General features: G+C 41.0%; 3 protein-coding genes across 9 annotated transcripts in view; 1 reads left to right on the top strand and 2 right to left on the bottom strand.

Moving 5' to 3' along the window:
• Positions 1-17,413: 17,413 nt before the first annotated feature.
• EIF2S1 (eukaryotic translation initiation factor 2 subunit alpha) lies at positions 17,414-33,469 on the bottom strand. 2 transcript variants are annotated; one of them, XM_063439162.1, is made up of 9 exons: positions 33,405-33,457; positions 33,338-33,373; positions 31,070-31,311; positions 28,007-28,086; positions 27,263-27,414; positions 26,922-27,028; positions 23,036-23,133; positions 19,833-19,976; positions 17,414-18,996 (listed from the first exon to the last, which is right to left on the bottom strand). In XM_063439162.1, the coding sequence occupies exons 3-9, from the start codon at positions 31,308-31,310 to the stop codon at positions 18,871-18,873; spliced, it is 948 nt and encodes a 315-aa protein (XP_063295232.1). In that variant the 5' UTR covers position 31,311; positions 33,338-33,373; positions 33,405-33,457; the 3' UTR covers positions 17,414-18,870. The 2 variants fall into 2 exon arrangements, with proteins under 2 accessions (XP_063295232.1, XP_063295231.1); XM_063439161.1 differs by having other exon boundaries at positions 33,338-33,469.
• Positions 33,470-34,044: 575 nt separating this feature from the next.
• Positions 34,045-54,302, top strand: ATP6V1D (ATPase H+ transporting V1 subunit D). Its single transcript, XM_063440177.1, has 9 exons — positions 34,045-34,232; positions 39,151-39,268; positions 39,580-39,659; positions 41,062-41,129; positions 45,015-45,059; positions 46,538-46,641; positions 47,138-47,204; positions 52,348-52,426; positions 53,715-54,302. Exons 1-9 carry the CDS (start codon positions 34,192-34,194, stop codon positions 53,851-53,853), a joined length of 741 nt encoding a protein of 246 aa, XP_063296247.1. The 5' UTR covers positions 34,045-34,191; the 3' UTR covers positions 53,854-54,302.
• A 3,711-nt stretch (positions 54,303-58,013) lies between these two features.
• The window catches only part of MTA1 (metastasis associated 1), a 170,243-nt gene continuing 167,308 nt past the window's right edge, over positions 58,014-60,948 (bottom strand). For 4 of the 6 annotated variants that reach the window (XM_063439103.1, XM_063439105.1, XM_063439104.1 and 1 more), the window contains one exon: positions 58,014-59,683. In XM_063439103.1, coding sequence (XP_063295173.1) covers positions 59,554-59,683 — 130 coding nt within the window. In that variant the 3' untranslated portion in view covers positions 58,014-59,553. The remainder of the gene's footprint in view (positions 59,684-60,948) is intronic. The other 2 variants (XM_063439107.1, XM_063439109.1) reach the window with 1 other exon arrangement.

Below are 60,948 nucleotides of genomic sequence, written 5' to 3'. Positions count from 1 at the left end.
CATCGGTTATTGCATTCAGTATTGTTAAGATAATACAGGTTACACTTCTCTTAGGGCCGTGTTGGCTGTAGTGTCTAGTGAGGTGCCAGAGCAGGCGACAACTCCCTGGTGGGCTTAAACTGGGAAGTTAAAACTTGGAGAACAGTGTGTAGGGTCTGCATCATTAGAAGAGGGACACCATGAAGGGTTGATCTGTACTCAATGTCCAGTAGGTGTTGTGTCGTGTGCGCCTTATGCTGTATCTCTGCTGTCTGTGTTCTCAGGACGGCAGCGTTGGTACGTTCTCCGTGGATGCGGGGTCGTTGTGTGGTTGTCAGCTAGGCCTTTGGGTTAGGAGTGCTGCACCGAGTCTTTGGGTCGCACACCTACCAAACTGTCCAACCTGGGAATAATTTGCGGGAGGCCTATATTGGCCATGTAGGTAAAGTTATCTAATCCTTTTTTGATAAATTCACCAAAGAGTTCTTTTACTCTATTAGTGGGGTTAGAGTTAGGTTTTTGATATGTGTTCGTGTCTGAGAGAATTCTTTCTGATTCTTCCATATATTTTGACTTGGGTAGTATCACTATTCTGTTTCTTGTTCTCTGGATCTTTGGCGTTTGCCTGGGGATTCCCAAGATGTCGGTTTCTCTTGCCATTTCAATCTTCCTATTGTGGGTTCCTTCCGAAAAACCGGTGGACTTGTTTGATGTTTCTCTGTATATGTGTGTTCTACATTTGTTGTTCTTCTTTATCTGTTTCTTTCTCTAGACTTGGTGTCTCTTTTAGATTCTTGCCTCCTTGTAAAGTCTCTTTCTCTTGTATCTTCAGGTCTACTAACCCTATTACTCCTCTCTTCTTGTCTTCTTGGGGTAATACTCCTTCTTTTGGCATGATATGATGAGGGATTGTTCCTTTTAACATACCTCTCGTTGTTCCTCATTTTCTGTGGGGATTCTTTCCTTATCTTCCATAGGCCTTCTTTCGCGACATCTCTATAACTTCTGTTCGGATGGTAATAAACTGAAGAGGATGCCTTTGGTTGGGAGGGACTCCTCACAGAATGACCTCTAGGCTGCCTATATTCTTCCTGATCCTGTGTTCGTTTTTAAGGCTGTGTTCTAGAGGGCATTTCCTTGTTATTCCAGGTGTTCACCATGAATCTTGGGGGGTAGCGGTCTCTATAACTGCTGAGCCCCAAAGATTCTTTTTGTGTTTGGTAGCCTTCCTGCCTTTGGTTTCTCAGATTTTTATTATTTGATCTTTTTGGGAACCTAATGTTGCCTGTTTTATAGTCATTGGTATCCCTTAGGTATTTCTTTTTTTTTTATTGCAATGGTTTCTTTTTCTGCTTTTTCTACCTTTATTTTAATATCTCTTGTTATTTGGTTAAATATTTCTGGGCTGGAGGTTTCGCTAAGCTTTTGTTTCCATGAACTGATCTCTTCATCTATTTGTACTAATGTCTCCTCTCTCCTAGATACTATGTATCCAATTACGCTAACAGAAAAACCTTCAAGTAACTTATTCCACCCTGACATGAAATTTATATTTTCTCTGTCAAAGGTGGGGTCTTTTTCAAACCTGACCCCCCCTGTGTTATTTGTTCTGTGACATATTTTTTTAAAGTGGCTATTTCCCATTTTATTTTCATTTCACGAATTAGGGCTTTTTCCAAATTATTTCTACATTTGCCTGTAATGATATATTCTGTATTATTTGTTGTTTCTTCAATTTCTAAAAACATGTGATCAATATCTTTAACAGTATAATTCCTATCTTCTAGATAAGACATGTTTTAAATCCTCAACGTTATATGTAAAAGGGGAATTAAATATACAGTCTAAAACACAAGTATATACACAAACGAAGTGGAATAAAGTGTGGTGGCAACCAAAAATTGTCACAATCACCTGAGTGGGAACCCTTATACCACTCAAAGAATACAATAATAAAATACGTACAATGTCATAGGTGAATCACACTTCAACATCTAAAAGGAATGTACAAAAAACAACATAGTGTAATATAGTATGTACAATGTATAAATACGAGTAGGAGTCTGGTACTCACAAGCCTAGAGCCAAATCACAACATATGGCTCTCATGGATGATGCCTTGGGACTCTTCTCCTGTTACTAGGCAGCCTTCTGATTCTTCCAGTCAGGGAATAATCTGGATTCCACACTTCCAATGGTGTCTTTTCAAAAAAATCAATTTATTGCTCCACAATGTGGAGTAAAATACAATAAAATACAAAGAAAATAGTGGAAATAAAATATCCGCAATATAAAATCAACTTATAATCAGTCCTGCCTCTGGCAATAAAAGTCCAAATAGTCCGAAACGCGTTTCGCCCCGTACCCAGGTGCTTTTTCAATCGGTGTGTGTGAGTCTTCTCTCTCTCTGGACGGAGCCCCAGACCTTTTAGAAATGTTTAAATACTTTTTAAATGACAACGATTGGGGGATTATGCTGACGACCTCTCAAAGCCAGAAGGAAATCCAATTTTTAGACCTCCATATTTTTATACAGAACGAACAAATCAAAACAAAGAATTTTTTTAAGGCAGTTGATGCCAACGGATACATTGAGAAATCCAGTTGCCCTTATAGACCATGGCTCAACAATGCACCAAAGGGCCAATTTTTAAGGATAAGGCGGAATTGTACCAATGATGAGGACTACATGATGCAGGCAGGAAGGATAAAAGAACAATTTAAAGAAAAAGGATACGGAGAAACCAAACTAGATAGGGCAATGATAGAAGTAAAAGAAACATCGAGGAAAGAACTATTAACCTATAAACCCAAAAACATACAATCAAAATATTCTCAAGAAATTCCCTTTATTTGTAATTTTAACGGTAATTATAAAAAAGTAAATAAGGCCATTAAAAAATACTGGTACATCCTACAGGAAGATCCTGTCTTAAAACATATACTGCCAACCCAACCATGTATTATTTATAGAGGCGCTACCAATTTTAAAAAAACTCTCTAGTTAGAAGCAGTGAAGGCCCCACAAAAATAGAACACTTTTTAAACCAAAATAAAGGATTTTACGGTTGTGGGACCTGCTTAGCGTGCAGAACTACTAAGAGCAAAAAAAGGCACCTAACCAATATCAAAGATTTTATTATTAGGGAATTTACGATTAAAGAGCAATTAACTTGTTTTTCGAAAGGAGTTATATACGTACTAAAATGTCCTTGCGACCTACTATATATAGGTAGAACCACTAGATGCCTGCATGTAAGAATCTCTGAGCATGTACGCAATATTAAAAAGGGCTTAGAGACACATAGCGTATCAAACCATTTTAAAATTCACCATAATAAGGATGCCGAAAACGTATTCTTTTGCCCACTTAAACTTGTTAAGAAAGACTGGAGGGGAGGGGATTTTAATACAAAAATTGGCACAGAAGAAATAAAATTTATTTACAATTTTTTTTTTTTTTTTATTCTTTACTTTTGCACACGATAGGCAAGGCAAGAATGATACAACTCGAAGGCTTGCGCAGAAGCCAAAATACAAAAGAACAGTTTTGTAAAACGTAATAATGAAAATCAGTCCATATTACAAGCCACCTTATAAATTCTATACAACTTGCCTCCCATCGAGGATTTTGTGTTTTTTATGTGGCATCAGTATTTAAATTCCTTATTTTTGCCCGTGATTGGCAAAACAAGAACAATACGACTGTGTGGCCTGTGCAGAAGCCTGAATGTAAAAGAGCAATCGTGGAAAAACAATCTTAATCAACATCTGCCCACAAGACACGCCTATCCATCAATTCCATTCCCCCTGCCTCCCATTGGGGATTTGGTATTATTTTTTATATGTTTTGGTTTAAGTCCTCAGTTTTCGATTCGACAAGAGGAACAAATACATAAAACTACGTGTCGCGTGAGCAGTAGCCAACGGTGGTGATACAAGAAGCAAACATATAGCAATGCAAAACCACCCCTGGCTTCCCTGCTCAGGTCATCTCAGTCAACTGTCTCTCATTGAAGGTTGTTTATAAGTCTCAGGCATTTGTAATTTGTCCCATAGGGGACCTAATAGGAAAATGTAACCAGATAATACCAGGTCTCCACCTTCCCTTATCACACTGATCGCACTTGAGGAGATTTTGGTAAAACAAGGAAAATAAGGAATAAAAATAGGATAAGACCTACGATAAAAGGAGAGACCTACCCCCAAACCTCGGGAACCGAGAAAAAAGGGTGGTCAGAGAAGGAGAGGAGTAGGAAATACAGGTAGAGAGAAGAGAAAAAAGAGGTGAGGCGCTGGAACCGGGACGCAGCGCCGGCAAGAGCGGGACGACCAGCCAGGTCCAGTACGGGACGGGAAAAACATAAGGGCCCCCTATACCCTATCTTCCTGGCATAGGCGTGCGCACGGGGTGTGCCGGGTGTGCCTGGGCACACCCTAATCCCCGTGGCACGCCTATGGATTGAGTCCTGCAGGAACGGATTTCCTGCACTTTTTTTGAGCAGGAACGCCGTTCCTGCAGGCACACAGCGCCCCAAATGCCCCCCTTCCTCCCCCTGTCATGGACCCCAACACCCCCCGGTCGGGTGGCTCTCTCCATATCAGCCGCGACGAGGAAGCTGTGTGCTCTCTGCTTCCTCTCGCCGCGCGGGCTGTCTGCTGTAGCTGGGACCCGGAATATGACGTCATATTCCGGCTCCCAGCTACAGCAGACAGCCCGCGCGGCGAGAGGAAGCAGAGAGCACACAGCTCCCTCGCCGCGGCTGATATGGAGAGAGCCGCCCGACCCACTGGACCCCAGGGACAAGTCCACGCCAGCACTCCAGGTAGGGAGGCTGGGTGGACATTTTTTAATAAAAAAAAATAATAATGTGTGTGTGTGTGTGAATGTGTGTGTGTGTCTGTGACTGTGTTTGTGAATGTGTGTGTGTGTGTCTGTCTGTGACTGTGTTTGTGTATGTGAATGTGTGTGTGTGTGTGTGTGTCTGTGAATGTGTCTGTGACTGTGTGTGTGTATGTGTGTCTGTGAATGTGTATGTGTATCAGTGTATGTGAATATGTGTGTCTATGAATGTATGAGTGTGCGTGTGTCTGTGAGTGTATGTGTTTGAGTATGCGTGTCAGTGTGTGTGTGTGTGTGTGTGTGTATATAATATATATATATATATACACACACACACACATATACATACACACACTGGAGTGTATATTATTTTTTTGGGGGGGTGGGAATCTTGGTTCCCACACTTTATTCCCCAGGACTTTATTCTCCCCTGTCGGCTCACGCAGAACCGGCGCTGAGTGTCGGCTCTGCTCTAAGCCTCCATGGGCCGGCGGGGAGATCAAAGATCTACCTCACCGGCCCACAGCAGCATGAAGGGAGGCAGGAGAGGACCCGGGGAGCTCTAGACAGCAGCTCCGCCAGGTTCCTCTCGCGAGATCTGAGCATTGCCGCGGCAACGCTCAGATCTCACGAGAGTTAAGTCTAGCCCCGCAGGCTAGAGTTCACTCTCCACTGGACCACCAGGGATGGCACATGGCAGCAAGGATCCCCCCTCCCTACATAAGGTAAGAAGAGAGGGGGGTATTTACTAATCTGCCCCCACCTCCACAATCTGTCCAAACATACAGCACACACACACACATACAGCACCCACACACAAAAAGCACCTACAGACATACAGCACTCTCACACAAAAAGCACAAACACAGCACCCTCACACACACAGCACCAAAACAGCACCCACACACATACAGTACACATACAGCACCCTCACACACACAGTACACTAACCGCACCCTCACAAACACACACAGCACCTTTACAAACACACAACACCCTCACACACAGCACACTAACAACACCCTCAGAAATACACGACACCCACACACATCACACAAACAGCACCCTCACACACACAGCACCATCACACACACATCACACAAACAGCACCCTCACACACACAGCACACTAACAGGACCCTAACAAACACACACACAAACACCCTCACACACAAACAGCACCCTCACAAACACCCTCACCCACATAGCACACTACCAGCACCCTCACACATACACACACACAGCAGCACCCTTACACACACCACCCTCACACAGCACACTAACAGCACACACACACACACACACACACACACACAGCAGTGTATGTATGTGTGTGTGTATGTATATATATATATATATATATATATATACATGCGGCGTGTGTTTGTGCTTTAGGGTGCACACCCTAATGCAATAGGCTGCGCACGCCTATGCTTCCTGGTGTATATGGTCAGTCTACATCGATCCTGCTACACTATTATCCCAGGGCTCCCAAAGTTTCAGGAATTTCTCTGTCGTCCCCTTCACTCGTGCTGTCAGATCGTCCATCAATCGGCAGTCTCGGATCCTAGATATCACGCCCGTAATCTCCGGACCTTCAGGAGAGAGCCAGGCTGTGGCAATAGTACGTCTAGCCCCAAGGGTTATTTTGTGGAGTCTGCTCCCTTTTGGTCCATCCGTCAAGGGATCTGTTCAGTAAGTACACCCATGGATCTAGTAGCAGGGGCTTGTTAAAGGTCTGTGTCAATAAGTCTTCAACTGCCTTCCAGAAACTACGTAATTTCGGGCATTCCCACCACATGTGGAGATACGTTCTCCGGGTACCACATCCCCTCCAGCAATCATCCGTATTCAATTTGTGCATCTTATAGAGTTTGACAGGAGTGGTATACCAGCGGAACATGGTCTTCCATGTTTGTTCTTGGAGGGTGACGCAGACGGAGGAATTTTTGTTAGCTTCCCAGATGTCCTGCCAGTCTACTCTCTCCAAGACTTCTCCCAAATCCGCCTCCTACTGGTCAGCATAGGCCAACCGGCCCCATTCTTTGTTCTCCGTGCTAAGGTGGGCGTATAAGAGTGTTATCATGCCCTTGGGGACGGTTCCTGCTCGGCATAATTTCTCATAGAAAGTCAACCCTACTTGCGCAGCTCCCTTTATGTGGGGCTTTCTAGCGAAGTCCCGGATCTGAAGATAGCGAAAAAAATTTGTTGGTGTTAAGTGGGATTCTCGTTGATGGTCGTCAAATTGGACTATCTGCCCATTGTGGTATAGTTGGTGAATCCGCTGCAATCCTATTCTCTCCAGATTCCGAAATTCTCTAGGGGCCATACCCGGTGGATATTCCCTATTCCGGAGTATCGGGGTTAAGGGGGAGGGGGATGATGCCAGTCCGTATTTGCGATTGTTCTCATCCCAAATGTGAAGTGAGTTTTGAATGGACGGGCAAGTCGCCCGTATCGGAGGCCTGTATTCCTTCGGGACCCACATGGTAAACTGGGGGACGTCCCACCGCACCATCATGGATTCTATTTCCACCCATCGCCTTTCTTCTGGGACATGGTTAAGAATTTCGTACCGAGAAAGCCCGGAACTGGCACCCATACTGACACTCCGACGTCAAGGGCTGATCCGACCTGACTTAGCTCAGGTCCTGGATGGATAGAGGGCTGACAAAGCTAACTGGGCCCCACTGACGGGGGGTAGCACGGTGACAGGTCAGGGGAACCCAGTGGTAGAATTTAGCAAATAAGCGATGCGCACTTGACATTCATAGAGTATAATAAAATAAAATAGGTTAGCAGTCGCGATGTCATCTAAATAAAATATATATGCCCTTGTTATAGCTGGGCAGCGTGATAGCCATAAAATGACCAATGTGTTCTGAAAATACGCTCCTGCCAGTAGCTGTGGCGGGCCCTAGGGCTCCTGGTGTTTATCAAGCTTGTTAATGTGAACCGCTTTTTGGGTGTGTGTACTGTGGGAGGGATCCCCCTATGCTCGATTGAGCGGTGCCAGGAGGTGTTGGGACAGGGAGTGCTGTGTGGAGGACGGTGCTGTACCCCCTCTTCTCATCGGTATGTGTTAATATAGTTTGGTATGTCATTTGGGTCTCGGGCGTATCTAAACCCTGCCTGTCCACTATTCGTGTTGTTGTGTTGCCTAGTTGACTTCCAGGGCGGCAATTAAGGGGGCAGGGTATCTGGCCTGAAGTAAGGCGTTCTTGTGTGTGTCAGACAGGTAATTAGCTAGTAAGTATGAATAAGTAAAATTAGGAAACACAAAGATAAACAATGAAAAGTAAAGTCTAAATCAACAGGTAGGTAGAGTAGCTCTGTTAGGTATAGAAGCACCAGTTCCGAAGTAGTGAGGTCTTACAGTCTCAGCAATTATCTCGTTGCGGTGTGGACAGTTCTTGGGTCTTTCACGTCGGAGTGTCAGTATGGGTGCCAGTTCCGGGCTTTCTCGGTACGAAATTCTTAACCATGTCTGGGTTCCATCTGTGTCGCGGTTTGGTGGCCTCGGAGGCTGTCGTAGACTGTACGGCATCGGGAGGTAGTCCCAGTGTGGGCAGCAAGTCCTGAGCTCCCTGTAGGTCGTATATCTCGTGGGTGTTCCCTCCTTGGGACACCTGCAGTGAGCGGTTGAAGCGCCACCGGTATGGTATGCTGTTTCGCTGGAGTAGCGTCGTAATGGGTTTGAGCGACCGTCTCCATGCCAGGTTACTGCCGGACAGGTCCGTGAAAAAGGAGAGGGACATATTTTCGAAGGAGTACTGGGGGAAATGTTTGACCGCCGCCATGATTGTGGCTCTATCTGCTTTGCGTTGGAAGCGGAGTATAACGTCCCTGGAGGCCGTTGGTGGGGCTTTGGCCGATTTGGGGACTCTGTGGACCCCCCTCAAGGTTTAGTGCTTTGACCTGCCGCGCGGGCATGAGTGCTGCTAGGAGCCTCCGCACGAAATGCGGGAGTTCTTCAGTCGGCAAGTCGTCCGGTACACCCCGTACTTTTATGTTGGTTGCCCTTCGAGTGTCCTCCATCATGGCGAACCGCCGCTCAAAAGCCTCTGTTGTGGCCCGCAAGCTCCATATCTCCTGTTGCATGGCTGTAATAGCGGTGGCAGTAGTGGCGGAGGTGTTCTCCAGAGTGCTCAGTCTCTCGGTTATTCCCTGGAGGTCCGTTCGGAGGCCTGCCATTTCAGCCTGGATCGTGGTCTGCAGGCCCGCCAGTAGTGCCTTGAGCACCGCGGTCGTGACTGGTGCATTATCAGGGTCTTTTGGTGTGGCTTTGGCTGCCGATGGACTGGGAGAGGGATATGTGTCTTCCTCCTGGGAGAGGTCGTCCGACAAGTCAGAGTAAGTCTCCGGGTATTCGGCCATCTTGGGCCTAGCTGCTCCGCGGGCTTGGCGCCACATGGCTCCGATATCGAGGCCTAGTCTGGGCTCGTCGGGCTTCGGCTTTTTACTTTTTCGGCCCATGTCGAGTCCCCCGCTATTGCTTGAGATTTGTGGCTATTTTGGTCGGTTTTTGCTTTCAGATTGGGTGTTTTATGGCTTGAAATCGCAGGAGCTACAGTGCCGTGCGACCTCTCTGCTCTGCAGCTTGGCTCCGCCCCCGGGCTTTTTTTTTTTCTTCTTAATATTGACCTTTTAATTTAGAAAGCTCCTTAACTTGGTATCCTTAACCCCTTAAGGACCAAACTTCTGGAATAAAAGGGAATCATGACATGTCACACATGTCATGGGTCCTTAAGGGGTTAAAGAGACTCTACAGTGCCAGGAAATCAAACCCTTTTTCCTGGTCCTGCAGTGTCCCCCTCCTTCCCACACCCTATCCCATGTTGTTAAAGGAGTTAAAACCCCTTCAGTGACTTACCTGCATCCAAGGCCTATGTCCCTCGGTGCTGGGTCAGGCTCCGCCCACCCACCGCCGACAGGGGAGACCTAATGCGCATGTGCGGCTATGGCCGCTCGCGTACATTAGACCTCCCCAGAGGAAAGCATTATTCAATGCTTTCCTATGGGGATTCCGGCAACGCTGGAGGTCCTCATGCATAGCATGAGATCGTCCAGCATTTTTTAAAAAAACTTTTCGTATTTTAAGAACCTGGAATCCCTCTAGTGGCTGTCTGATAGACAGCCACTAGAGGAGGACTTAACCTTGCAAGGTAATTATTGGAGTTTATAAAAACTGCAATAATTACACTTGCAGGGTTAAGGGTGATGGTAGTTGGCACCCAGGCCACTCCAATTGGCAGAAGTGGCCGGGGTGCCTGGAGTGTCTCTTTAAGTAAATAAGTGCCTTATTTAAAAGTATCAAATTGGGGAATTATCAGTTTAGCAAATGAAAAAGAAATTTTAAAAAATAATTCCCCCTCCTAATGTTGACCTTTTAGCTATTAAGTAGTAATGGCTTTCTGATTTGTATCCTTATGTGGGTGACAGACTGCTCAGTCACCTGGGATGTGTACATTATTATTTTATTATTTATATAACGCCATCAGATTCCGTAGCGCTGTACAATGGGTACATGACTCCCAACCACCATCTCCCCCTAAAAAGACTATAATCACCAACATTTACCTCCTCCATCCCATGCCTCCAGGCCCAGTACCCTTACCAGCAGAAACAACATAGACCAGGAAGGAACTCACAGAGGCATGGCTCGCCTGACCAGTAGCAACTTCCAAACGTACTGGAACTCCTAACCAGATCACAGAGTTCCTGAAATCTGGTAAAACATCATCAAGGGCAATCGGGGTCTCCAAACAGGGCGCTATTTGGAGGTTAAGAGAGGAGGTGGTGAGGCATCAAAAGATACCAAAAACTTGAAGGAGCTCCACATACCAACAGAAAGTGCTATTGTGAAAGGCAACACTGAGGGAGATTGATAATCTTGAGAGGAGTCTGCTGCTCACTGAGCAGAGTTTAGTGGGTGCAGGTAGTGGATTGGGAGGAGATGAGACAGATGGAGAACAGGCACATAGCTGGGTAACAGTGGGGCGAGGAAGCAGAGGGAAGAGGAAAGGTTTAGCTAGTCCTGATCTAGTGCAGCCTAACAGATTTGCCCATTTGAGTGAAGATGTTGGGTGCATCAGCTCAGGAGTAGCTGTACTGCAGGAAGCTGTTCCTTCTAACAGCCGTGGGAACAGCCCCTCTAGTACGGGTGGGGTTGAGAGGGTAAGGAAGTCTAGACAGGTTGTGGTGGTAGGGGACTCTATTATTAAGAGAGTAGATAGGGTAATCTGCCACTCTGATCGACTCAACCGGACAGTTTGCTGTCTCCCAGGTGCTCGGGTCCGGCATGTTGCCGACAGAGTGGAGGGATTATTGGGAGGGGCTGGGGATGACCCAGCTGTCATGGTCCATATTGGTACCAATGACAAAGTCAGAGGAAAATGGAAGGTCCTAAAGAGTGAGTTCAGGGATCTAGGAAGTAAGCTTAAGAAAAGGACCTCCAAGGTAATATTTTCAGAAATATTACCTGTGCCGCGCGCTACAGCAGAAAGGCAGCGGGAGATTAGAGAGGTCAATGCGTGGCTGAAGTCTTGGTGCAGGAAAGAGGGTTTTGGGTTTTTAGAGCACTGGGCCAATTTTGCGCTTGGGTACAACCTGTATAGTCGTGATGGATTGCACCTAAACGGAAGAGGGTCTGCTGTGCTGGGGGATAGGATGGCTAGAAGGTTGGAGGAGATTTTAAACTAGTAGTAGGGGGGGAGGCTCAAAGCAATCTAGAAAATCGAGATAGGATAGAAATGAGATGGGCCTTAGCTCAGAACAATGGGGGTGGAGATGGGGGGAGGGGGAAGCTCAGAACAGAGGCGGTATGTAATATTGATTCACAAAAAGTACAAATGACTCATGGTAATATTAAATGTATGCTTACGAATGCAAGGAGCCTATATAACAAAATGGGGGAACTAGAGGCAATAGCATGCACTAAAAAATATGATATAATAGGCATAACAGAAACATGGTGGGATGAGACACATGACTGAGCAGTTAACTTAAATGGGTACACATTATTTAGGAGGGATAGGAAAAACAAGAAGGGTGGTGGGGTATGTTTGTATGTCAGCCATGAGTTCAAGTCAAATCTTAGGCATGTGGAGTGTGACGAGGAAAATGTGGAAGCTTTATGGGTAGATATCTGCTTGGGGCAAACAAAGGGAAATACGTTATTGGTTGGGATATGTTATAAACCACCAAATGTAAATATTAATGAGGAAGAACTGCTGTTAGAGCAAATTGGTGAAGCTGCAAATCGGGGGAACACATTAATTATTGGAGATTTTAATTACCCGGACATAAATTGGGATAGAGGGACTAGTACTTCAGCTAGGGGAATCCGTTTTTTGAATGTGTTAAATGACACCTTTATGTCACAACTGGTACAAGGACCAACTAGAAAGGATGCTTGTCTGGATCTCGTTATAACAAACAATGTTAATCTTTTAACCAACATTCAAGTAGGGGAGCATTTGGGAAATGGTGATCACAATATGGTAACTTTTGAAATAAACTCAAAAAAGCAAAAGCATGTGGGGTATATTAAAACGTATAATTTTAAAAAAGCCAATTTTAATAAGATTAGGGCAGCTCTACAACACATCGACTGCATAAACGCCTTAGTGATAAAAACACTGAGGAAAAATTGAAACTATTCAAACAAATATTAGAAAGGTACATTTCACAGTATGTACCATTGGGTAATAAATATAAAAGAAACAAATTAAAACCAATGTGGCTTAGTAGAGATGTAAAACAAGAGATTAAAAATAAGAAAAGGGCTTTTAAAGCATTTAAATCTGACCAATCAGATGCATCCTATATAAGATATAAGGAAGCCAATAATACTTGCAAAAAGGCAATTAAAGTGGCTAAACTAGAAAATGAGAAATTGATAGCCAAAGAATGCAAAACCAACCCCAAACATTTTTTCAAGTACATTAATTCTAAAAAAACAAAAAATGAAAGCGTAGGTACACTGAAAACAGAGATGGGTCTCTTAGTCAATGAAGACCAGGAAAAGGCAGAAATTTTAAATAACTATTTTTCTTCGGTATATATTAATGAGGATCCTATGGCAAGAGATATGCATATGATTGCTGCAACAAACTTGCAGATAACTTGTGATTGGATAACTCGAGACAAGGTGCTACAGCTATTAAAGAAAATTAATGTAAATAAAGCTCCGGGGCCTGACGGTATCCACCCACGAGCTAAGTGGGGAAATAAGTGAACCTCTGTATTTAATTTTTCAAGATTCTTTTGTTTCAGGTATTGTACCGGAGGATTGGAGGAAGGCAGATGTTGTTCCTATATTTAAAAAGGGTTCAAAATCCTTGCCTGGAAATTATAGACCTGTGAGCTTAACTTCTGTGACAGGGAAATTATTTGAACGGCTATTAAGGGATAATATTCAGGAATTAATTGGGAAGAACTGTGTTATTAGCAATAATCAGCATGGTTTTATGAAACATAGGTCATGTCAAACTAACCTAATTGCATTCTACGAAGAAGTAAGTAGAAATATAGATCAGGGTGTTGCAGTGGATGTGATCTACTTGGATTTTGCCAAGGCATTTGATACAGTTCCTCACAATAGGTTAGTCTTCAAACTAAAAGAAATTGGTCTAGATGAATATTCTTGTTCTTGGGTAGAACATTGGCTTAAGGATAGAGTACAGCCAGTTGTCATAAATGGTAAATTTTCAAGCTGGACAAAAGTGGTAAGTGGTGTCCCTCAGGGTTCGGTTTTGGGACCGCTTCTATTTAACATATTTATAAATTATCTTGAAATGGGCATTGAAAGCCATGTATCAGTGTTTGCAGATGACACAAAACTTTGTAAAGTAATAAAATGTGAGCAGGATATTGCCTTGCTTCAGAGGGATTTGGATAGATTGGGGGACTGGGCACTAAAATGGAAGATTAAATTTAACGTAGAAAAATGCAAAGTTATGCACTTCGGGGTTAAGAATGCACAAGCAATTTACACCCTAAATGGTAGTGAACTAGGGATGACCACACACAAGAAGGATTTGGGAATTGTTATAGACAACAAATTAGGTAGCAATATGCAATGTCAATCTGCCGTTGCTAAGGCCAGTAAAGTTTTGTCATGTATAAATAGGGGCATAAATTCTCGAGATGAAAATATAATTTTGCCTCTTTATAAATCGCTGGTAAGACCACACCTTGAATATGCTGTGCAATTTTGGGCACCTGTTCTAAAGAAGGATATCATGGCACTGGAAAAAGTGCAGAGACGAGCTACAAAATTGATAAAAGGAATGGAGCATTTTAGTTATGAAGAAAGGTTAAAAAATTTAAATCTCTTCAGTTTGGAAAAACGGCGCCTTAGAGGGGATATGATAACATTATACAAATATATTCGGGGCCAGTACAAACCATTATCTGGAAATCTATTCATAAACAGGGCTATACATAGGACACGAGGTCACACATTTAGGCTTGAAGAAAGGAGATTTCATCTAAGGCAAAGAAAATGTTTTTTTACAGTAAGAGCAATAAGGATATGGAATTCATTGCCGGAAGAGGTGGTTTTGTCAGAGTCTATACAGATGTTTAAGTTGCAATTGGATAAATACTTGCAAAAACATAACATACAGGGATACAATTTCTAATTAGGATCCAAGGAGACAACTGACTGCTATTTTGGGGTCAAGAAGGAATTTTTTCCTAGTTTGTTGCAAAATTGGAAGCACTTCAGACTGGGTTTTTTGCCTTCTTTTGGATCAACAGCAAAAGCATATGTGAGGAAGGCTGAACTTGATGGACGCAAGTCTCTTTTCAGCTATGTAACTATGTAGGACTTCCCAACCAGCACTATGGAACTTTGTGCTGTATCGGAGGATGCTTGTGGCCTGGTTTGAGGATGCAGGCTTTGAGACTCATGTTTTTGAGGAAAATTGTATCATGACAAGGTGTCTTGTCATTGATCAAGTTAACTCATCAGGTAGTCACCAAGGTGCCAGATATGGCACAATTCACCCTCCAGGAGCAGACACCGTTTTACAGTCACACACAAAATAGATGTCTGTGGAGTATATTCTTTTGCGTTATGCCTGTTTCCAAAAGCTGTCCACAGCAAAACCTGATAGTGAAAACTCTTTTCTGAAGATGTATTTACCTCAGACTCCAAAGCGGTCTGCACTATTTTTGGAATGTTAAAAATTACCCCCTTACTTGCCTTGTTAAAAGTTAAACATAAGGAAAAGTAAGGACTACTTTTCTTTATGTAAAACCAGCAGGTTTACAAAAGGTGTAGCTTTAGTCATACTCCACAGCCTTTATAATTTTTCCACTATGTGCAGTCACCTCTCTGCAGTGACAGGTCACATACTGAAGCAGCACATCCAAGCTTCAGCTTGAACTTGGCATACGCATGTGTGTGAACCCAGCTATGGGCAAATATCTTAAGCTATACAAAACATCTTTGAGACTTGAAAAAGGCAGAGCCCCCGGTGGACTGGATAACTGTCTAAAATGGTGAAGGGGATGGGTGATAAAAAGGAACAGATCTCTGGGATCCAAGGAATTCTTAATATGACAAGAGTCGCTTTACACCCATTGTACAGCACTACAGAATTTGCTGGCAGTATATATATATATATATATATATATATATAATTTACTGAAATATTTCTAACAGAAAGTTGATGTTTAACCCCTTAAATGAACACTATGACAACAGAACTACAGCTTAGAGGGACACTATAGTCACCCAGACCATCTAATCGAAGTGGCGTGGGTATAGTGTTCCTGTCACACAGTCTTGCAATGTAAATCATTGCAGTTTAATAAAAACTGCAATTACCTTGCAGGACCAAGATTGCCTCCAGTGGCTATCAGACAGGATGTGTATGGACTTCAGGTCGCCTAAATAACACTGGTTGTCTTCACGCTCTGCATAAGGACAACCGTCGTCCATAGAAAATCATTGAGGCACTGCTTGCTTATGGGGAGGGCCGCACAAGCGCATTAGCTCCCCCTGATAGATTTAACCGTTTACAAAATTGTACTTCAAACTGTTTTTTTTGCCTTCTTTTGGATCAACAGCAAAAAACAAATGTGAGGAAGGCTGAACTGAAAGGACGCAAGTCTCTTTTCAGCTGTGTAACTATGTAACATGTCGGGGGGTGGGGAAGCGACACTAGAGGGCACTATACTGTTAGGAATACAAATCTGTAGAATCCCATTAATATACTTTTTCTAGTATGAATACATTGTCCAAGCAAGTTGTTTTAAACGCACTCAGATGACCACTAGCTGTGTTTCCCAATTTTAGAAATTTATTTTATAGCTTACTTTATCTGGTTTTATGGAAACAAACTTAATGAATGAGGAAACATTCTATTAACATAAATCATTAATATACTATATATATATATATATATATATATATATATATATATATACACACACACACACGTTGTAGAATTATTAAATTACCTATTATTGATTGACTATTATTCATTTTCCTAACAGTATTTAGAATATTAGAAGGAAATGCTTTTCTAGAAGGTTATGAGCAGCACCGGAACAGTCAAGTTCCTGTAATATGAAACATTGTATGCCATAGTTAGATCATGAGAACTGTACTAATAAAATGTGTATTCACTAAGCCTGAGAAACTAACCTTGAAGCTAAATGGTGCCAAGTACTCAAAATGGCTGGCTGCCAGATCCCCCCTCCCATCGAGCGAGCCTCGTGCTAAACAACAATGGCGCTTGAATCTTATGTCCACTCCCGTGTCAAAGATGACGACATCCCATGATGGGAGGATGCCCAACTGACCACTTAACACCTAATCCAATTAATAATGTTTATTTTTTGTTATCTTGATATTCTATGATGATGTAATATTGCCTTTAAAAGGGTCTGCATACCCGCTTTTTATTCAGATGCCATTAAAGGACCACTCTAGGCACCCAGACCACTTCAGCTTAATGAGGTGGTCTGGGTGCCAGGTCCTTCTAGGGTTAACCCATTTTTTCATAAACATAGCAGTTTCAGAGAAACTGCTATGTTTGTGAATGGGTTAAGCCTTCCCCTATTTCCTCTAGTGGCTGTCTCATTGACAGCCGCTAGAGGCGCTTGCGTGATTCTCACTGTGAAAATCACAGTGAGAGCACGCAAGCGTCCATAGGAAAGCATTATGAATGCTTTCCTATGTGACCGGCTGAATGCGCGCGCAGCTCTTGCCGCGCGTGCGCATTCAGCCGACGGGGAGGAGAATCGGAGGAGGAGATCTCTCCGCCCAGCGCTGGAAAAAGGTAAGATTTAACCCCTTTCCCCTTTCCAGAGCCGGGCAGGAGGGGGTCCCTGAGGGTGGGGGCACCCTCAGGGCACTCTAGTGCCAGGAAAACGAGTATGCTTTCCTGGCACTAGAGTGGTCCTTTAAGTTTTCTCGAAGTTCTTTTAACCTGAACTCCGTGTGTCAGTGTGAATTTACTTCTGCGTATACGCAATTTAATCATCTCTAATTTGGACAGGAACAGATAGTCATTCAAACTTATTTGTTTGCTTAAAAGAATCTATATCACACACACACACACAAAGTCTGAAAGAGGCAATAGTAAATATCTTAGATTTTTATTGGCAGTTTTTATTAATAGATGTTCAAAACTGTAATAAAATTTAAAAAAAATTGTCTAAACTGCTGCATTTTTTCCAGTGGTTCTAGCAAAGCAAAATTAGCAAACCACCAACAGATCTCAATCCAAGTTTACCAAGCACCAGCACAGATTGTCACATGGTCTGAGCTAGTTTATGTGCTTCACTGAAAAACAAAATTGAAGGGGAACCACTGGACATCAAAGCATCACGTACTGTGTAACTTGTTTATTGTGACCCCTAAGGATTTGGCCATCCTAAAAGAAATATTCTGGCAGGGAAAAAAAAAAGCAAAACAAAAAGAGTGCTGCAAACTAGGAGCCACCAGTATAGTTGATGTTGAAGAGATATGCATCTGTTCATACTTTTATCCAAACAGCAAAGGAAGCAGACTGTTTATTTAACACAGACAAAGACTTTCCAATGCAAAATATCAACCTGCACCAACACCAGTGATGGTTAGTCCTTTGATTAACTTACATCCCTGGTGCAGCTTAAAGAGGTCTGCCTGAAGAACTGGCAGGTCACCCTGGCCACCAGGCTGCCTACCAATCTAACAGACCAGTCCACGAAGGATGGACCAAGCAGGGAGAACTGTTTCAGTGCTCTCTGCAGGGACTTAGTGCCTGAGTATTGCACCAGCACATCTAATGATGTGTGCAAACTACACTTTTGCATACAGTTCCATGGGGTCCCCAAAAGCACGACACCAGGGAACAAAGTTAGGACGGCAAGACACGACTCTAAAATGGGGATTGTCTCACCAAAAGAAGGAAAATGAGACCAGAAATACCCTTGGCTGAACATTTCTTTGGTAATAGAATTAGTAATTTTGTAACAAATTATACGTCAAAAATTAGAATCCATTCTTTATACCAGGTAAAGAGACCCTTTCAATCAAAATTTCCTTTCGCATATGAAGTAGCATGGAATTACATGCAAAGGGATGAGTCTATTGGTTTCCAAGAAATCCAGATTTTGTTTTTCATATAGAGCATTCTTAACTGAATAAACTCTGCATAGATCTATTGAGTTTACAGTGGATAATTATTTTGTTTTGCTAATTTCAAAAACCACTCTTCGGTAATACAAAAAAGCAAAATCATGATGGTTTTAATAATAAAAAAAAAAAAAAAAAAAAAAAATTTTATAAATAAAATGTGTACAGATCAAAGAACTCAATGATTCTCAAAACAGTGCTCAAAGATCACAAACTGGCCAGGACTTATGAATATTACTTTTGGAATACAAATTAGTAACCCCCTATATCCTGGTCTGTCAGTATTGTTTAAGAACAGGCTTGAGAAGCAATGACGTAGAACATGTACACACTTAATTCAGGAGATGTTATGAATGTGGAGATACAGTTTGTATGGTAACATTTCACACTGCAAACAAAGCAGTTTTTTGTTAATCTTCAGCTTTTGCTTCCATTTCCTCAGCATCATCATCGCCATCCACCTCAGCGTTCTCTTTCTCCAGTCGTTCTAGTTGTCTGGCAAGCTCCGTTTCATCTGTATCTGTGACTACCTTAGGCTAAACACAAAAAACAATTAGACAATACAGATTATTAATAGATTCTCTCGAGATTTTAAAAATAGATGTTACACATTAAAGTGTGTTTTTGTTTTGTGTTATGTTTTCTCAAACTGATCCCAGAAAATGGACTGAAATGGAATTGTGGTCAAAGTCTCAATTATACAAAGGAGTAGAAGCCAACAACCAACCATTAATGCCTCTAGCAGCCATCTGAGGAGTGGCCAGTGGAGTTATTACTAGGTTGTAATGTAAACACTGCATTTTATATCAAAAGACAGTGTTTTCAGCAAAAAGCCTGAAGGGAATGATTATACTCACCAGAACAAATTCAATAAGCTGTAGTTGTTCTGGTGACCCTTTAACCCCTTAAGGACACATGATGTGTGACATGCCATGATTCCCTTTTATTCCAGAAGTTTGGTCCTTAAGGGGTTAATTCCATTACAGTGCTTAAAACTTATAGGAGTCAAAATTGTGAAATTAAAATAATTATAGTACAGGTTCAATATGTCCTCAATGCTTCTCTGTGAGAAGCATTTGATTAGCCAAAATTCAACACGATTAATGACTTCACCAGAGAAGGTTTTGGGGGCAAGAAAGTCTAAGCCAATGCTGAAATAAAGGCAAGTTTCAAAGCATTTTTTATTCTATATATATATAAAAAAAAAATCAAAACCTTTAATTCCAATAATGTGTACACAGACCGCAGTTTGTTTCCGTAAACCCATCATATAAAAGTTTCTCAATTTTATTAACTTTCAACTAGATAAGGTGTTCTGGTTATTGAATCCATTCTTTTGCAGGTCTGCTGTTAATATTACAAAAACACGTACCTCCATTTGGACATTAAACACTCCTCTTTTCTCTTCGATTTTCTCCTTGATGACTGACATTGCCTGATTTAGTACAGAAAGACCTTCCGTCCTTTCAAGTGTTGTGGTAGTCATTACATATCGAGGAGGAGCAATAAGATTTATCTTGAAAGGATTACAAGCGTAAGTTAATGAAGTAGAAAAAAAACACAAACAATAAACAACTGCTCCTTTGGGCTAAATTAAGCATAACAAACACCAGTCACAGATTGCGTGTATTAAAATATTTACAATTATGCTTTGTCTTGCTATAAATTAACACTCAGACATGCATTTTGAAATAGTAACAGATCTGGTCTTTGTTGGGTTATAATTCTGTTTTAAATTAAGCATATAAAGCCTGCATAACTGCTGCAGATTAGATTTTTTGCACAATCAAATAGTTAACTAAAAGTTAGCTATGGGTTGTGCCATTTAAATTTGAAAATCTGAGTTTAATTTCTTTTTTTAATTTACATGCTCTGCTGGGCATAGTCTGTACATTAACTTGCAAAGCTGCATGGACAAAATATATGGAAAATATACATGCTATATGGACAAAAAGTATTGGGACACACTTCTGGATTATTGAATTCAGGTGTTTCAACCCATTGCCACGGGTGTGTAAAAATCAAGTAACCGAACAATGCAGTCTGCATTTACAAACATTTGTTAAAAACATGGGTCATTCTGAACGGCTCAGTGAATTTAAGTGTGGTGCTGTGATAGGATGCCACTTGTGCAATCGGTCAGTTTGTGTAACTTCATCACTGCTAGGTATTCCACAGGTCAGCTGTAAGTGGCTTTAATCGAAAGTGGTAGATTTTAGGAACAGCAGCAACTCAGCCACAAAGCGGAACACCAAGTAAAGTCACAGAGCGGGGTGACCGAGTGCTGAGGCACATTGTGAGTAAGTTGCCAACACTCCACAGATTCCATGGCTAAAGAGTTTCAAAACCGAGCAGCTGCCTGCAAGCCTCACATCACCAAGTACAATGCCAAGTGTCGGATCGAGTGGTATAAAGCATGCTGGAGCAGTGGAAACACGTTCTGTGTAGTGACGAATCAAGCCTGTCAGTCTGATAGGCGAGTCTGGGTTTGAAAAATGCCAAAATAATTTTACCCGCCTGACTGAATAGTGCAAACTGTAAAGTTTGGTAAAGAAAAGATAATGGTATAAGGCTTTTTTTCCAGGGGTTGGGCTAGACCCCTTACTTACCAGTGAAGTGAAATATTAAAGGACCACTATAGGCACCCAGACCACTTCAGCTCAATGAAGTGGTCTGGGTGCCAGGTCCATCGAGGGTTAACGCTGCAGCTGTAAACATAGCAGTTTCAGAGAAACTGCTAGGTTTACAATTGGGTTAATCCAGTCTCTAGTGGCTGTCTAACTGACAGCTGCTAGAGGCGCTTCTGCGAAAATCACAGTGAGAAGACGCTGAAGTCCAGCATTGAGAAAGGCTTTCCTATGGACTGATTGAATGCGCGCAGCTCTTGACGCGCATGCACATTCGGCGGATGACGTCGGAAGAGGGAGGAGAGTTCCCTCGGCGCTGGAGAAATGTAAGCGTTTAATCCCTTCCTCCCTCTTCATCCCAGCGGGAGTGGGACCCTGAGAGTGGGGGGACCTAAAGACCCTATAGAGCCAGGAAAACAAGTTTGTTTTCCCTGGCACTATAGTGGTCCTTTAATGCTTTAGCATATGAAGACATTTTGGACAATGCTATGCTTCCAACTTTGTACTAACAGTTTGGGGAAGGGCCTTTTCTATTTCAGCATAACTGAGCATAACCCCTGCGCACAAAGCAAGGTCCATAAAGACATGATTAGATGAGTTTAGTGTGCAAGAACATGACTATCCCGCACAGATTCCTGAACTCAACTAAATCAAATACCTTTGGGACAAACTGTAATGGAGATTGCAAGCCAGGCCTTTTCGGACAAAATCATAGCCTGATCTCACAAATGCTCTACTTGATAAAATTCCCACAGAAACACTTCAAAATCTTGTGGAAAGCCATTCCAGAAGTGTAGGTACAGCTACAAATTGGGGACCAATTACATATTGAAGTCTATGTATTTAGAATGCAATGTCATAAAAGTCCCGAGGGAGGGAAGGAAAGACGGAAGGAAAGGAAAGACGGAAGGAAAGGAAAGACGGAAGGAAAGGAAAGACGGAAGGAAAGGAAAGACGGAAGGAAAGGAAAGACGGAAGGAAAGGAAAGACGGAAGGAAAGGAAAGACGGAAGGAAAGGAAAGACGGAAGGAAAGGAAAGACGGAAGGAAAGGAAAGACGGAAGGAAAGGAAAGACGGAAGGAAAGGAAAGACGGAAGGAAAGGAAAGACAGAAGGACGAAAGGAAAGACGGAAGGAAAGACGGAAGGACGAAAGGACGGAAGGAAAGGAAGGACGGAAAGGAAAGACGGAAGGAAAGACAAGACGGAAGGAAAGGAAAGACAAGACGGAAGGAAAGGAAATACAAGACGGAAGGAAAGGAAAGAAAAGACGGAAGGAAAGGAAAGAAAAGACGGAAGGAAAGGAAAGAAAAGACGGAAGGAAAGGAAAGAAAAGACGGAAGGAAAGAAAGAGACACACACACACAGTCAGATAATATATCTCAAAAACTAAAAAGTTATGTTGGGGAAAAAATGCAATTGAAAACCCCTTCCACCTGAAGTCTGTGGATAGTCAATACTATCTTAAACAAAAATCTGCACACCAGTCAAGCCATAAGACTTGCTTTTCCCACAGAAATTACAAATTGCAGTGATGTTACTACCGCAAAGGATTCTGGGTGAGTATTTGCAAATTAGTTCAACAAAGAATCACATTTTTGCCTCATTCCATTTTAAACATGATTTCCTTTGAGTCTGTGTTTGCTGTATACAACAGCTTAGGAAAAGATGCAAAGCCAGTGAACCACTCAAGGACAGCCATTTCATTGTTAATGCAAATCATCAGCATGAGGTTGGTTACTGGCTTGCTATTGAGGCTTGGCAGTACTTGAGAAGAAGTGTTCTTTCAAACAGGTAATTGAAATAGACGTGTTAGTACATTTCTTTGAGTTTGACTATATATTGTTTTGAAGAATGTAAATAAAATAAGGATTTTGCCACTATTAAACATAACAGCTACCAGAATGGGGTTATAACAGTTATTATTCATTTATATTCAAGGTCACTTACCTTAATTGGCATATTTTCTGTAGAACAATTAAGTCCTGCTCGCAGTGCTTCTTTCACTGCATCGATCCCTTCATATCCATAGCAAGCAACTTCAATATCTTGAAAAAGAATATAACCAAATCAGGACTCACGTTTTCTAAGCCTAAAGCATTCTCCAACACTTGTTTTCATGAACTGCAATTGTTTTGATTGTGTACATTGAGTATTTGTGCGTGTGAAAGAGGTGCCATTTGGGTGCAGGGTTAATGTGCATGCAAATGTAGTGGTGCTATTTGGGTGGAGGGTTAACGTGCATGCAAATGTAGTGGTGCTATTTGGGTGAAGGGTTAACGTGCATGAAGAATGTAGGGGTGCCATTTGGGTGGAAAGTTAAAGCACGTAAATTCAGGAGTACCATTTGGATGGAGATTTAACTGGCATGAGAATAGAGGGGTGCAATTTCAGTGGAGGGTTAACTAGCATGACAATGCAGTGAAGCCATTTGGTGGACGGTTGAAGAGAATGTGAATGCAAGGGTGCCAATTGGGGGGAGGGTTAATGTGCATGAAAATGCAGGCTCACTTTGGGGTGGATGGTTGCTAAAATGGAACAGTGAAGTTGTTTGCTCAGTTACCATTAAACATATTGCCTTATCACTGCATGAATAAACAAAAGGTTCTACAGCCCACTTTCACATATATACCTTATAAGGAAGTTGACAGTATAAGTATTTGAATGGAGGGGCTGCACAGGACAGGTTCGTTTTAGTTGTAATGCAGCGGTTAGCTTTCTTCTGTAGAAAACTGAATTACAATTACCAGAAATCCCTGTTAAAGTTATGGGCATCATGACTGGCTGATTCATTTCCGCACTTGGGCAAAGCTCACTGCACAAGCTACCGTATATACTCGAGTATAAGCCGACCCGAATATAAGCCGAGGCCCCTAATTTTTCCCCAAAAAACTGGGAAAACTTATTGACTCGAGTATAAGACTAGGGTGGGAAATGCAGCAGCTACTGGTAAATTTCTAAATAAAATTAGATCCTAAAAAATATATATTAATTGAATATTTATTTACAGTGTGTGTATAATGAATGCAGCGTGTGCGTATGAGTGCAGCGTGTGCGTATGAGTGCAGCGTGTGCGTATGAGTGCAGCGTGTGCGTATGAGTGCAGCGTGTGCGTATGAGTGCAGCGTGTGCGTATGAGTGCAGCGTGTGCGTATGAGTGCAGCGTGTGCGTATGAGTGCAGCGTGTGCGTATGAGTGCAGCGTGTGCGTATGAGTGCAGCGTGTGCGTATGAGTGCAGCGTGTGCGTATGAGTGCAGCGTGTGCGTATGAGTGCAGCGTGTGCGTATGAGTGCAGCGTGTGCGTATGAGTGCAGCGTGTGCGTATGAGTGCAGCGTGTGCGTATGAGTGCAGCGTGTGCGTATGAGTGCAGCGTGTGCGTATGAGTGCAGCGTGTGCGTATGAGTGCAGCGTGTGCGTATGAGTGCAGCGTGTGCGTGAGTGCAGCGTGTGTATGAGTGCAGCGTGTGTATGAGTGCAGCGTGTGTATGAGTGCAGCGTGTGTATGAGTGCAGCGTGTGTATGAGTGCAGCGTGTGTATGAGTGCAGCGTGTGTATGAGTGCAGCGTGTGTATGAGTGCAGCGTGTGTATGAGTGCAGCGTGTGTATGAGTGCAGCGTGTGTGTGTATGAGTGCAGTGTGTGTGTGTATGAGTGCAGTGTGTGTGTGTATGAGTGCAGTGTGTGTATGAATGCAGTGTGTGTATGAATGCAGTGTATGAATGCAGTGTGTGCAGGGCCGGTGCAAGGATATTTGCCCCCCCATATGTCCTGACCTCCCCTCCTCCTCCCTCAGTGGTCCTTACCTCCCCACCCCCGTGTTCCTTCATCCCCCTCCCCCAGTGGTCCTTACCCTCCCCTCCCCTAGTGGTCCTTACTTCCCCCTCCCCTCCCCTAGTGGTCCTTACTTCCCCCTCCCCTCCCCTAGTGGTCCTTATCCCCCCCTCCCTCCCCTAGTGGTCCTTATCCCCCCCCTCCCTCCCTCCCATAGTGGTCCTTATCCCCCCCCTCCCTCCCTCCCATAGTGGTCCTTATCCCCCCCTCCCTCCCTCCCATAGTGGTCCTTATCCCCCCCTCCCTCCCATAGTGGTCCTTATCCCCCCCTCCCTCCCATAGTGGTCCTTATCCCCCCCTCCCTCCCATAGTGGTCCTTATCCCCCCCTCCCTCCCATAGTGTTCCTTTTCTCCCCCCCTCCCTCCCATAGTGGTCCTTATCCCACCCCCCTCCCTCCGATAGTGGTCCTTATCCCCCCCTCCCTTCCATAGTGGTATAGTGGTCCTTATCCCCCCCTCCCTCCCATAGTGGTCCTTATCCCCCCCTCCCTCCCATAGTGGTCCTTATCCCCCCCCCTCCCTCCCATAGTGGTCCTTATCCCCCCCCCTCCCTCCCATAGTGGTCCTTATCCCCCCCCTCCCTCCCATAGTGGTCCTTATCCCCCCCCCCCTCCCTCCCATAGTGGTCCTTATCCCCCCCCCCCCTCCCTCCCATAGTGGTCCTTATCCCCCCCCTCCCTCCCATAGTGGTCCTTATCCCACCCCCTCCCTCCCACAGTGGTCCTTATACCCCCTTTTTTATTATTTTTTTTATTATTATTATTATTATTTTTTATTATTATTTCTTATTTTATTTAGATTTTTATTTATTTTTCGTCCCCCCTCCCTGCTTGATACATGGCAGGGAGGGGGGCTCTCCTTCCCTGGTGGTCCAGTGGCAGTTCAGTGGGGGGAGAGGGGTGCTGGCAGAGCTGTACTTACCTTTCCTGCAGCTCCTGTCAGCTCTCTCCTCCTCTGCGCGGTCTGTGCAGCTCCTTCTATCAGCTCACACTGTAAGTCTCGCGAGAGCCGCGGCTCTCGCGAGATTTACACTGGGAGCTGTCCGAGGTGCTGAACGGACGGCGCGGAGGAGGAGAGAGCTGACAGGAGCTGCAGGAAAGGTAAGTTACAGCTCTGCCAGCCCCCCTCTCCCCCCAGTCTGTATTATGGCAATGCAAATTGCCATAATACAGACTCTGACTCGAGTATAAGCCGAGTTGGGGTTTTTCAGCCCAAAAAATGGGCTGAAAAACTCGGCTTATACTCGAGTATATACGGTACTTAAAAATGTAAAAAAAAAAAAAAATAATATATTATATATATTTTTATTATGCCGTATTGTTTTGACTATATAAAAGCACTACAGAATGAGGCTGACTCATTAACAAAAAAAAAAAACCACACACCTCATATTTCCTTAATAAGACACTCCAGTTGACTAATTTTAAAGGACTAGTATGTATTAAAGGGACACTATAGTCACCTGAACAACTTTAGCTTAATGAAGCAGTTTTTGTGTATAGAACATGCCCCTGCAGCCTCACTGCTCAATCTTCTGCCATTTAGGAATTAAATCTCTTTGTTTATGAACCCTAATCACACCTCCCTGCATGTGACTTCCATCAACACTTGATGTAAAGTCTGTAAAGAGAGCCCTATTTAGGCTCTTTATTGCAAGTTCTGTTTAATTAAGACTTTCTTATCCCTGCTATGTTAATAGCTTGCTAGACCCTGCAAGAGCCTCCTGTATGTGATTAAAGTTCAATTTAGAGATTGAGATACAATTATTTAACATCTGTTTGAAAGTGAAACCAGTTTTCTTTTCATGCAGGCTCTGTCAATCATAGCCAGGGGAGGTGTGGCTGCATAAACAGAAACAAAGTGATTTAACCCCTAAATGACAGTGAATTGAGCAGTGAAATTGCAGGGGAGTGATCTATACACTAAAACTGCTTTATTTAGCTAAAGTAATTTAGGTGACTATAGTGTTCCTTTAAGCTATGTAAAATGAGGGCACACACAAACCTGCTCTAATTTTTACAGCTTGTGGGGTTAAACGTCTGTTAATGTTGTCAATAAGAACACGCCTTTCCTCTTCTATCAAATCCAGTCCATCAAGAACAGATGGATCACTAAGAGAAAGAGAAGCAGTGTAAGTCAGGTGGATCACAAGCGCAGAGGTTCTGCTACCACAACAAACAATCCATACACCCCCCATAACAATAATAAACTCATTTCACCATGTATACTTGTTATATGTTTCTGTATACACATATCAAGTTGAATCCCTATAGCAGTACTGTCAAAGAACCAATAACCGTGTTCTGAGACACAAACCCTAAAAGAGGAGTTGAAATGTTGCTTACGAGACAGCTTGCTTGAATGCATCATAGGCTCCATAACCTGGTCTTTTGTATTTGTCATCGAATACCCATGCCGTTCTCTGAAATAGGCTTTCTAGTTGTTCATCCTTTGTGTATTCCAAAACTTCTGCCACATGACGCAGAATACTATAGACCTGCAATCAAATGGGGGAGAAAAAAAAAAAGAAACCCCAAAAAACGCATGAATTCTTATCATGTGATACATCTCAAGCAAGGAACAACATATAAAGGTAATTTTAAAGCATTTGAGCAAGATAGTGAAAACAAAAAGTATGCATGTAGATGTTATTCAAAAATTATTGTCTAATCCCTTAAAATTCTACCTGCTCTTCAAGTTCTGCAGCTGAATTGATCCTGCCCATTTACAAAGTACTGCATTACTTGTTGAAGTTGGGCAGAACAAATTTTGTAAAAATGTACACTGCACAGTGGTTTATGGTTGTAGTCTTTTCCTGACAGAGGAGGAGTATGTCTGCAGTTACAACTATGGCAAAGTATAATGAAATCTATTTCTCTGTTCAGTTTTCCCAATAGTACTCAGTGATAAACTGAACATATAGTTTTCTGATATATTCAGTAATGAACAGATCAGAAAATTTGAACGTCTAATTCTACACAACCAGCATGGTCAAAAAAGCCCAAAAGGAAAAACAAATACTGCAACAGATGATCACTTACAGCACTGTACATCACTGCAATGCAACCAATTTAGCTTTAAATACTTACAGTTTTAGATTTGGTGAACTTGTCTTCACATTTCAAAGCTTCTTCTGGTGAAACTCTTCTTTTGGACAAATCTATGTAACCTAAGGGAAATAAAAAGCATTTAACATTTTAATATAGAGATAGTGGTGTACTGTGACATGGACGGTGTCAAAATATATACTCATCATTTGTGCTTAATTGGCTCCAATCCTCAAATGATGAAATGAGTCTTGGCACAATTAATTTTACTTTTCTCACTCAATCTTTCCAATCTGAAAAGTCCTGATCCCATCCATTAAAAGTCCACCAAGCCTTAGGGTTAGAGCTAAACTTTAAAAATGCAATTGGCAACTGCAAAGATTCTTGCTCTCTACTTGATCATTAGAACAACAAAAGTTTGCCATCCATTCTAAACACCAATTGCTAAACCAGTTCTCAAAATTTCAATACCTACACTACTAAACAAGCCTAAATGTTACTTGCCACGGCAAGCTTGGAGGGCCCATGATGTGCAATTTTCTATTCGTCAGAGCTGAACTGTCACTTGCCAATGGCTAGTGGAAATTTTGCATCATCGACAAAAGGTCACCCAACTCAAAAAAGAAAGCATGTTGATTTGATAGTATCATTAGGGATGATTTAAAAAATAAGCGGGAAGTATCTAAGAGCTGGGATATCCTACTTTGTCCATGCCAATGTAGCTTCACACAATCATATGATGGCTTAAAGTATAAACACTAGCCACCTACTCTATTAGAAAAGCTTTTATGGCATTCTTGAGACATCAAGAGATCTTTGTCCCATAATCTAGATTGAACTTAAATATAATTTCTAATATAGTTCATTTATCAACAGTCCAAATTTTCACTAAAACATTGTAAGGTACAAACTATACAAGGGGTCACACACCAAATAGTCAACCAAAATATAGTTATGACATAATACAGTCAGAATTTAAGAAATGGCATAGTATTTGTACTGCTTAAGGCAAAATACATGGCTGGATAACATTGAGAAAGTTCCAGCTACAGAACAAAACAAGTCTTTTACAGGTTACGATTTTGGCTACACTTAGCCTCGTCCTCAAGGCGTTTTGTGTGGGACTCCCAGCATAATGCATGTATGCGGTGATTATGTGCTATTTCTACATTTTATGTGTAGGCATAACAATAAAATAAATCTCTGTGTGTGTTTGAATGTACAGAGGTGTAATGCTTTTGTCTCTAGGAACATTTAAGGCTTCTATTCCACAATATTGGTTGGTCTGGGCACATATCTTCAGGAACTGCACTGAGGAAAAGAGCAGAGACTGTTAGGAACGAAGCTTTGAAGGTCTGATAAAGAAATTTTTCTGACTGCATAATGGTACTTCAGCTTTTCCAGGATCTCCAATAAGAGACTGTTAGCAAATACACCAGCTTAAATGTGGCAACTACCGTAGCTACATTGTATATATTGAGATTACAGATCATTGTTATACAGTAGATGGTGAACTGAATACTCAGTTGTATGGGGAGAGGTATTAGCAGTAGAAAGAGGGAAGTGCTCATGCCATTGTACAGAACACTAATGAGACCTCACTTGGAGTATTGTACGCAGTACTGGAGACCGTATCTCCAGAAGGATATTGATACTTTAGAGAGAGTTCAGAGAAGGGCTACTAAACTGGTTCATGGATTGCAGGATAAAACTTACCAGGAAAGGTTAAAGGATCTTAACATGTATAGCTTGGAGGAAAGACGAGACAGGGGGGATATGATGGAAACATTTAAATACATAAAGGGAATCAACACAGTAAAGGAGGAGACTATATTTAAAAGAAGAAAAACTACCACAACAAGAGGACAGAGTCTTAAATTAGAGGGACAAAGGTTTAAAAATAATATCAGGAAGTATTACTTTACTTAGAGGGTAGTGGATGCATGGAATAGCTTTCCAGCTGAAGTGGTAGAGGTTAACACAGTAAAGTAGTTTAAGCATGTGTGGGATAGGCATAAGGCTATCCTAACTATAAGATAAGGCCAGAGACTAATGAAAGTATTTAGAAATTGGGCAGACTAGATGGGCCAAATGGTTCTTATCTGCCGTCACATTCTATGTTTCTATGAGTCATGTGTGGAGTCTACCTTAAAAGAGACTGCATCTTTATTATGTATTAGTGGCATTTATGCTTACAGCTTTTGCATAATAAGGTGCATAAGGATTGTTTGCCATATTGGAGGACAATAGATTAACCTAGCTTTTGCATGCAAGCATATGTGGAACTGACTACTATTGCAAATGGACTATTTTTACTCCTTTTTATGACCCGCCTCTCAAGTATTAATAAAATTACAAGGGCGTCTAATCTTATGCATCATTCAACCTCAAGCAAATTTTGAAAGCACAGACGACTTGAATTTAGTTCACCTCCTCTAAAATGTGTTTAAATTCTTGTGTCTACCAGCTTACAAAGCATCCTCAGCAGTACACTTGCTCACACCTGCATCAATGATTTACCAATGTAGTTATACATGCTTCCAGTCAATGGCATAAAACATGTTCTAGTATGACAATTCCATGCAAGATATATTAAAAAAACAAAACAAAAAAAAACACACTACTTCAATCACACAAAAACACTGACAAACCAGAGTCAATTCAATCTCCAAATACTATAACCACTACCGGTATATCTATTATGCCTTTGGAGTGCTTAGCACTTGTACACAAAAAGAATATGGGAGCAGTTAATCCTTGTTTGCTTGGAGATATTTGACTTTAGAAGCTGCAGACCATGAGGATTTCAATCGAAATAAAAGCAAATACTGTAACTGTAAACATGCATGTTTGTATATAAGTATTGAGCTTGATGAAGGTTTTTTGAAGCGAAAAGTGCTATGGCATTGTGCCCCATTTGATATTAACCACAGCTCTTGTTGACATTTAGGGACCACCACGATCTTTGGCAGCACTGATAGTGTGATATTAACATTTCACTAATTCAAAGGATGCAAAGGTGACTAGGAAAAGCGCTCTTTACAAATCACAAAAACAGTTTAACATAAGCACCAGCATGACTGCTTGCCTTTTGCTGAAATTTACCTTTGTCTTTATCAACTCTTATCACCACAACACATTCATTTCTGCCAATTCGGATGAGTTTGTTAATAGAGCGGATACGCCTTCTTGAAAGTTCACTGAGAAGGATCATGCCCTCTATGTTGTTATACTCTAAAAGGCTGACATATGCACCCATCTCAGCAATAGATCGTACGTTAACCATGACCACATCATCGACTTCTGGGAACTTGTGCTGGTAAAATCTACAACTTAAGCCAGGCATTCTGCAAAAATAAAATAAAAACACAAAAGTATTTAGGACAATTACAAAGAAAACATTTTTTAAACTCAGTTTAGAGGTTTCTCTTTGTTTTAAAAGCAACCACCCCCTAAATATGAGTAGAAGTTGCCATGCCAACCATTTTTATCTGTAAAGAATACAAATATTCAGATTATAATTTTTTTTAAATGAAGTCAATTTTATATTGCCTAGCCACTTAGATTAATAAAGGAACACTTCAAACACCTGACGTCTGCACGGTGTCGCACCCAGTCTCCACAACATCTGGCAAAGAACTAGACGCTTTGTCTGAGCCAAGTCTAGCAGTGCTTAATTCAGGCGAATTCCAAAAGCTATGGTGCCCGAATCACCGTTCAGGTGACTGTGCCCACATTGCCCCCAAAAAATAAAAAAATACATATGCTAAAAGATGCTGATATCAGCTGACTAAACCTTGGGACCTCAGTAGCCTTAACTTAGTTCCTTGTTGCCTAACCTTGGACCACACTACCTACACCATGGGACCCTGCATGCAATAACCTGGGGCCCCACCAACTCTAATCTAGGACTAATATTGTACAGCAAGCAAGTCAAACTCGCGGCCCGCAATGGACAGCTTTGCTGCCCGGCAAACACATGCCTAATTGCCTAGTGTTCCAAGCAGAGTAGGCACCTGCTTTCTCCACATTGCAGGTGCCTACTCTGCTATAATTTACCAGGCTGGGGAGGAGGGGGTGGTGGATGCAGCGAGGGAGCTCAGTGTTCCTGCTCCTCACTGCTCCCTTGCGTGCGCCGTCTGTAGTGATGCTGGACGCCGGGATATGACGCCATATTCCGACGCCCGGCATCACTAAACTGCACGCGAGGGAGCAGTGAGGAGCAGGAAGGAGATCTCCAGACAAAAGATTCCCACTGGACCCCAGGAATAATTACAATAATGTGAGTGTATGCCTGTCTGTCAGCGAGCGTGTCCGTGTGTCAGTGAGTGTATCTGTGTGTGTCAGTGTTGCAATGGCCGCGGCTGGACAGTGGAGGACCTACAGGTGCAAGGAGGCACGCAACACCACATTCCAACGAGACGTCGACGTGCTCCACCTTCACAGGATATCAAGAAGTAGCGGGAGGATCCGCTTTGGCACAGAGTGTGGACAGCACCATTTGGGATATACCAGAGACCAGGCTCCAGAGTCGCATTCTGGCAGCGGCAATGTGAGTGCTGTCTGCTTGTTAGCTAGATGGGGATACTGGGATTTTTTATACTGTACTTTTCAAAATATACCTACAATTCTATGAAAATGTAAGGTTTATTTTGCGGCCCACATACACTTAAACCTTGTTAATTTGGCCCTTGCTAGACTTGGAGTTTGACATGCTTGTTGTACAGTATAACCTAGTCTTATTCATAACAGCTTTCCAAATAATAAAGAAATAACGTTAATATTAAATGTTGTCAGTGTTCATTAAGTAAAAATTATAAATTTGATGAGCAAATGGCACAGAGTTTAATTTACTAGAGTCCAAAGTCTGACAAAATTCAGGTTTAAAAAAAATAAAAGTTGTGACTATGACGAATTTGTATAATTTTTTTTCTAGAGGAGTTATTTTAGCTTGAACTTTTCCATCCTGATGAAGCAAACCAGGCAAAGACGAACAAATTGATGACTGTGCTCAAACAAGCTGAAAATGGAAAGCACTGTGAATAAACGATAATCACAGAGAACTTGTCCAAAACCAACTGGAAATCAGGAGTAATTGACCAAACACCTCTGCTAGTGGTGATAATAGATTAGGAAAATGCTCACTGACACTGGGATATAAAATATATTAAAAAAATAAAAATAACTAGACAGTGGCGATAGCCTAGTTGGCCAATTTGCTTAGATCAGCTCATTTGAGTCTTATTTGTCCTTCGAGTCTTAACTCGCTAGAACTCGGAATTTAGTGAATAAATCCGGCAGGTTCCCCCGACCTACCGACCATGAAACGTGTTTTATATGAGGAATAATTGGGTAGAAGCAGCAGATTCTTACTTGCTGGGAGGAAGTGTGTCCGGTTCCTATATCTGCTGCTGTTGTACACTTTGAAAGTGGGCCCTGCCGCCTGGTCCGCGAACCGTGCTATTTCATCAGCATGCGTTTCGGCAAAGGACCACAGCGCATGCGCAGCCCGGCCTAAGGAAGTGGTCATACCGGAACGGAAGGGAGAAGGCCCTGGTTACCATGGTTACGGGGAAAAGGTGAAGCAGCGTCGGCCATTTTGGTAGCGGAACATTATAGTTTAATCATTCAACGAAATATGTAAATTAGAGTTAAAAACGTCCACGTATAGGACTATTCACGAGGAGAAAATTGTATCAACTACACAAGACTTAAAGTGTATGTTCCAACAAGGCACAGTAAAATGTCAACCTTTGGGGGGATAAACCCATAGAATCGTCTTTATAGGTGTCCCCACTAAGTCCTATTTAATTACAGAAGCTGTACGCCACCTGTGTGAGTTTAAATTCATGAATTTAAGTTAGTAGGTAATCAAAGTTACATATGTTTGATAAAGTACTACAGCCAACCCATTTGTCAAGGATACGGAATTGTAAAAATTAGAAGGGTGAAAATAAAACAGGCAATGCCACGGGCAGCCCTCGCGGACCGGACGTGCCGCCATCTCTACGAGCTAGCTTGTAGGCCACGTGACGCGGAAGCCACACCCGCAGTTTTCGTGAAGGTCACGTGATGGATCAGGGCGCCTCCCTTTGGGACTCGTCATCACGTGACAGGTTCCTTCGCTGGCTGGGATTCAGGAGAAGGCAGTACCGTCCATTGCAGACAGGCAGCGAGAAGGCTGATCGCAGTGCACCGGGTAACAGCGGGGACAAGAGACAGTCATCATGTCGGGCAAGGACAGGATTGAGGTTTTCCCATCCAGGATGTATGTATATTAATATTATGATAATAATCCTACTGATGTGCTTGCAGAGCTTAGGGGGCTCTATGTCACTTCTGCTAATAATGGACAATCTGACCATCTCAGAGTATTTCTTAATATTTTGTTTTTTTGACAGGGGTCCAAGTGATGTATCTGGCTATTGGTTGACTACCCATTCTTTAACTGGAAAGTGTATCTCAGATACCCATTATAGATATACAACATAATTAATATTAAAATAAATGTGTCAGAGCACTGTATTTAAACACTTCATAGTGTTCATAGGGCGCTCCATTACTCTGGGAAATTTAATGGGGAAAATTGCCTAAGCAGAAGTGAATATCCTCATGGTTTATAGCTTGGAGATTTTTTTTTTATTTTTTTGATAAATATATATTTTATCTTTTGTCTATATCTAGACAAAAGATAAAATTAATATATATTATCAAAAAGCGTAAAAAATAAAAAAAAAGCACACCCTAATATCTTGATCACACTAGAATGTAAAATTACTGAAATTCTTGATGATTGCTATTCATTTATCCATTGGAAAATGAAGCCTCCTTGAGTACATCTGTGCCTATGAGACCCAACACTGTCATGGTGTTTATTCGTCAAACTGTGCATTGGAAAATCACAAAAGTAGCTGATTTAGGAAAGAAAAATGCTAAAGCCTCTGTAGTCACACAGGGTTAATAACTTAACAGCGAACTGTAGAGCTTTGAAATCCAAATGTCAAAATTCAGGCTTATTTATACCATATTATAATTGGACATTTTTTTTTCCAAATCAGCTGATGTAACCTAAATTTTGTGATTAGGATTTCAGCTCACGAGAATTTAGATTTTTGTGAATAAACCCAACAACTTGTTGCTGTTTTTTTTTTGTCTTTTTTTTTTTACTCTAAATTTTGCAATTATGTTTTCAGTTCCCTGTTTAGTCCTCTATGTGTCCATTACTCTATTGTTGTCTTCACTTTACCAAGACCAGCCAGCTATTTCTAATGTAGTGTTTGTCAGTGTACCACCAACACCCAGACTGCCTCTGTGTAACCTTCTCTGTACCCACTACAGCTATCTGTACAATACATTCAAACACATGATTTACCTCTCTTACCACTGTTTGTATACCCTGGTGGACCAGAACACCAGGTAAATGGCATCCTGCTCTTTATACGCACTCTGTAACAGTGGTCCCTCTGCATAGTGTTGTAGTATTTACCTTGCTATTTCATGCTAGATTATCAGGGATCACAGACGGAATGCATTATTACTGTATAATAAATCATCGCTTACATTTAGTTTGTGCAATATCATGTTAATATTCAGAGATGGATTTCATTTGACCTCAATTCCCTTTTCCATCTTACTCTACCTGTGCCGTTTTGTTTCTCCACTATCTCTCTCCCAACCAAGTTCTGAAGGTAAACCTGCCCTATTACTTTGCTATCAGGACTGGATTAGAAATCACATGTTTACATATCCATTTCCTTCTACATCTTTTTTATGATTATTTTTCCCCTTAAAAAGACTACACGTTTAGATTAAAATATAAATGCTTTCACAGCTCCAGGTCCACATACTGGAAAACATGCTTGTCGGTTAAAAGACATCATTTATTAAACACAAAGTATTACTTAGGAACACAATGTGCAGAGGGAGGTACGAATGAGGTGGACACTATGTTTAGTTTAATTAAATATTTTTGTATGTATGGTAGTCAAGATTATCTCTCTAAAATAATTTTGGTCTTGCTGCTCAGGGCTCAAAGTGTTCACTATCCCTTGGCAAGTAGAAATTCCATGTGTTGTGGACTCCCCAGGCTTGCAGTGAAGAGTACACTTTAAGGCCTGACTAGAAACCTGTTTCTTGAAATTTAAGACCCGACTTCTAATATGATATGCAGTCAAATTATGATTGATGCGCATCTAGCGACTTTAACTTCTATTGCAAATCATTAGCCAAATTCTTCTTCCTAGCCCACTTTTTTTTTGTTTATTTTCACTTTAATTTGTATTTGGTAAATGCAAATTAGCCAGCAACATTGCTTTTGATCTATGTGTATTGGAGGCAAAATTACTTAAGGGCTGATGACTGAGATAAAGTCACAAGGTCAGAAGAGACAACACAATTTAACATTCATAGTTGCAGGAATGTTTTGCTTTACTTCCTTTTCAATAAATAAAGGTAATTTTCACAAATGATTTCCATTTTCCACAAGTTATTTTTTAATGTTCAGTTTTCCTTGACAACCTTAGTGTGTCCAAACCTTTGGAGTGCAAGTGGCATGATATTGGCTAAGAACATACAGGTTCTATCATGTTATCATATAAATGTAAGGACTCTTTACCAATATTAAATCCTAAAATGTCCTTCCTTTTTTTTGTATTGTTTATTATAGATGTGTTGGTTATGTTGTAATACAATGATAATTTTGTATTATTATATAGTTATTCCACATACATTTTGGATGCGCAATTCTTTTATTATTAGCATTTTTACTTCTTTTTAAAATCAAATATTTTAAAATTGGGTTACTGTTATTGCCAGAGCTAAATAAATCCAACTTTGTAACACAGATTTCTCATGAATAGAATAATTAAATATGGTTCTGTATTAACTAACTGTGTGGATTTTCTGGGCAAGTTGGTAATGTAGATTGGATGCCCAATTGTAATTATTGCATATGTTTTGGGGCAGGTGTTTACTGTATGGATATGTTGAACAGGAATGTGTGTTTTCAGTGCAAACACTAGGCATATTTGCACAACACAAGCTGGTTGTGTATAAACTAGAGTAAACTGGCTGTTGTGTAGTATACAGGTTTACAGGTATCAGAGAAAACTGGAAAAGGGTAGACTGTAAAAATACTGTGAAGTAAAAAGTACTGATAATACATATACAAGGTTAAAGTGACCCAGTGTAGGCACATTTAACCATCACCCAGTACTTTCAAGTTTTATTTAAATGAATATACCATCTTACCTGAATAGGGGAGGGAGGCGTCCAATTTTGTGATTTATTTATATATATATATATATTGTGTTGGTGTATGTACGTGTGAAATTCCATAGTCCACTCCTAGTTTCATGACCTGATTTGATACATTTTCATTATTGCACATACAAGTATAAATTTCAGGATGGACCGCTAGGGGTAATTTAGTATTTTTCTTTTCATTTTTAAACATGTGTTCCAGAATCTTTAGTAGTTTTTGGGGGGATTTTGTGCTTTCATGCATACAGAACGTTTGACCGTTGCTTGAAATTTCTGAATTTTGTTGTATAAAAGTTTACACTTTATTTTTTTTATTTTTTTTTTATTTTTTTACCCCAGAGTTGGGCAGTGATACCCATGTATAGGATTTAGGTTACAATCGTGGCATTTTAATGATTGCTAAGCCAATGAATGGCTTTTTGTGCATAGAACATTCACAAATTGACATTATCCAACTCAGAACTCTTATTCCAGTTTGGCTGATAATGTACCAATGAGGCTTCTTTGGCAACAATATTAAATATATCTGTATGTGCAGCATTTTATACTGAAATGCAGCACATATATATTCCGAGCATCATGATCATTTCAGATCGCATAGTGTTGGAGTAACGCTTTTAAAAGTCCTATTTACGATATCCATCTGTGTTCAAATTTTATCTAACCTGTATTTGTTTTTACTGTATACAACTTCTGCAGCTCAATTCCTCCTTACCACTTGTCCTTTGCCTACTTCTTTGAATTCCTCTTCGTCTTTTTAACCTTTACCACTATAAAATAAATTATTTGACTAACAATCTATTTGACCATTTAAATTTTGTTTTATTTCTGTATTTCTTTTCACTAAACAAAAAGTCAATTTAATCCAAATTTTTACCTAAAATTATCCCAATCAAAAGAAAGAACTGATCATCTTGATCACCATATACTATTCTGATTTATAGAGAAAATTCATTTATTTATAAGGTAACCCAGAGCCCACTGTAGTGGGTATGATGATTACCCTTGTACCTTTCTCCATTAAACCCTTTAAGTGGTCATGCTATTTGGAGTAATTCTTTAAATTAACTCTTCTGGGGCACTTAAACAAAATACTTGCTAGAGGCTACTTCTGTCGTCATCATCATGAACAGTATACCCTAAGCCTTTTTTCCACGCCAAGTCCTTCATGTCAAGAAACGTACTATAATATGATCTACATGCCTAACCTCGTCCCTTGAATGGATTAATCAAACTCTTGCAGCACTTTTACACAAAAGTGATGATTGAAAATGTATTTTGGAATTACAGCATTCAAAATATTCTTGTTTTGGATTAGTGTTTGGACCGAGGAGCACCCCACTATTTTAAGTACATTGTATACCAGGAAACCATGGTTTCTAACGGCATTGTTATTATTATTATTATTATTGCCATTTATATAGCGCCAACAGATTCCGTAGCGCTTTACAATATTTTGAGAGGGGGGGATGTAACAATAAATAGGACAATTACAAGAAAACTTACAGGAACAATAGGTTGAAGAGGACCCTGCTCAAATGAGCTTACAGTCTATAGGAGGTGCGGTATTAGAAACATTATGATAGGAAATATCAAGTAGGATTGAAGCAGAGCTGGAGGAGAGAGCAAAGCACTGTCCCATAGGAGAGCGCAAGAGACAGGTATGTAAGGGAGAGATTACTCTGGGTTGTCCGGTGTTGTGTGTGTGTGTATGCCATATGGCAGTGGTAGTCAACCTTCAGCACTCCAGATATTGTGTCCTACAACTCCTATAATGCGCTTAGGAAGGCATCAGTCCATGGAGTCCACATAACCTTAAGTGCCAAAGGTTGCCTACCTGCCATATTGTTTGATTTGGCTCGTACTTTTTTTTGTTTAAAAAAAAAAAAAAAAAAAGTAGGTGTTACTATTCCACTTTCTCTTAGGGCACAGACCATCATGAAAGCACGATTGAAAGGAGCTCAAACAGGACGCAGCCTTCTGAAGAAAAAATCTGATGCTTTAACCATGCGTTTTCGACAGATCCTGAAAAAAATTATTGAGGTGTGTAAATATGATTTTAAAATGCAGGATATATTTCATTATTTCATTTGTTATCTCCCCTCTTCCAGCGAATAAAAGGTTAAAACATATTTTTTTACACTTGCCTGATTTCAGTGAAGAGAGTGAGGATGTGCAGTGTTGTTTTGTGGAGTTCAACTCTGTGTAAAAGCCTCTACTGACTGTATGGGAGACAGTCACTAGAGGTAGTCTTAACCCTGCAGTGTTTTTAAAATATTTAAAACAACCTGGACTTTGCAACTTTCATTTCTGTGTGTATTCTTTGTGTATTACTTGTCCCTTTGGTTTTGCAGACCAAGATGTTAATGGGAGAGGTAATGAGAGAAGCTGCTTTTTCTCTTGCTGAAGCAAAATTCACAGCAGGAGACTTCAGGTGAGCACAAGGGTGAATAAGAACTGACTTTATTGAACACAACACATGTATTTGATAGACACATTCCCCACAGGAGGTCTTAAAGGACCACCATGGTGTTATAAAAACAAACTTTGTTTTTCTGTCACTAAATAGTCCTCAGGGCCCCTGCTGGGCTGAAGGGGTTAAAAACCCTTTAGCTACTTACTTTAATCCAGCGCCGGGCTCCCTCGGCACTGGTGACCTCTCCTCCCCCCTCCGACGTCGGCTCTCGAGTGGAGCCGAATGCACATGCGTATTCAAACCACCCATAGGAAAGCATTTCTCAATGCTTTCCTATGGATGTTCTGCGTGCTCAATGCAATTTTTCGCATTGAGCGTCACAGAAGCGCCTCTAGCGGCTGTCAGGAAAACAGCCACTAGAGGCTGGATTAACCCTGCAATGTAAACAGCTGCAGGGTTAAAATCTGGGGGACCTGGCACCCAGACCACTTCATTGAGCTGAAGTAGTCTAGGTGACTATAGTGGTCCTTTAAGTTAAAACAATATAAGTCCCTGCCTAGAGTCTTGGTGTCCAGGACATAATTGGTTTAAGTCACCATTATTTAATTACCTGCTGGACACCAAGAAGTGTTGCACAAGAACCGTTTCACACAAAACCCAACTAACTCCCATAAGTGGAAATGCATTACTGTGTTTGTGCAGAGTGGGGATGGACACTAACGAGGGCTGAGGACCACATGGGAAATGTAAGAGGATGGAAGAACAACAAGTTTGAACTAGTCTGGAAGGGTCTCTGGGACAATGGGACAACAGTCTTTGTGAAAACAACAAGTAAAGTGGGGAGAAAAACCACATACTCTGTACCTATAATGGGCACAAGGTGACTACAAAACAAAAGCAATCTGGGGACCTATATATAAAGTGTCTGTCTTCAGCCCCCAGTGTTGGTAACTAGCGTTGCATTATAAGAACTAGCTTAACCCCTTAAGGACCAAAGTTCTGGAATAAAAGGGAATCATGACATGTCACACATGTCATGTGTCCTTAAGGGGTTAAAGAACATGATAATCCAGAGTAAAAGCCACTAAAATATGCCCCTGCCTTAAGTGCATTTGCTTTGAGTTTTCTGGAAAATAGCACTGTTTAGTTAATGATCAACACTGCAGCTGTACATGGAAAGTATGAATTCTTTACTTCTTATATACAGCATACTTCTTTAAACAGCAACCCTCCATTTTTAGAGAGAGAGAGAAAAATAACACAAGTGCAGCAAATTACAGTAGAGGGGAACACTTGCTTTCTTTGATTTGAGTTTCACATTTTATATATTTTTAGACGCGTTTAAAATACAGTATATGCACCTAAGTGATTTATATATAGAATCAAACTGGTTTTTATTTATTTTTTTACCTTCCAATAGTACCACTGTTATCCAGAATGTGAATAAGGCGCAAGTTAAAGTGAGAGCAAAGAAAGACAACGTAGCAGGTAAGTTTAGACTGTAACATTTTCAACAAATGTGGTTGGGGACCGTTATCTCGTTTTTCTTAGTTTTATTTTAAAAAAATGAACAACAATGTGTTCAATGTCTAGTAAAATGTCTGAAACTCGAAACCCTACCAAGGGACCTGCTAACGGCCACTATCACAGTTATACCTAAGGAAGGTAAGGACCCGACCAATTGTGCGAGTTATAGACCGATATCCCTCCTGAACGCTGACCTGAAGCTTTTCACGAAGGTCATCGCCACACGTATTGGACGGATATTGCCAGAGCTGGTCCACCTTGACCAAGTTGGTTTCATCCAGAGAAGAGAAGCCAGGGACAACACCATACGTGCCCTGAATGTCATCCAGGCAGCACGACAGTCCTCGCAAAAGATCCTGCTTCTCTCAACGGATGCCGAGAAAGCTTTTGACAGGGTCGACTGGCGCTACATGAAGGCTACGCTGAGGGCCATGGGCTTTGGACCGCACATGCTGGCATGGATCTCCTCCCTGTACGTGGATCCGACCGCACGTATCAAGATCAATGGCGCTCTCTCTGAGCCTATCCACATTCGGAACGGAACGCGACAGGGCTGCCCGCTTTCCCCCCTTCTGTTTGCCCTCTCCCTAGAGCCATTTCTGGGGGCGGTCAAGCGGGACGGGGGAATTGGGGGACTCGATATCAATGGTCAGACGCATAAGGTGGCGGCCTATGCCGATGATATGCTGTTCTTCGTTGACAACCCGCTGGTATCCCTGCCAAACATACTGAAGGCTTTTGCGGAATATGGTAGTGTGTCCAACATGAAGCTAAATACGGATAAGTCGGAAGCGCTCCCCATCACCATCGACAAGGAACTGACCAAACACTTGAAAACCCAATTTGCCTTTACGTGGTGTTGCCACAAAATCAAATACCTGGGGATATGGCTCTCGGCGGATTTAACCCAACTTTACGCCCACAACTTCGCACCGATGCTCCACACACTGAAAACGGACCTGACACGCTGGGCAAGCCTCTGTGTCTCCTGGTTCGGGAGAATAAATGCAATAAAGATGAACCTCTTACCCCGCCTTCTTTATTTATTCCAAACCATCCCTATCAACCCTCCTACCTCTTTCTTCCGAGTCGTCGAGGCAGACATCACCCAGTTTATATGGCGCTCTAAGACCCCCAGGTTGAAGAGAATACACCTCCACCAACCGAAAGATCGAAGAGGAACTGGCCTCCCTTCCATCAGAGACTACCACAAGGCGACACACCTGCTCAGAGTGGTGGACTGGCATGTGCCCAAGACTGACAAAGCGTGGATCCACCTGGAGTGGGCAAAACTAGGGGGCGCTCTCCCGGCGGCTGCTTGGCTCGGCGGCCCGCTGACCAGCTCGCGGACTCGGAACCACCCTCTCATAGGGGCGACGCTTTGGACCTGGTATTTTATCAGGACGAAGCTCCAGCTGTCCACGACACCGGGACCGCTCACCCCGATCACACACAACCCGGAACTTGCGGGGAGCCTCTCTCCCCGGGATATCAAGGCGTTCGGGGAGGCTGAATGGACGTACATGCACCAATGGTGTACAGGGGACGCACTGAAGCAACTCCCGGACCTGATTCGGGAGGCAATACCGTCGGGCCTCGACAGGTTCCGATACTTCCAAGTTAAGACCTACTATCAGTCGCACGCTGGACGCCACCTGTTCCATAGACCAGCCACGGAATTTGAGGACCTGTGCGTGCGACGAGCCCATATGGTTCGCGGTGTCTCTACCCTTTACAAAATGATCCTAACCGCATCCACCGGGGAACCCATGAAACACATGGCACGCTGGGAAGAGGCCACGGGTGTCACGCTTACGGCCCCCCAGTGGACGAAAATCCACATTCTGTCCCACCAAAGCGCCTTGAGCTCCAAACATCAAGAACTTAACTATAAACTACTGACTGGCTGGTATAGAACACCGGAGCGGCTACACAGGATGTTACCTGAAATCTCCGAGGTCTGCTGGAGGTGTGGCACGGCGACGGGCACTGACTTACATATTTGGTGGTCGTGCGGGAAGATAGCCACGTACTGGCGACAAGTCCACACGAAGATTAAGGACATTCTGGATGTGGAGCTCCCCTTCCAACCGCTGCAGATGCTCCTTCATCACACCCCCCTACCCCTCTCACGTTATAAAAAATCACTGACCAGACACCTCTTAAATGCGGCCAAACTCCTTATCCCCATGAGATGGCGGTCCCCCCAGGTGCCCACTCTCGTACAATGGATGGACACAGAACGCTACCTACAGATCTGGACTCCGTGGCTCATGTTTATCTCATCTCTGAAAGCCGCACTGACAGAACACTACCAACGCCCGCTGCCACCCTCAACGCGGGAGAGGAGGTTGACTGGGTCATTTGAGGGCATCGAGAGACCTTGGGTGCCCCTAGGGAGCCACTGTGGAGGGGCGCAGAGAGGGGATACACCCCGGACGGGGGCATCCCGTGATGACCATATTGTCCTCCACTACCCTTTTCCTCATGCCCTCAAGCACTCCTACTCCCCCCTTTTTTTTTTTCTTCCTAATCTCCGCTCACTTTGCTCTACCTGCTTTCACTACTCCAGGCCTCTCATCCTGACCATGCCCGGTAATCGCTGTGAGCGGTTTAGACGAAACGGGTCACTACCAGACCAACTGAGTAACCAGCACCAATGCCACCCCGCACATCGACCAAAACATTAACAGGGAAACTTGAAAGACCCAACCATGGGTTTGAGTAGATGGGTAACACAAGGTGGGCATATAGGTACGGAGGCTCCCTACCCCTGACGACGCGACCTAACGATGACGACACAAACATTGTAGAGGCCCACGTTCGGCACACGACAGGGAAGCAGCACACCCACGAGAGACCGACGCTGACTGAGACAAGGGGAATCTGGAATACCCATGACTACTTCACAACTCACGACACTTAGGTCTATGACCCCCGACTGATGGATGGCCCTTGGCAACTAGCGATCCATTGGAGGAGCCACCCCGGTGATTGCCATGTATGCTTCCACACGGTATATGCTGAATGCCCGCAAATTACCAGAGTACTCAGATGAGTGCTATGCTTAAACATGATCACAGCTCAGATTAACATGTGTTAAATCATACTCTCTAGCACTCATTAACCCTGTTGATGCCTGCAAGGAAATCACAAACTAACTTACCGCTTAAAACAAGGATTAGCAATAGCAAGCAGGTATGTAGAGCGCCTAGGCAAAGCGTAAGGTTTAAACTTCATTATTCACTCGTAAGGCGCATGAGCGAGTGCCTCTCTGTACTTCATTTTCTTTTACCTCAGTCCCTTGTAAACTCCTACGACTTGACTGTCCTCGGTAACAATGTTTAAAATATACCTATTTGATTAGCCTATATCGTGGTACTGTTGGTATAACACTGCTGGATATCTCTCGTAAGTCTAACCCCTTACATTACTACTACGCTACACTTACCAGAACTACTCTTCTTAAAATAAAACAGGCTCACAGTTACTCAGAGATTACATAATTTGCATTGTATTATACCTGTTATGTATGGAACTTAATCGTCTCCCTTTTTTCATTCTGTACTCCATTTAACTTTATGCCTTAATAAAAAAAAAGTGACAAAAATGTCTGAAACTTTACATTTTTTTTCCCTCCTCCCTCCTCCTCCTTTTGGATTACAAATTGCACATGCACGCTTATGCACACAGTGTCTTAGTGAATCACATATTCTCTATAATGTAAATGTGCATTACGATTTTTGTGTAAAAAAATAAATAAATTCAATTTAAAAAAAAAAAAAAAAAAAAGTTAAAGAATTAGATGACATCTTTTTAACATTTGTTTTATTTTGCTTTTTCCAGGGGTAACCTTGCCTGTATTCGAGCATTATCAGGAAGGCGGAGATAGTGAGTATTCTTAATTTTCTGGGCAAACCGACTGCACCAAAACGTTGTCACGTTCTGCTTCAAAGTGTTAAAGGGATACTCCAGGCACCCAGACCACTTCTGCTCACTGGAGTGGTCTGGGTGCCAACTCCCACTACCCTTAACCCTGCAAGTGTAATTATTGCAGTTTTCATAAACTGTAATATTTACCTTGCAGGGTTAAGACCTCCTCTAGTGACTGTCTATCAGACAGCCACTAGAGGGACTTCCGTGTTCTTAGAAAACAAAAAGTGTTTTAAGCAACGCTGGACATCCTTACGCTATGTGAGGATCTCCAGCGTCGCCGAAATATCCATAGGAAAGCATTGATTAATGCTTTCCTATGGGGAGGTCTAATGCACGTACCCGGCTATTGCAGCGCATGTGCATTAGGTCTCCTCCGCCGGCTGCCGTAGGCGGAGCCTGACCAGCGCCGAGGTACACCGGCGCTGGACTCCGGTAAGTCACTGAAGGGGTTTGAAACCCCTTCAGCAACTTGGGGTGGGAGGGAGAGGGGAACTACAGGATCCTGCAGTTTTCCTGGCACTGGAGAATCCCTTTAACTGGATTTTAAATAGAAACCTCATTCAGTCTTGCACAAACATTTATATTCCTTAGACAAGTTTTGACAAATTTACCTAGATGTTAGAAACCAAGAGGAAAAATGAATGAGGCAGGCAAGACTTTAACCCCTTAAGGACACATGACGTGTGTGACACGTCATGATTCCCTTTTATTCCAGAAGTTTGGTCCTTAAGGGGTTAAACACACTCTCGTACTGTACAAACCTTATTAATTCATGCAAGCAATATGCAATTAGACAATCACTTGCACATATAGACATGCATATATAACTAGCTAATTGCACAGGTATAGAAACGGACACTTTATATATATTCTCCTGCCTGCTTCTTACCTTTAATCGGCAGTGCGTTTGGAGGAATGTCAGAAACGCAGTTCTTGTGTCTAGTAGTAAAAGGTCTGTCCCTGCATGATGAGCGCTGTATTCAGGGAGGTTGCTGTGAAGGTAGGTCATTTCACTCCCTCCTTGTTTCTGTACCATGTTATATAGAGACAGCCCGCTCCATCCCTAAACGCACAAATAGTGCTGGGAGGATATCTGTTCACCGCTACAAATTGTAAGAAGCTGCTGGACGGAGTTAAAATTATTAAAATGGAAAATGCGTGTATTAAAGGAGCTGATCAGGGGAGATCAAATGTGTTGTGACTTGTAATATACAAATTTGGGTATAAAGACACCTTTTTCTCCCTATGGCGATGACGTGTGTGTGTGTGTGTGTGTGTGTATATTATGTAAATCTATATTCTCGCCGTAGTGCATGAACACAGACCTATGTTTATCAAGTATTCACTCTTTTGTTATAATGTAGGCAAGTATATACTGTTGGTTTGTTTTTTGTTTTGCTTTATTCATGTTTTGGTCTGATTACTTCGTTCAGGTTATGAGTTGACTGGTCTTGCTAGAGGCGGTGAGCAGCTGGCCAAACTGAAGAGGAATTATGCAAAGGCTGTAGAGTTACTTGTAGAATTGGCCTCTTTACAGGTACAAAATGTGATGCATTTGAAATTAATTTTGAATAAATTTTAGCTGACCTCAATAACCATACAAATTATACATTTTATGTTGGTATGCCGGGGTTCTAACTTACTGCATAACCTTTATACACTTGTGTTCTAAAACAAATATAACCATAATAAACATGAAAGGCAATGGTACCCGGTATCTTTATTTTTTTTGGAGATGAGAGACGAAAGGGGAATGATCGTTTTTCTTTTTTTTTTTTTTTAATTCACAAAATGTATTAGAACAACATACCAACATTTTTTTTTTTAATGCTGAATCCAGTATCCTAAATCGTTATGTGATCTTTTGTTTTCCTCTTTGTGAAAGAGAATGTGTACTTCAGTTATAAACACATACTTTTTGTGCATGTATGGGTCATGTACATTTGATAGTGAGGTCTTTAGATTACATTAATACTTTAGTGAATAAGTTACTATGTGTTCATAACTGTTTCCTGTCATATCTCCTCCTGTAGACTTCATTTGTCACCTTAGATGAAGCCATAAAAATCACGAACAGGCGTGTTAATGCCATAGAACATGGTAAGTGAAGACTTTGCCTTTCCTCTTTCCCACTTTTTGTTTTCCATTTAATGTTTTTACTGAGGCACATGTTTAGCATAGCAGAAATCCATTACAATAGTAGTTGTGGCAGGTACATAAGTTCTGCCTTGTCACAAAAATATCCTTATTTATCTGAGCAGATAGTGAATTAACAAAGCTAGTATGTCAGATTACACCAATAACAAATAAACAAATAAAATGTAAAAAGTTAAGTGCCAGTGGACAGGTTCATTTAAAGTGAGAGCAAGATATTCTAAGCGATGCACTTTTAGGAATAGGGACTGCTATTGTCATAAAGACATGTTAGCAGTAGGTATATATTATAACTACCCATATAAAAGAAAATCAGGTATGTTAAATAAACAAAAACTAGGTTGTATAGTACAGTAATGGGGCAAGCATCCTAGTTGGCAAGAACAATTTGCCATCCTTGCATTAAAGTGGTACAATAAATTGCTGATATTGCAAAACTAGAAGAGTGAATGTAGAATTATCAACAAACCTTGAGAACCTCCACCGCAATGTAAGTGCACAGCATACATTGGATATTACACCACTCTCCCTCAAAAGGCCTTGAGCCTGTGTTATACAGCCGGGTCTCATGTAAGTTACAGTCCCACATGAGGAGTAGCCCCAAATTTATATTTTACTTGGTAGTCTCCAGTCTAATTTATTGAATAGATTGGGGATTCCTTCCCTCTGCAATACCCAAGCCCACAAAACACTTCTAATAATGAACTTTCCCAAACATATGGTGGCAGTGCAATAGGGATGTGCTCTTCCCTGGGACAAGCATCTGAAAGAAATTAACATGAAAAGATCCTCCCCCATTAGGTATAAAGTACTAACCTTTAAAGATCCCACAGTTCTTTTTTTTGTTCCAACAGGAACGGACCAACTGGTCTGAAAGCCTCCCGGGTGGAGAGCTGAATGGCCACGCTCCAACCTGCAGGAGTACAGAGCAGGTAGGAGCTGCTTGTTTTATGCAGAGTGCGGCTATCGGCAGTCCCTAGAGGCAGCCAATCACTGCATGAATAGGACACGTGTGCATAGCGGTGGAACACACAACCGGGGAGGTTGTGCATTCCACTGAAGTTCAGACTGCGCATGCACGATCGGAACTTCCTATTTTGGCTCTAAATGTAAAAAAATATTTATTCTAAAAAGTTGTGCAGGTCCTACTGAGAGCATGGAGGCTACTCAGAACGGATATCCCATGTCACCAGCCCCCCCTCCCTCCCCCCCTATAAAACTAAGCACTTGGTATGTAGTGAATGTTCTACGGCTCTACCAGATGACACGGAGAAAAGAACCTGCATTCAATGTTCGCTGGAAATATCTTTTTTTTTTTTTTTTATAAATCTTGGTTCCAGGCTAACCTAGCTCAGACTTTTGAATCATTTTAAAGAAGCGTCCAAATCAAGTCCACCTGCTTCAAAAGCAAGTCCAGTGCAAACTTCTAAAATAAATAAACGGAAAAGATCATCTTCTAGATCTGAGTTGTCTTCTGGTGAATGTTCCACGTCTGAATTTTCAGACACTTCTAGTGATTCCTCATTGATGGAATTTGGGTTTCCACAAAAGGAATTAAAAAGGTTTATCAAAGAAGTTAATATCGCTTTACTGGAGGATATGCCAGAGGAAGGCAATTAAAAGGCTATGCCGATGCCGCAACATATTCTGGAATGCATGAATAGGGAATGGAAAAATCCAGAAAAGAGGGTGTTTATCTCCAGACATTTCAAACAAATGTTCAAGTTACAAAGAGAAAACAAATGGGAAGAATTTCCTGTTGTAGATGTGCAAATAGCACAACTGTCTAAAAAGACAATGATTTCAATTGGGGAAGTGTCTGGTTTAAAAGACCCAATGGGTAAGAGGGCTCAAACCTCTTGCAGACGCGCTAACCAAGCTGCAGGTTTCCAAGGGAAGAAGGTATCACAATAATTCCCTACTTATATGACTGGTTTGTCAAGGCAAGGATCAAGAAACTCTCTGGTAGAATATGTGAATATCAATTTCAGTATCCCGAAGGAGCTGGTTTGGGTCATCAACCTAGAGAAGTCACAACTTCATCCAATTCCTAGGTTTTATTGTCAAGTCAAAAGACCTCTTGATCCACCTACCTCTTATGAAGAAAGAGAAGATCAGAGATCTTCTAAGAGCAACACGCTGCACTATAAGATGAGCCATGAGAGTTCTGGGACATCTCACTTCTACCATTCTAGTCGTAAAATGGGCCAGAGCGGAATCAAGACCATTACAGTGGGAAATCCTGACACAATGGTACAAAAAAGAAGATTTGGATTCCATAACGGAGATTTCAGAGCCTACAAAAGATTAACTATACTGGTGGACAGAAACTCAAATCCTTTACGCAGGTCTGTCATTTCAACCAAAGGATTGGATCATCATCACCGCCGATGCATCACATCTAGGATGGGGAGCTCATCTTCAGTACTATATGAGACAAGCCATATGGTCAGTAGAAGAAAGCGTGGAGTCATCCAATTTCAAAGAATAATGACCGTATTTTTAAGGCCCTTCTTCAGTTCAAATCCCTCATTCTGGGGAAGTTAGTAAGAATTCAGTCCGACAACCAAACTACTGTCTCATACATCAACGTACAAGGGTGAGAAAACTACACATATTCTGCACAAGAATTATGTCATGGGCTCAATATCATCTAGAGGATCTGTTGGCTGTTCATATAAGGGGTATAAACAACATTATAGCAGACTACCTCAGCAGATCAATATGGTCCTAGAACGAATGGTCCCTCAATCTTTTGGTATTTTCTCAGATTGTGGATAAATTCGGGATGCCGGTCATAGACCTTATGGCAAGAAGAAAGAATGAAAAGGTAGAAAGATTTGCCTCCATTTTCAAGGCAGACTCTCCTCTGGTCCTGGATGGTGTATCGATCAATTGGGACTTCAAACTTGCTTATGTCTTTCCTCCTGTAAGCCTCATTCCGAAGATTCTACAAAAAAATAAGAATCGACAAGGCGTTGGTTCTGGCAGTGGTCCCATACTAGCCAAACCGACGTTGGTTCTCAGCCATGAGGACAATGGCTTTGAGGTCTTTAGAACTTCCACTATCAACAAATCTCCTGGAGAACACAGGGATTCTCCTGAAAATGTTCAGATTGACAGGATGGCTGCTGCAAGGCTGGTTTTACATCACGAAGGTATTCAGGATGAAAGATGCCAGTTTTTACTTCTGGACTAAATTTCTTCACTGGTGCAAGGACCATCATTACCTAAGTAGTTCTCCTTCTACAGATACGATTTTGAATTTTTTGCTTAATGCGAGATTAGGGTTATCTACTCTCAAGGTTCACCTTTCTGCTCTTGGCCACTTCCTGGTCAAGTATTTGTCTTCAGACATTTCAATTCAGAGATTCTTCAAAGCCGTAAAGATCATCAGACCTCCAAAGAGTATTTTCTTTCCTTCATAGGATTTGTCAGTTGTTCTTAAGGCCCTTTGTGAAGAACCTTTTGGATAAAATTTCCCTGAAGCTTTTGTTTCTTAAAACAGCCTTTTTAGTAGCAATAACATTTGCTACTAAAGAAATCTGTGAAATTCAGGCTCTTTCATCTTCTCCAGAATTCACTATTTTCTTTCCAGACAAAGTTGTCCTACATCCAAAACCATCCTTTCTTCCAAAAGTTATCACGTCTAGGGCTATCAATCATCCAATTGTACTGCTTTCCTTTGGTAATCCGTCCGCCTCTGAACGGGGGAAAACTTGGCATATGCTAGATGTTAGAAGAGCCATTAGAATTTATATTGATCGTTTATCTGGCTTCAGAAGATCAGACCATTTTTTTTTTTTTTTGGAAAATTCAAAGGTCTTATAGCTTCCAAGGCTAGTCTGGCTAGTGGATACCATAAAATTGGCCTACACTTCCTCAAAATTGCCTTTGCCTTCATCTTTAAAAGCGCACTCAACTAGAGCTATGGCTACCTCATGGGCAGAAAAGGCTAAAGCATCTCCAGAGGATATATGCAGAGCTGCTACGTGATCTTCCTTCAACACCTTTGTGAAGCATTATAGGCTAGACATATTCTCTGCCTCTGAAGCAGCTTTCGGGCGTAAGGTGTTTTCGCAGTGGTTGCCTAATTCCTGTCCATGGTGTTTTTTGGGATCACGATATATCCCTATTGTACTGCCACCATATGTTAGGAAAAACTTTAATTTTACTTAAAGTAAATTCCTTTTTCCTTAATATGGTGGCAGTACAAGTTTCCCCACCCTTATTTTGATAATTAATTTTTGCAGTAAGAGGTCTGTAGTGTTTTATTGTTACAAAATGTGGGATCTTGGAAGGTTAGTACTTTATACCTAATGGGGGAGGATCTTTTTATGTTAATTTCTTTCAGATGCTTGTCTCAGGGAAGAGCACATACCTAATGTACTGCCACCATATTAAGGAAATAGGAATTTACGGTAAGTAAAATTCAAAGTTTTCTGAATGTCGGGCATTTTACATTTTTAAGCTTCCGCTTTACATTCATTAGTGTTATATTAAAGAATGGTTTAGAAATCCTACCTCTTAAGTGTTAAAAGGTCTAGTAACCATAACCACTGCAGTGAGCTTTAGTTGTTAAGGTTCCAGAGTCCCCTTGGTCCATTCCTCAGTAAACATAAAATAATGATTGAAACGTTTAACACTTACCTGGATCATAGTAAAGCCAGAAGCTCTGTCTGCACTGGTTGTTTAAGACTTACCTAAGTCAATGAAAGCGAGCAGCTGACACTCTCAGAAGGAAATTCCGTGTCTCCTGTAGCTGTAGTGGAAACTCCAGGTAAGAAAACAAACCATTCTATCACAGTTTGGCTACCTACAAGGAGATTGCACCATAACCACTACAGTACACTTAAGTGGTTATGGTGTTTGGAGTATTCCTTTAGCAGTTGACAGGTCAACTCTTGAGTGCCATATTTCTTGGATTGATTTCTGGAAAACAGTGTTTGGTTTAAACCTGTGCTACAAATAAAAAGAAACCGTTGAAAGAAGGTAAATATATTCTGCAATGAAAACTTGTATTGTATGAACTTACTTATCTTACGCCGTATGTCATTGAAACCATTTTTTTTCTTCTATTTTCTTCTAGTGATTATACCCAGAATCGAACGTACATTGTCCTATATTATTACCGAACTTGATGAGCGTGAGAGAGAGGAGTTCTATAGGTACAGTATTTGAGTAATTTGTGCTTTAATACACAAGTTCCTTTCTAAGATAAGACCATGTGGGCATCAAGCACATCAAATAACCACCGTGTATTCTATGACAACTTTAAAAAATAAAAAAATAATGATTTGTTTAACCCCTTAAGGACCGTGGACGTACATAGTAAGCGCTCTAAGGGTATTGCAGCGATGCCTCGATGTCATTTATGACAGATAACGGTGTTACAATGTCACTATTGATACATTTTAAAAATATATATTTTAAAACCGCAATGTCATACTTGTACTTACAGCCCTATAACTTGCAAAAAAAGTTAACATTGGGTATTTCTAGACAAAACTTAGAAACTATTTAGCACGGGTGTTTTTTCTCACACTCAAATGGACATGCTCCCACAATACTTGCTTTAGGAATTGGACAGCTGTCCCAAATCACTGCATCTTTCTCAGCAATCATGCAGCGAAAACACAGACCAGGTAAGAGGAGTAACTCACTGGGGCTACACAATTTGGCGACTATTGCTCTAGTCTCAAAACTCCTCTGCTAGATACATTACTGCCAATACATTTAAAAATAACTTAAATTTACAGTATGGCACTTGTTTGTGAATTACGGGAACCAATTCAATGTGATGTGAGTCTGTGTATTATGTGGTTGCAAACATGATCTGCCAGTTGATATATAGAAATCACAAAATCTGCAACCTGCGGTATGAGAACTAAAGATAGGGAATGAATGGACTATCTTTAATTAATGTCTCTTTTCAAAGCAATCCTTCACTTCTCCAGGATCCTTAGACCCTCGTGCATCTCCATTAACAAATCACAACATGCCGGAGGGGGAGCTTGCTCAAACAATGTGTAACTTTACAATCTGCAAGTGTTGTTTAAAACTTATTGTAAATTACTAATTTCTAAAGAATTATATTTTGCTTGGTAGTGTTGCACCAAATATAATATCTTGACTCTGCCAGGGCTGTGGATAGATAAACATACACACACTTTCTTTGCTATTTAGGTGACTTAAGCTAATTACATTTTCATGTACAGCCCATATTTGTGTTTAAACTAGCCTCACCAAATTAGGCTTTTCATCATTCTTTGAGATGGCTGGGTCAGTATCAGAACTCTTACTTTAACTTGACCCAACCAACTGATTAAGCTGGTGACTAAATTGCAATGTAATCAGGGGTTTCCAAATGGTAACCCGGAGATTAAAGTTGATAAATACCAATTAATTTTTTTTTTCTTTTAATGAGTATAGTGTTTTGTTTTTGAATTTATTTAGGTTAAAAAAGATTCAGGAAAAAAAGAAGATAATAAAAGATAAAGCTGAGAAGGAGCGTGCTGCATGGGTTGTTAAAGAAAGTTCAGAACCAGCCAATCTGCTTGCAGAAGACCGTGATGAAGATTTATTATTTGATTAGCTGTTCACAGTTGTCTTATTCATTGTTGTGTAAAAGTTCTAATTTTATGAGCCAGAAGGACCTGCCAAAGAGCAGGTAATACATTTTATTGTGCATCAGTTTGTTGTTGCTGCCATTTAAGTATTTCTAAAGATCAACCTGCTGAATTATGAACGTGTTCCCTAAAGCAATAGCATCCTGGCCTTTAAATGATTTAACTTATTTGCATGTTTGTCTTTCCAATGTTCTAGATCTTACATTAAATTGAAATTGTACCAGCTATCTAATGAATCATAATAGTTAGACTTACATGTATTTGTTGTACACTGTAATGTCAATCCCAAGGCTTTCGTTTGTGGGGAAATGGTTGCACAAACATTCCAATAGAAATCTTACCATATAGTAATTAATTGACATGTTTTGTTTTCTCCTTATAAAACACAAATGCTAAATAAATGTACTCAATTTAAGCTTTCCTGTGGTCACCTCCAAAAGGCATTTATAGTGGATGGGTGGGGAGCTCCCCATATTTGTTTGCTGATCTAGAGGATTTTAAAGGGACACTAGTCACCAAAACTACAGCTTATTGTATTTGTTCTGCTGAGTAATCTTTTCAGAGAAAATGCAGTGTTTACATTACAGCCTAATGATATCTCCACTGGTGAGTATAGTCAGTCCCTTCAGGGATACCTCCACTGGTGGAGCATCTCTGAAGAGATGTTTGGCTCGTGCTGGCTCTGCCCTGATCTTCCTTCTTTGACCGTCTCAGCCAACCAATGCTTTCCTATGGGAAAACATGACTGGCTCAGATCACCACTTCTGATATGTGAGCTATGGAGACAGCAGACTGGAAAAAAAAAAAAGTAAGATTTTACTACATTTAGGGATAGGCGTGCTAGGTGATATTTGTAACATGATGGGGTCAGGAACACAAAGCATCCTTTAAAGGGACACTATAGGCACCCAGACTACTTCAGCTTATTTTAGTAGTCTGTGTGTACTGTCCCTATTGCACTTTGCGCTGCATTGTAAAACATTGCAATTCCAGAGAAACTGCAATGTTTACATTGCAGCACTAAGTCTGCCCCCAGTGGCTGTCTACCAAAGCAAGTTATTTAGTTTTGACACATATTTTAAAAAAATAATTTTACATATTTATATATACACAATGCTTTTACAACATTAATTAAATGCACTTTAGTAATATTTAAAATTAGTGGAAGATTTACCTTCAGCAGCATCATTGGGGCAAATTTCAATGCACAGGATACTGCACACTCAGACTTCATCTCAATTAAGTGATCTGGGTGACTGATTTCCATTTAAGCATGAATATTTTTTCTCTTTTTCAACATCAAGTGCAACTAAAGAAAAAACTGGAATTCACATTCATGACTGGCTATTTAAAATAAAATAAAAAAATAATCCACGCCACCAACCCTAATGCCATCAGCAGAGGGAATTCCCTTTAGTTGAGAATAAGCTATGATCGCCATCTAATGGCCGTTTGCAAGATGACAGGGCGATATGCCTCTGTTTTTGCCATTGACACTTTATGCTGGGCAGCTGGCAAATCTAAGCACCAATTACAATAGGCTGGGGGTCTCCCTCAAACTTCAAATCATTTAAATTCCATCTAAAGCTCAACTGTCATTCTGGGGCCACTAAATATGGCCCAGCTGACAGAGAGGAGCCCCAAGCATCTATTGATGCCTGAGTGTCCCTGGTGTGATTAAGGATTCAACTCTGCTCACATCAAAACATTATGACGTTCCTGTCGTCCTAACCACATTAAAGACCACTCTGTGGAGGACATGTTACACCCAGATGCCCCTACAGTGCCATTTAGGAGTTCAATAAATTTGTTAATGCAACCCTAACTACACCAACCTTTAAACAAGAACAACTTTGGATTAAGTGCGTCAGTCAGCAGCTGTAAAGGCAAATTGGATACTGCCATGTTTAAGAAGCTGTACTAAGGCTTGTTGATCTAAGAAGAAACCAGAATGCTCATTTGAAGCAAAATCTTCATCTTGCCTTTGTTTTAACAAAGCCATTACTTCAAGTTGGGGTTTAGGACTTTTTTTTTTTGGCATAATCAAATATGTGAAATAAGGAAAACAAATGGACACACACTACGATTGTCACAATGTACAAACAAATGTGACAAGCTGTGTAGTCTGGAAAATAGGAATAGCCCAGTTATGGTAGAATATTCAATGTAGATACACAAAAAGCTATGTTCAAAATAAGTGGAATGTCAAGGCTCTCTCTATTTAGTCATAATAGAGGTAGAGTAGTAGTTAGAATTGAAAGGGTAATAGAAGTGAAAAATTCAAACAATTTGAAAATGCTCCACAATACACATACATATGAGAGTAATTAAATATATGGTTTCATAGTATCTAATATGTGAGCTTTATTGTGTCTGGCTCTATAGATAGAGAAACCATCTATTATAATATGCTCAAAAAAGATATATATATTTAATAACCGGACCCTCCTTGGTAATACATAATCCTGTTAAAGCTTCAGATATGTCGTACTTAATATAGAAATAGTCTGATTAATAGGAAAAGGAGATACTGATATACTGCCAGAAAATATGGCAGTGTATTATAAGTTAATTATAGACCTCATACATCCAAGTATCCACAGATAAATCAGAAGCTGGTTTCTTCCAAATATACTTCCAACAAACCCAAATAGCCACAAATATAAGTAGCTCAAATGCGAATTACTAGGGAAACAAATGTAGAGATTCCCTTGTAAGTTATTTGGAATAGAAGTAAGCCACAATTAAATAAAAAAAAAAAAAACACACCATGTAAGGCAAACTGAATTTGCCTCTGATGAAGGTGAGCTTTACATAGCACTGAAACGCGTCAGGCGTTTATTCTGTTTTGTTTCTATTTTAAATGGGCACTTAACACGGCACATTAGTTTGCCTCACATGGTTTCTTTTTGCTCCTTCTCAGGGAGAGAGGCTTTGTAATTTAATACTTTTGCTAGTTTTTCTAGCAATATACTTTCATATCTTTGCTCTCTACTCTGTAACTACTTCTAATCTTTTGACAGACCGAACCCTTTGAAATGTTGCCAAAAGGGACATAACTTGGTTACTTCTATTCCAAATAACTTACAAGGGAATCGCTACATTTGTTTCCCTAGTAATCAGCCTTTGAGCTACTTATATTTGTGACTATTTGGGTTTATTGGAAGTATATTTGGAAGAGACCAGCTTCTGATTTATCTTTGGATATTCGGATTTATGAGATCTATAATTAACTTATAATACCCTGCCATATTTTCTGGCAGTATATCAGTATCTCCTTTTCCTATTAATCAGACTATTTCTATATTAAGTACGACATATCTGAAGCTTTAACAGGATTATGTATTACCAAAAAGGGTCCTATTATTACATACATATGTTTTTGAGCATATTATAATAGATGGTTTCTCGATATCTATAGAGCCAGACACAATAAAGCTCACATATTAGATACTATGAAACCATATACTTAATTACTCTCATATATGTATGTGTATTATGGAGCATTTTCGAAATTGTTTGAATTTTTCACTTCTATTACCCTTTCAATTCTTTCTACTACTCTACCTCTATTAGGACTAAATAGAGATAGCCTTGACATTCCACTTATTTTAAACATAGGTTTTTGTGTATCTACATTGAATACTCTACCATAACTGGGCTATTCCTATTTTCCAGACTACACAGCTTGTCACATTTGTTTGTACATTGTAACAGTGTGTGTCAATTTGTTTTCCTCGTCTATTTTGGGGTTAAGCCCCTTGAGATCCCTGGAGTCTCTTTTTGGTACTATAGACGGCAGGTCACGGCTAGACCATTGGCATACGTCATAGGAACCTAGCGGTGACCATCTGTCTTTTGTTTCCCTTAAAATGTGAAATAAACCTGATGTAATCTACTATAGCTATTTATATTAGGGTGACATGCTCGGCCCTGGCTATAAGCACTACAGTGCACGGTTGAGAAAAGTGAAGAGTTAAGGATTCAGACTCATTAATCTACTCTATATTAACATTTCTCTCATGTTCCAACAATTTCTTCTTTTCAAATATTAATAGGATTGATACATTTAATGATACAACTTATTTTGAGAAACTTTTCCAAAATTTATTAGCAAAATGTACAGCTACTGTTGAATCATTCCGAGCCCTCAAATCTGAGGGGGCAAATAAGACTGGAAAGTGGAGTAAGTAAAAAAAAAATGTAAATTGGAGAAATTGCATTTATAGAAATGGATACACAGATAATCCTCACGCAAGTAGCTGAACAGTGCTACAAGATAAGTAATTACATTTTTTTCTTTTAACCCTGAAAATAAAATGGAATCATGACATGTCACACATGTCATGTGTTCTTAAGGGGTTAAATATCTTTTCATTCAATTTTTGAAAGTTATCTACAAATACCCAATCATTCTACAAATGTTCCTAAACTATAAACATTCCTTGATTCATTCTTGTTGTATCAAGCATTTCATAAAGTCTTGCGCTATGTTGTTAACCGAGGAAAATTGGTGCAGATTAACAATACCTTTTGGAGGGCTTTTCATTTGCTTTAAAGTTGCACTGTACACACGATTTTAATGTCGTGTCAGTTTACTGAATTCGATATAAAATCCTTTTGGTAGAGTAAGAAGCTCTGATTTAATAGTACATTTACTCTGATCTATTGAGGTTAATATATAATGTTAAATTGTATAAAAAGACTACGCCTGGTTTGGGGTATTTGGAGAGAGTTCAGTTGATGGTTGGATTTTTCATATTACCATTTGAAAATGTTGCGGTTTATTGTGCAATAAAGGTCTATTTTTCTCAAGAGGATAAAAATTTCCTATTGTAGCTCTTGTAGATTACGTAAAGGAGGATAATCTGAAGGACGTAATTTAATTTTCTATGGTTCACTTAAGTAAAAGAATTTTGTTTAGATATCGTGACTTCTCATTTGACATTCATTGTGGTGATGGTGATAAGGGGGATTCATGCAGAGGTCTTATTTTCTCAACACTTCTCTTGATGAACACTGAAAACAAAAACTTCCAAGTCAAATTTTTGCTGAACGGAAAAGAAAGATTTACTTTTTTTTTTTTGGCCCAAAGTTGTAAATGGATATTAACAAAATCTTTAAAATCACTGCATCTGCTGTTTTCCCTTTAGTTTTCTACGAATTCAATAATGAAAGTTAATGCCGTTGTACTTGCATTCCTTTTGTAATACAATAGTAGCATTAAAATTGCAGGTTCTGTTTTTCATTCAGTCCACAAAGTACAAAAATAAAATAAAAATAAATAAAAAATGACACCTTCATAAAATCAGCACACCTCTTAAAAAGGCATTAGTGATGACAGCTTGTTACAAAGTTTACAAAGTTCATGAAGTATATTCATAAATGCATTTACATAAAGGAAAAGCCTAAAATATGCCTAGTCCGTCCCTTAAATAAGTTTGTAATTTCACAACAAATACGAAGTAAAAAAAAAAAAAAATTGTTCGACAGGTCTACAAGGAATGAATAGGTTAGAAAAGTAACCAGTCTTCAAAATGTTGATGCTTTTTCCTAAAGATGCAAAGATTCATATCTGTATCTCAACACATCGTCATTTGTAGTTTTAAGGTGAGGTTCCTGAAGAGGAAAAAAATCTGAGTGAAAACTTGATATCTAGACTGATGTTAGTCCTCAATGACAATTGGTTCATCATTCACTGGATGCCCCGTCTGAGGTTGTCGGATGACTATGTGTCTGTATGGACGACGAGCTGCTCTCTTAATTTCAGAAGATGAGAGTAACTTGCGAACATTCCTAGAGGCAAAAAAAAAAAAAGGTTTTACATGATGTATTAAATATCTTGGTATACAGTTACAAACTGACTTCTACAACCCTAGTAAAGGTATATTCAGACATTTTTTTTTTCTTCAAGAAAATACGTTCTGATAAGACTAATATCCCATTTGTGTGAGCAGGGCGGGAACCTGAGGATCAAATTAAAATTAATCTCAGAGTTTTTCACAATATATTCCTGGTGATTGTATTTCAGGCATCCCAAATATTCATATTTCGGTGGGACAGTAGCTATTTTAGGGTACTGTTCCACTGTCCTGGCATAATTCCTTGGTGACCAACTTCTATGTTACCAGCCAAAATAGCACAAGTGCATCATAAGTGCCATACTGAGGTCACTATGACCATGTAGAGAGAGCTTCAGCAGTGCTATCTGCATGGTCTGCCCTGACTGGAGCAGGCTGGTGTGCATTTACAAGTTGTAACATTGCCGAAGTTCGATGATATGATGTATCTGTATTTTTCTTTTCTAATCAGCTATACTTTCCAGTTGTTACGGTTACAATGTAGAAAGCCTATTTTTGCCTTGCTGTATATAGTGATTCATGGTTGGGGACAGAGTAAAGCAGTCAATATTCAGGTTGGTGGCCAATTGCCTTTCTCGTTTTGCCAGAGACTGTCACCAAGAAGAGAATCTCACACACAACTAGAAAAACAAAAATGGATAAAAGATGGTCCTTTCCTATGTGGTTTGTGTTCCCCCTAACCCCCATTATATACACCCTGCAGCAAAGATGGTGGAGAGTGAATGAACCACCAAGCTCTTAGCACCATAATAATTACAGCTGACTGTAGTGGTTATGGGCTCCATATGATTTTATTTTTCTCTCTACAAAAAACAGTTTTAGTGGTTTTCAATTCCATTCAACCTGGACAGCAGTGGCAAACTGAAAGCACCGTGTTAATAACATATGCCCAGGGGGGGCGGGGCCTGAGCAGCATGGCGGCTGGACGTGCTTCGTGAGAGCTCCGAGCTCAATCCTCTTTCTAGCCGACATAATTGCACTCCAGCCAGCCAGGAAACGTAAAAACGACTGAAGCCTGATCGTACTCTCCTCAGGACCCAACCGAGGTGCCCCGGGACTGCAGCCCACGGGTGCACGGAGCGTCCGAAGATATAGGGAGTGAGGCCTAGCAGTATCGCCGGACGGGTGAGGCGGCCGATCCCCCGCTCTGCGCGACCTAGTGCCCTCCCAAGCCTGAATGGAGCCCTGTTTCTCCCCCCC

Source organism: Pelobates fuscus, chromosome 13, assembly GCF_036172605.1.
Source record: "Pelobates fuscus isolate aPelFus1 chromosome 13, aPelFus1.pri, whole genome shotgun sequence".
Lineage (NCBI taxonomy): Eukaryota > Metazoa > Chordata > Amphibia > Anura > Pelobatidae > Pelobates > Pelobates fuscus.
This window is presented reverse-complemented; position numbering and strand designations above follow the sequence as displayed.

What these genes read in the sequence shown, in the direction of transcription:
- EIF2S1 (XM_063439161.1), bottom strand. Translation starts at nt 31,310, where the DNA reads ATGCCTGGCTTAAGTTGTAGATTTTACCAGCACAAGTTCCCAGAAGTC. An exon ending in GCATTCAAGCAAGCTGTCTC is followed by an intron (nt 27,029 to 27,262) that starts GTAAGCAACATT and finishes TCTTTCTCTTAG; the next exon opens with TGATCCATCTGTTCTTGATG. An exon ending in CAGAAAATATGCCAATTAAG is followed by an intron (nt 19,977 to 23,035) that starts GTAAGTGACCTT and finishes AATCCTTTCAAG; the next exon opens with ATAAATCTTATTGCTCCTCC.
- ATP6V1D (XM_063440177.1), top strand. Translation starts at nt 34,192, where the DNA reads ATGTCGGGCAAGGACAGGATTGAGGTTTTCCCATCCAGGAT. An exon ending in TCCTGAAAAAAATTATTGAG is followed by an intron (nt 39,269 to 39,579) that starts GTGTGTAAATAT and finishes TTGGTTTTGCAG; the next exon opens with ACCAAGATGTTAATGGGAGA. An exon ending in TGTTAATGCCATAGAACATG is followed by an intron (nt 47,205 to 52,347) that starts GTAAGTGAAGAC and finishes ATTTTCTTCTAG; the next exon opens with TGATTATACCCAGAATCGAA.